At 40.8% G+C, this 69,283-nt stretch overlaps 1 protein-coding gene across 1 annotated transcript; it reads left to right on the plus strand.

Annotated features, from left to right (window-relative positions):
* Positions 1–4,290: 4,290 nt before the first annotated feature.
* On the plus strand, positions 4,291–43,027 carry LOC142444840 (interferon-induced very large GTPase 1-like). The gene is made up of 3 exons (XM_075546141.1): positions 4,291–4,412; positions 28,899–29,058; positions 30,567–43,027. Exon 3 carries the CDS (start codon positions 30,569–30,571, stop codon positions 37,835–37,837), a length of 7,269 nt encoding a protein of 2,422 aa, XP_075402256.1. The 5' UTR covers positions 4,291–4,412; positions 28,899–29,058; positions 30,567–30,568; the 3' UTR covers positions 37,838–43,027.
* The last annotated feature ends 26,256 nt before the right edge of the window (positions 43,028–69,283 follow it).

A 69,283-nucleotide genomic window follows, 5' to 3' on the forward strand; every position in this document is an offset into this window, starting at 1 on the left:
ACCTCCTTTGACAAGGAGAGCACTCTGGTTACAGCTGGGCACTGCCCTGAAGACCAGAGAAGGGTGTCTATGGAGGGCAGGACAGGATGCCTCCAGGCTCACCAGGTACATGGTGTTTCCTGCTCCTCCTCACTTTCTCATGAACAAGAACTTGACCGCACTCTTCAGAAATGTCACAGAGTCCCTGCAAGGAAATCACTTGTTAGCCAAAGATGAGCCAACTTGAAAGAAAGAGCGAAGAAAATTCCAGGCAGGAAGGAAAGAGGCTCTCTGCTTCCCTGCACCCTCTCCTCATGGATGCCTTGGACCCTGTCTCCACTCAACCGCAGAGCTTTCCGTCAAACATAGGGCCTGGGCTGGATCCAGGGTAGGCAGGTGTGGCACAGAAGGGGACAGACTTAAGGAAACAGTCATTCTCAGGTTCCCTGCCACTGGAGACAACTTTCCTGCCTCACCTCAGTGCCACCCCTGAGCGAGCCACTGGGTCACTGTGCTCTTACCACAAGTCTTTCAGAGCTCTAGGAGGATTAGTTCTCCTTCAACTTCTGCAGAATATAACGACAACGTTGCAAAAGGAACTAACGTTAGAAAACTAGCAGGAAAGGAAAACACATAAAAGCACGCAATGAACAGAAATAATTTCACAAGCATAGTGTTTTCTAAGGGTCTCAAGGGAATTAAATAAACATTTCCTGGAATTGAGCTAAAACTGACAAATGAAACTGAAAGTCTCTTCTCGGTCTTGGGGCGTGGATGGTTTAATCATAATACAGCTCTGTTGTGTCAAAGAAGTGCTGCGAATTTGACTTGGAGGCCAGGCCTTTTCAAGGACATCATTTTAACAACAAATTTAGCGAGAACTTGCCGTATTCATGGTATGTCCTCAAACGGTGGGATATCTGTCCGGGCTCAGAAGAACTCTGACCTCTGCGTAGCCTGCAGACTGAGAGAGAAACATAGGCATTCTCATAAGGCAAAGCATGATGGTGCACAACTGTCCTCTATGGACTGTGAGACGTTGGCACTCATATAAACACACTCAGGGTACAAATGAGACATTTCAGGACATCATGAAGCTGGGGATGTCTGCCTGATATTTCTTGTTTTTCCAGCATTTGAGATGCAAGAGAATTGTGGGCTGAGACGATAAGAATGCACATTTTAATTTTGTCCTTCGGTCAAGCATTGGCATAGATTAACTTTTATCATCTCATTTTGTCCTCATTATAATTATGCGAGGTATGTAGTACCGCTGATAGAAACAAATCCATCCTGTCATTCAGCTGCCTCACATGTCTTAGGACATGTTTCCAGCCACTAGCCTTACCCTCAGCAGGAAAAGCAGCATCTTTAAGTAGCAAAGCTACCAAATCCTGGATTCTGCGTTCAAACTTATCTCTGCCGGACATTAAAACTCTCACTCATTAGAAAACACTTGTGCTCTTACTCTAAGGGGAAAGAAGATGACATGGGAGTTACAGTTGCTCAGTAAAAATGTCAGCCATCAACGCCCCCCCCCCAGGTCCTCTTTCTTTCTCATGCCACTTCACTGAGGTAGTTATACATGTCCCCACATAAGCCAAACCCATTGCATTGCCACTCCGTCCAGTCTAACCCATAGCAACCCTGTGTGACTAACCAAAATGGAAGCTGACTGCCATGTCATTCTCCACTGGGAAGCTCATCTGCCAGCCCTTCCATTGTCAGCTTGCACCATCTGGGTGCCTTGTGCTCAGATACACCAGAGGAAAAGAGCCCAGGCATGTATACTAAAACCCTGGCTGGTCTTCATATTTCTCCATCATTCTGGGATCATGGTTAAGCCCTCAGCTTGTAAAGGCAGGTCAGGGGTCAGAACTCACTAACTGGTCCAGAGGTCAAAGGTGTGACTGTCCACTTCCATGGAGATATAGCCTTGGAAATCCCCATAAGGCCGTTCTACTTTGACCTATTGAGTCACTGTGAGTAGGAATTGACTCAATGGCTCAAAACAATAACAATAATGGTTCGTAATAGAGGAATAACAATGGCAATGGGACAGTGTGCTGTTCTACAAAGCAAGCCCATCTTGAATATTGTTATGGGGAAAGATAGTAATCAACAAACCAAATGGTTTATATTGGATTAGAAGTCTGGGGAAAATGTTGAAATAGCGCTGCTACTAAAAAACTCTAATATAAATCACAAGGTGACCTTCTCTTCCATCAGAGACACTCAGTACTTGAACCCTATTTAGTGTTGAATCTTTCCAATCAGCTAATCCTATGTTGCACCTTAGCTTCAAACCACTAATTAAAAGAAGTAACAGTTTCAAATCTTGAAAGTAATTCCTGAAAAGACGTCCCTAAGAGGAGAGAAAAAACGAAAGTGGTTCATTGGCACTTAGAACTTGAATTTCTCTTTGTCCCTGGGTGACCCGAGAAAGAGATCAGTAATGAAGTTACAATTACAGTCCTGAGGGAAACAACGTGAATGTGTCCCATGTCTCTTCTCTAACACTGTCATCTGCCCCTCTGCTGTTTCTGCCAAGTTCTTAATCCTTTCCAGGGTCACCCATTGCCACAATGGTATCAAAACGAAAGTCACCAGAAGCGAACAATACTGTTTAAAGATAATTAAATATATGCTGCAAAACAGAGAAATGTGTTGACTATGGAATCAAAAGTATCCCCCATAGAAGAGAATTTTCAAAGATACTTATACTCCATCTTATTGATATTTTTTTGAAAAATAAAAGACCCGCTGAAAAATATGTGATTTGAAAGGATTTCAAATAATATTGTTTCAAGGAAAAATAAAAATAATTCTTGAGTTACCCTAAAACATAACTCTTGTCTGAACTTTGGCATTTCTGGGGGTCAATTTTGCACAGAGATCATTCTTTTTAAAAAGCTCAAAACCTAAGTTATAACGGTCCTTATTAATTGATTTAGACAGTTTTTTTCTGTCCATGTGACCTTTGAAACCAATTTCCTAAAGGCATAAATTCAGAAGAACATTTAAAAGCACTGGCCTGATTCTGTGATGCTCACCTTCCCAACACTATTGCTGAAGACAAAATGGGTGTATAGGCAAATGTGGTGAAGAAAACTGATGGTGCCCAGTTAGCAAAAGGTAAAGTGTCCACTGTCTTAAAGGCTTGAAGATAAACAAGCAGCCAGCTAGCTGAGAAGCAACAAAGCCACGCGGCAGAAGTACAACAACCGATGTAATCATGAGATGTCAATGGGATCAGGTATCAGACATCATAGACTTGGAACAAAAAATCATATTGATGTGAGTGAGGGAGAAGGCTGAGTGGAGATCTAAAGCCCATCTTCAGACAATTGGACAACCTCTTACAGAGGGTCACAAGGAAGAGATGATTCAGTATAACACTGATGAAACATATTCATCTTTCCTCTAGTTCTTAAATGCTTCCTACTGCCACCACCACCATCATGACACCAATTCTATCTTACAAATCAAACTAGACCAGAGCATGTACATTGGTACACATAAGAGCTGGCAACTCAATGAATCCAGGACAGAGAAAACCCTCAGGACCAATAATGAGAGTAGCGATATCAGGAGGTATGGGGTAGGTGGAGGGAGAAAGGAGGAATCTACCACAATGATCGATATAACCCCCTCCCTGGGAGATGGACAACAGAAAAGTGGGTGAAGGGACACAGAGGTTGGTGTAAAACAAGGGGAAAATTATCAAGGGTACATGAGGGAGGGAAGCTGGAGAGGGGGGATGAGGAACTTTTACCCAGGTCTCAAGAAGGAAATGTCTTAAAACTGTTGATGGAAACATATGTACAAATGTGCTTGACACAATGGATGTATGGATTGTGATAAGAGTTATAAGAGCCACAATAAAATGATTTTTTATTTTAATTAAAATATTAAATTAAATATTTTTTTAAAAAGAAAGTAAATATTCTGGGAAAGAAAGAAAAAGAGCACTGACCTGGATGAGTTACCCCAGAAATCAGACTATCAGGAATTTTAAATTAAATTTCAATGGATTTCAAACTGCCCCTCAGTGGATAGAGATACATACATACATACATACATACATAAATACACCCGGGTTTATATATATGTAGACACACATTCTCTCTCACAATACAAACACTCTAACATATTATGTACATTTATCTTCCCTCTGCCATATATTTGAAACTTAAGAATCACGAGAACAATTAACAAAATTAATTTAAATGCCAGTATTCTTGGAAAGGTGAAAAAAACAAGTGAAAACAAAACTGAAACCAGTTGCTCACTTCCTGACTGGAGTATAAATTCAGCCACACAGCAGGCACACTCTTGAGGTCGGAGCCCTGAAGACAGGAGCTGGGAGTCAGCAGCCTAGTCCTCAACCCAGGAGCCACCTGAAAACAGGATCTCAGCCTCCAGGAGACAAGGTAGGGGGAGAAGAAGGAGGAAAATGGCAGGGGTGCAGAAACACAGCAACAGATGCAGAGACTGAAATAGAGCCAGGAACTGATGACAACAGACACAGAGAGCAGAGTCGGAGACACAGAAACAAGTAGATCACAAATAGATATTTGACACGATTCTTGTTCTCCAAACACAACTAGGGGGAAAGAATGTTAAGACTCATTTTGAGCATTTGTGTTCCGAAATAAAAAACAAATTCAGATTTAGAGCCAAAGAAAGTATATTTCAAAGGATTGTTACAGTTAAGGAATTGAATCTTATCTTCAGAGGCTTCATTCCACGGCGTCTGTGTAGCATCACATGCTTTCCTAACATCAGAAATCTTCTCAAAGTTCAGGCAGAATGGAATTCATTGGGTTTTTTTAGGAGAGGTTGAAGAAAATTAGGACAAAAACAATTTGAAGAGTGAAATAATCATGCAGTGGTTTTCCCTGGAGTCAGTTTGCTTAGAAGGGGCAAGGTATTCTTCACAAGAAGTTATAGACTGACCTGTAGTGGCTACGAGTTGGGCTACAATCCTCATGGTCAGCAGTTCTAAACCACTAGCAGCTCTGTGGGAAAAAGACTGGGCTTTCTACTCCCACAGTCCGTTGCAATCTCAGAAACCCACAGGGGGTTGCGATGAATCAGCATTGCTTCGATGGCAGAGGTTGTTCTTGGGAGGCTGAGGCTGAGTCAAGTTCAGGGTACTGTGAGAAGGAGAGAAACGTAGCTCAAGTTTAGTCGGTAGTTTCAACCACCTCGTTTTGTCCTCACTTTCTTCAGAGATAATAAATGGTTCCATTCATCTGTTATGGAACTCAGAGGTCTGTGTCTGGCCTTGTCATAAGTAAACTAGAAGGACATCTATGAGTCTTATCTTAGTCTCATTGGACCAAGTGGTTTTTTGCGGTAAGCAGTATACTGGAATAAAAAATGGTCAAGGGAAACTACACCTGCTTTTCAGGAGCACCGGGATCAGGTAACGTTTAACATTGTCAATCAAGGTCATGTAATTTAGGGTAGGGTGTAGTAGCTCAAACACTGAACTATTAACCTCAGGATTGCCAGTTCCAACCCACCAGATTCCCTCAACAGTAGACTAAGGTCGTTTGCTTGTATAAAGACGCACTGCCTCTGATCCTAGTTCAGGAAGGAGAACAGCCTCGCTACCAGACAGACAGCATTGAGAGGTTGTTTATGAAAGACCTGGTTGGGTTAAAATGTTACCACCATTTCATTTGATCTCCCTTTTGATCTATCTTTCAGATGTTTCCATTTTTAATATTTTTGCTTTCTTTTTCATTGAGATTTGTTTCTATGTTGGTTTGGGGGGGTTGCTATGTGTTTGTTTCTTGTTTTAGTTTCATAGGACTTTCTGAATATGAACGCTAGGAGAGGTAAGTCTATAGAGACAGTAACTGGATTAATAATCACCAGGGGCCATGGCGGGGAGGGTGGGGAGAATATGAGGAGCTAACAACATTGAGTACCAGAAAGAAGAAAATGCGGTGAAATTTATTGTGGTGATGATTGCATACACTTATGTAAATTAAATACCAATAAAGCTTTTTTTATGATTGAATTTTTCATGAACTTTTGGTAGCCCCGTGGCATTTCTTGATATTAAAACATTTACTGTATATTTTAAATAAAATAATATCATGCACTTCATTCATTTCTTTAAGATATTTTTTCTTTTAAACTTTTTATTGTGAATTGGGTGTGTTTGATTAAGTTTTACAGCCTAGGATACCCTGTAGGACAGTTCTGCTCAGTCCTATTGGGTCTCTCAGGATCTGAATCAGTACAATGGCAGTGGGTTGAGTTTGGATTTATTGCAAGTACAAAAAAGAGAGTGTAGGCCTGAAAGATTAATGGAAGGCTTCTCCATTAATTTCACACACACACACGAGAAACTTGAGCTGGGACACACACACACACGCACAAACACACACACACACACACACACACACACAAACACACATGGGAAACTTGAGGGGGGCGGGCGGTCAGGAGTATAGAGCCCCAGGCAGAGAAGGTGGTGAAGGGCTCCGGCAGTACAATGTATAGAATTAGGAAACCCCATGAGGTTGTGGGAAAGTAGAAGAGAATGGCTTTCTACTGAAAAAAAAAAAAAAAAAGTGAGGAAACAGTAGGAAAAGGAATGAAACAAGAAAGGGACACTTCATTTGAATGCACTAGATGAGCAGTTCTTGCAAGTGCTCTCTCCTGCCCTCTTGTGGTCGATAATTTAAGCTGCATACTAAAACCCAAATGGAGTTTACTTTCTTGTTTACAAAGCTGCGAAAATTACATTGGCTGTGATACACTCAAAATACACGGCGTTGGCATTCAAAGTCCCTCACAACACTTAGTCTCCCCAAGCCCTTCCCAATCCTGTACCTTTTCTTACCACCCATCTTCCTCTTTTCAGTAGGAAGCTACACTCCTACATTTTCCCACATGCTCTTGGAGTTTCTTGATTCTGTATATTATCCTGCATGAGCCTTTCACAGCTTTCTTTACCGGGCTCAGGACTTCTGATGCAGATGATTGAAGAGAAGCCCTGGAGGAAGAGTGGTGGCACTACCCGCCAAGTCCTTGTTTGTCCCCGGGCCGGATCCCAGTTGCTTTTTAGTTCCTTTCTAACGTCAATACACTGGCTCGTTCTCTTCAGAGATTTACTGCTAATCACTAGGTGCATGAAGACAAACTGCAGAAGCTAAGGAGGGAAAGGGCCTTCTTCCATGTGCTTCGGAGGAGTTCTGGTAAGGTTCCAGATACGGCTGTATAAATAGAAACATGAAGGAAAACTAATCTCAGTCTAAGTCTTGGCAACTACCCCAAAGGAGCCCTCATGGTGCAGTGGTTAAATTCTTGGCTATTGATGGAGAGGTTGACAGTTCAAACCCACCAGCTGCTCAGTGGGATAAAAAAAACGTGGCAATCTGCTTCTGTAAAGAATACAGATATGGAAAAAATAGATTACAGCTAAGGGAACCCTATGAGGCAATTCTCAGGTGTTGGAGTTTTGGTAGATTCTCGCACTAAAAAGGTCTCCACTTCAGACTGTGTCATATGCCTTCCTTTATCCTGGCTTAAAATCAAAGTCAGACTTTTTATTATTTTAATGCCAACTTTATGGAAAAATAATGTATACATAATAAATTGTTTTCAGGTATGCAGTTTAATAAACTTGGTCAGTTGTATATACTCATAAAACCATCACCACAATAAAGATACAAAGCGTTTTCAGCATCCCCAAAGATTCTTAGTGTCCATTTGCTGTCTTTCCCTTCTTCCTCTCTAGAGAGCTACTGATGAACGCCTGAAATGATGAATGACTGTAAATGAGCTTACATCTTATATAAAAAGAACAATACAATATGTGCTATCTTGTTGATGGTTTCTTTCATTTAACTGAATGTCTTGCATGGTGTCGCATATCTAAATATTTTACTAATTTGATGGTATAAAAGGAGCCCTAGTGGCATTGTTACCTTGGGCTACTTACCTCTAGTTCAGTAGTCAATCCACTAGCCAATCCACTGGAGATAGATGAGGCTTTTTGCTCTTGTGGAGACGTACCGTCTCAGAAATGCACAGGTGGAATTCTACTCTGTCTTACAGGTTTGCTATGAGTTGGGAGTGATTCAAAGGCAGTGCGGTACATTGTTGAGTAAAATTTCATTGCAAAGATATATCATTTTATTTGTCCTTTACCTTTTGGTGAACATTTGGGTTGTTTCCAGTTTGCAGGATGTTGTTTGTTAAGCCACTCTGCATATCGACATACAAACTTTTTCATGGACATATACTTTTATTTCCCTTGATTAAATATTTTGAAATAGGATTACATAATACAATTTTGTAGAGTGGTGCAAACGTGTATGACAATTCTAGTTGTTCTATCCTGACCAACACTCGGTAATATCGGTTTCGTTTTTTTTAATCGTTTTATTGGGGGCTCATACAGCTCTTATCACAATCTATACATGCATCCATTGTGTCAAGGCAGATTTATACATTTGTTGCCATCATCATTTTCAAAACATTTCCTTTTTACTTGAGCCATTGGTATCAGTTTCTCATTTTTTCCCTCCATTGCTCATGAACCTTGAAAATTTATAAATTATTGGTTTTCATGTCTTACACTAACCAATGCCTCCCTTCACCCATTTTTCTGTTGTCACTCCCCTTGAGAGGTGATTATATGTAGATCATTTGATAGGTTTCTCCTATCTCCCCCACCTTCCCCTCCTTACCCTCCGGTTATTGCTACCCTCATTGTAGGTCCTGAAGGGTTCATGTGTCCTAGATTCCCTGTGTTTTCAGCTCTTTCTGTACCCATTTACGTGCTCCGTCTAGCCAGATTTCTAAGGTAGAATTGGAGTCATGATAGTCAGTCAGAGGAAGCATTAAAGAGCTAAAAGAATGTTGTATGTTTCATCACTACCATACTTCACCCTGACCAGCTTGTCTCTTCCTTGTGACCCTTCTGTAAGGGGATGTTCAATTGTCTACAGAAGGACTTTGGGTCTCCACTTTGCTTTCCCCTTATTTACATTGATATGATATTTTGTTGTGGGTTTTTGATGCCTGATAGCTGATCCCCTTGACAACTAATGATCACACAGGCTGGTGTACTTCTTCCACATGGCCTTTGTTGCTTCTCAGCTAGCTGGCTCCTTGTTTATCTTCAGGAATGTAAGACACCAGACACTGTGTCTTTTGATAGCTGGGCACCATCAACTTTCTTCACCACATTCACTTATACACCCATTTTGTCTTCAGCGATACTGTCAGGAAGCTGAGCATCAGAGAATACCAGGTTATAGAACAAAGTATTCTTGTATTGATGAAGTACTTAAGTAGAGGTGCAATGTCTATCAGTTACCTTAATGCTTAACATATAAATATATGTACATAGACCTATTTCCCTATCATCATATATAAACATATTTACATATTTGCATGCTTGTCTTTAGACCTCTACAAGTGCCCTTTGCTCCTAGTTCTTTCCTCTCTTTCCTTTTACTTTCCGCTTGTCCCACTATCCTGTTTGGCCTTCATTGCAGTTTCAGTAAATCCTCACAGTTACATTGCCCTTCGTCAAGCCCCACCAGGCATTCTACACCCTCCATGCAATCAATTTTTTATTTAGGTCACTTGTTTTCACTTGTTCCTGGGTTTGTTAATACCCACTCCCTTTGCCCAGCCTCCCCCCTCCCCTGTGCCCCTGGAACCATGGGTCACATTGTTTTCTCCTGTGGATTGTTAATCCCACCTATCTTATCTAGATAGACCTGCAGAGACAGTAATAAGCACAAAAATAAGACAGAGAAAAATAAAATAACAAAAAAGAAAACAAAACAAGGACAACTACACCAATGACAGGAAAGAAAGAAAGAAAAGTCTATAAGTAGTTATAAGTTTATTTGTTGATTCTTAGGAGTGTTTTCCAGTTGAGTCTGATGGGGTGCCACACTCTGGCCCCAAAGTCTATTTTTTGTTTTCCCTGGGAATTTCATTGCTTTGCTCCCCTTCCTGCTCTGTTGCACACCCTTAGCGTTTCGCCCCAGTGTGGTGGGGTCAGATGGGGCACAATCCACACAATGTCTCCAGTGCTGTTCCTGGAAGTACTATGGGTCTGTGAGGAGTGTTGTGTCTTGTGGTGGGGCTGGGCCTATGGTCGTCTCTGTTCATTGGCTGCTCTGAGCAGTAATATCATCTTTGGGGCTTGGTGGGCCAGAATGTGTTCGACAATGTCTCCTTCCCTATTCATTTGCTCCTGTGTGCTCTGATAAGACACTCCCCTCTCCCTGAGCTATAGCTTCAGTCCTGTTCTCTGAAGTGAATTCTTCTGGGCGTAATGAGGTGTCCACATAGTTGGGATTGGGGTCAGCCCTGCAGACCTCTCTATTGGTTCCCTGCTTCATGCTGGTAGGTTGCATTCACATCTTGATGCACCAGATTGAAATTTGGTCCCTCTCTCTCTCGGTCTCCTGTGGAGATATAAACAATACCTTCCCCTTGGGTGGATTAGTACCCTGTTCCCCCACTACTCAGGTATTTTTCTTTTTTTCATTTCCCCTCCTTTTTAGTTGACTGCCATATGTATCCATGGATTGGGTCTGGCCCCTGCCTTACTACCTGGACCTACCCCAGGAATGTATGAACACAGCAGCTTTTTCTCTATGCCCCTTTTTCATTTTAAGCTTACATCAGAGGAATCATGTTGTACTTGTCCTTTTGTGTTTGGCTTTCTTCACTTAGCACAATTTCTTCCTGTTCTCCCCATGTGGAGATGTGCTTCACGCATTCATCATTGCTTTTGAGGGATGTGTGATACTCCATTGTATGTAGGTACCACAGCTTTTTAATCCATTCATCTTTTGAAGGAAATTTGAGTTGTTTCCAACTCCTTGAAATTGTGAACTGTCCCAAGATGAACATTGAATCACAGATGTCTGGCTATGGTTTGTTTCATGCCTCTTTTGGGTATATGCCCAGTAGTGCGAATTCCATCTACCATATATACTCATGTATAAGCCGAGTTTTTCAGCACAATTTTTATGCAGTTTTTGTGGAACACTTAGGTGTCTGGGCTGATATTCATGTCTGCTTATACTCAAGTATATGCATTTTAGATATCACCAAATGAATTTCCATAGTGACTGTACATACAGGTCCACCAGCACTGGATCAGAGTTCTTATCACACCACAGCCCCCCCAACACTTGTTACTTCCTGATTTTTTGAATTGGGCTATTTTTGAGGGTATTAGGTGGTATCTCATGGTCGTTTTAATTTGCATTTCTCTTGTGTCTAATGATTGGGAACATTTTATCATATGTTTACTGGCCACTTTGGAATTGTACATATATAAAATCATATAATCTGCAAATGATGAGAGTTCCACCTCTTCCTTCCACAGGTGAATATATTTGATGTGTTTTCTTTGCCCCATGCTGTTAGCTATGACTTCCATTACGATGTTAAATAAGAGAGGGGACAAGTGGCATCCTTGTCTGGTCCCCTTTTTCAATGGGATTATTTTCATCTTTTCTCCACTGACTACCACATTGGCTGTTGGTTTTTCATATATCATTTGATTATACTGAGAAGTATTCCTTCCATTCCTACATTATTGAGTGTCTTAAACAGGAATAGGTGTTGGATGTTGTTGAATCCTTTTTCTGCATCTATTGATATTATCATATGGTTCTTAAAATTTTCGTGTCCATGTGATGAATAATATTAATGGTCTTTCATATTATGAACCATCCCTGCATCCCTGGCATGAATCCCACTTGGTCATGGTGAATTAATTGTTTTCTATTGGCCAGTAGGTTGCTAAGGATTTTTGCATCAATGTTCATTAGGGATTTTGGTCTGTAGTTATCAATTATTGTGCCACCCTTGCCCAGTTTAAGTATCAGAGATATACTAGCTTCATAGAAAGAGTTCTGGAGTTTGTCATCTGTTTCTATGTTCTGAAAGAGAATGTGTAGGATTCATGTCAGTTCTTCCCTGAATACTTAGTAGAGTTCTCCTGTGAAGCCATCTTGTCCATCTGGATTTTTTTTATAGTAATCCCTTGATAACCTGTCTATTTCTTCCATTGCTATGGGTCTGTTGAGATTATTGATGTCCATCTGGGATAGTCTAGGGGGGTTGTTTTTCTAAGAATTTGTCCATGCCTTCCAAGTTGTTGAATTTATTGGAGTACAGGCCTTCATAGTACTGTGTAATTATCCTTTAGATTCAATTAGGGTCCATTGTAATGTCCACTGTTTGATCCCTCACCCTAGTAATTGAAATTTGTTCCTTCTTTCTTTGGTTAGGTTTGCCAGCAGTCTGTCGATTCTGTTTATCCTTTCAAAGAACCAACTTATAGCTGCCTTAATTTTTTCCATCGTTTTCTTGATTTTCCCTCTCATGAATCTCAGCTCTGGTGTTTATTATTGCTTTTCTTTTGCTATTAGTTGGTTTGTCCTGTTGACTGTGCTCTAATTGTTATAAGGTTTGTATCAGCATAACAATTATGTCTCTCTTCCTTTTTTTCTATTTAAATCATTTTATTAGGGGCTCATGCAACTCTTATCAAAACCCATACATACATAAGTTGTGTAAAGCACATTTGTACAATGATTGCCCTCATCATTCTCACAACATTTGCTCTTAACATAAGCCGCTGGCATCTGCTCCTCATTTTTTCCCCTCCATCCACACTCCCTCTGCCTTCATGAACCCTTGATAATTTGTAAATTGTTATTTTGTGCTATCTTGCACTGTCTGAAGTCTCCTTTTATCCACTTTCTGTTGTCCAATCCCCAGGGAGGAGTTTATATATAGATCCTTATAATCAGTTCTCCCTTTCCAATCCACCCTCCTCAACCCTCACAGTATCGCCACTCACACCACTGGTCCTGAAGGGATTAATCACACTGGATTTCCAGTTTCTATCTGTACCAGTGTACATCCCCTGGTCTAGCCAGATTTGTAAGGTAGAATTGGGATCATGATAGTGGCGGGCAAAGGAAGCATTTAGGAACTAGAGGAAAGTTTTATGTTTCATTTTTGCTACATCACACCCTGACTGGCTTGTCTCCTTCCCAAGTCCCTTCTGTAAGGGGATGTACAATTGCCTACCGATGGGATTTGGGTATCCACTCCTCACTCCCCTCTCATTCACAATGATATGATGTTTTGTTCTGATGAGGCCTGATACCTGATCCCTCAGATACCTGGTGATCACACAGGCTGGTGCACTTCTTCCATGTGGGCTTAATTGCTTCTGAGCTAGATAACCACTTGTTTACCTTCAAGCCTTTAAGATCCCATATCTTTTGATAGCTGGGCACCATCAGCTTTCTTCACCACATTTATTTGCTTATTCATCTGATTTGTTTTCAGCAATTGTGTTGGGAAGGTAAGCATCATAAAATGCCAGTTTAATAGAGCAAAGTATTCTTGCATTGAGGGAGTACTTGATTGGAGGCCCTTTGTCCACCTGTTTAATAGCTTAATACTAAACCTATAAATATATGCACTTAGATCTATTTCCCCATCCTCATGTATAAATATATTTACATATGTGAATGCCTTTATTTAGACCTCTATAAATGTCCTTTGCATCATAGCTCTTTCCTCTATTTCCTTTGAATTTCCTCTTGCCTCACTATCATGCTCAGTCATTTGGGTTTCAGTAATTCCTCTTGGTTACATTAGCCTTGATCATGCCCTACCAGACCTCCTACACCATCCTCACCACCAATTTGGATCACTTGCTCTTCCTTTGTCCCTGGGTTTTTTAGTACCACTACCTTTCCCCCCCCCCCACACACACACACACACCTCGCGCTCTCTCAAATCTGGCCATAACTGTCGGTCCCGTTGTTTTCTGCTCTAGATTGTTCATCCAGCCTATCTTATTTAGACAGACCTGTAGAGATAATGACGTGCATAATAAAAAGACAGAGCAAAACCAAGCAACAATATTCAACAAAACAACAATGAGAAAAATACAAAACAAAACAACAAGAAAGCAAAGCTTGTAGTTAGTTCAAGGACTGTTTGTTCGCCTTTAGGAGTGTTTTCCAGTCCAATCTGTTGGGGAACAAAGTCCTGGCCCCAAAGTCCACCTTCGGCATTCCCTGGGGACCTCGCTGCTCCATTCCCTTGTTGTTGTGTTGCACCTCATTAGTGTTTTGCCTCGATGTGGCGGATCACATTAGGAGTCATTCCCACACTGGGTCTCCAGTGTTGTCCCCTGTAGGGCTATGGGTCAGTGAGGGACGTCGTGTCTCATAGTGGGGCCGGCCATGTGGTCTTCTTTGTGGATCGACTGCTCTGAGTTGGAACATCGTCCCCAACCCTTGGTGACCTAGAATGTGCTCCACTCTCTCCTCATCCCCCCTCATCTTCTGCCGTGCGCTCTGATCAGACATGTCACTCTACTGGAGCTGCAGATTCAGTGCTGTCTGAGATAAATTCTTCTGGGGAGGAACAAGTGTCCACATAGTTTGAATTGGGCAGAACCCTCAGACCTCTCCACTGGTTCCCTACTCCATGCCAGCATGTTGCATTCACATCTTGAAACACTGGGTTGAACTCTGGTCCCTCTTTCCCTGTGGAAAAATAAGCAATACCCTCCCTTTGGGTGGGCTAGTGTCTGTGCCCCTGCTATGCATTTTTTTTTCTTTTTTTCCATTCCACACATCCTTTTATGTTGGCTACCATATGTATCCCTAGATTTGGTCTGCTCCCTGCCATACTACCTGGTCCTCACCCCAGGAATATTTGTAAACAATAGCTATTACCCTATGCAATTTTGGCATTTTTTAAAGCTTACCTAAGCAGAGTTATGTTCTACTTGTCCTTTTGTGCTTGGCTTACTTCGCTTAGCATATTTTCCTCCCTTTCTTCCCATGCATCGATATGCTTCATAGGTTCATCACTGCTTTTTAGCAATGCATAGTACTCCATTGTAAGGACGCACCACAGCTTTGTAATCCACTCGTCAGGTTGATGGAAATTTGGGTTGTTTCCAACTCCTTGCAATTGTGAACTGTGCTACAAGGAGCATTGGAGCACAGATGTCTGGCCTTGGTTTGTTTCTTGCCTCTTTTGGGTATATGCCCAGTAGGGGGATTGCTGGGTATATGGTAAGTCAATTTCCATCTGATTTTGATTTCGGAAGATTGATTTCCATAGTGGCTGTACATACTTACAGGTCCACCAGCAGTAGATGAGAGTTCCTGTCTCCTCACAGTCCCTCCAACACTTGTTGCTTTCTGATTTTTTTGAATTGGTCTATTTTTGAGGGTGTTAGGTGGTACCTAAATGTAGTTTTAATTTGCATGTCTCTTATGGGTAAAGATCAGGAATGTTATCTCCTATGTTTGTTGTATATTCAGATTGCTGCACCTGTGAAACTTCTGTTCAGATCCTTGGCCCACCTCCTCAGCGGGCAATTAGTTTTTATCTTTTGGAAGATAGCAGAGTATTGTAGATATTAGTAATAAGGCCTTTATCTGATGTATCATTGCTAAAGATGTTTTCCTGTACGTGGACACTCTTTTTACTATCTTGTTTAATTCTTTCAATGTACACAGGTGTTTTGTCTTCAGCATATCCCATCGGTTAATTTGTGCCTCCTCTGTGTTTGGGTCCTTCCCTATTTCTAATAGCCTATGTACTCCTTGTGCCAAAGTTCTCAAGTTGGTCCCAATTCCCTCATTGGTGGCCCTAATATTTTGGTATTTAACATCAAGGTGTGTGATCCACCTTGAGTTTATTCTTGTGCATGGTTTGAGATAAGGGTCTTGCTTCATTTTTCTGTAGGTAAATATCCATTTTTTTTCCAGCACCACTAGTTAAAGAGGGCATCTTCTTCTCCTTGGATATTTTTGGGGCCCTTAGCAAAGATCAGCTGGGCCCTTATCAAAGATCGGTCTATATGCTGATGATTTTATTTCTGGGTTTTCAGTTCTTTTCCATTCGTCTGAGTATCTATGATTGCACCAATACCATGCAGTTTTGACAACTGTGACTGTATAGTATGTGCTAATTCAGGTATAGCAAGCCCTCCCACTGCGTCCTTCTTTTTGAGTTCTCTGCTAATTCAGGGCTATTTTCCTCTCCATATGTAGTTGGTAATCAGTTTTTCCATTTCCTTGAAGAAACATGAGGGTAATTGCATTAAGGTTGCATTAAACTTACATAGTGCCTTTGGCAGAACTGACGTCTTGACTATATTGAGTCTTTCAATCCACGAGCATTGGATATTCTTCCATTTGTTGAGGTCATTCTTGGTGTCTTGTGATAGTGTTCTGTAATTTTCTCCATATAGATCTTTTGTTCTTTTAGTCAGGTATATACCTAGATATTTCAATTTGTATTTGGCTATTGTGAAGGATACCATCTTTTTTATCTCCTCTTTTGTGGTCTTATCCGATGTATATGGCAGTCTGATGGACTTCTGTTTGTTGATTTGTATCCTGCCACTCTACCAAACTCCTCTATTGCTTCCAGTACTTCCCTTCTGGAGCTTTTGGGATTTTCCATATGTAAAATCATATCATCTGAAAATGATGATAGTTTCAACTCTTCCTTCCCCAGATGAATACCTTTGATGTATTTTCTTTGTTTTATGCCATTTGCTAAAACCTCCAGCATGATATTAAATAAGAGTGGGGAAAAGGGGCTTCCTTGTCTGGCATCCTTTTTCAGTGGGATTGTGTTAATCTTTTCTCCATTGACTACCACATTGGCTGTTGGTTTTTCATTTATAGCTTGTATTGTCTTGGGAAATTTCCTTCCATTCCTGTATTCTCAAGTGTCTTAATCGGGAATTCATGTTGGATGTTGTCAAATGCTTTTTCTGCATCTATCAGTATTATCATGTGATTCTTACAATTTTTCATGTTAATGTGGCGAATGATACTAATGGTCTTTCAGATGTTGAGCCATCCCTGCATCCCTAGTATGTTGAGCCATCCCTGCATCCCTAGTATGAATCCGGTGTGGTCATGGTGAATTATTTGTTTTATATACATTTGTATTCTTTTGTCCTGTATTTTGTTAAGAATTTTTGCATCGATGTTCATTAGGGATATTGGTCTGTAGTTCTCGATTCTTGTGGGATCCTTGTGGGATTTTCGTATCAGAGTTATACTTGCTTCATAGAAGGAGTTCGGGAGTGTCCCATCTTTTTCTATGTTCTGGAAGAGTTTGTATAGGATTGCTGTTAGTTATTTCCTAAATACTTGGTAGAATTCTCCAATGAAGCCATCTGCTCCAGGGGATTTTTTGTTGTTGTTGAGAATCCCTTGATAACCTTGTCTATTTCTCCTATTGCATGGGTCTGTTGAGATTCTTGATATCCCATTGGGAGAGACTATGGAGGGATTGTTTTTCCAATAATTTGTCCATGTCTTTCAATTTGTAGATTCATTGGCGTACAGTCCTTCATAGTATTGTGTAATTATCCTTTTGATTTCAATAGGGTCTGTTGTAATGTCCCCTCTCTCATCCCTCATTCTTGCTAATGAAATTTTTTCCCTCCTTTATTTGGTTAGGTTTGCCAGCGGTCTGTCGATTCTCTTAATCCTTTCAAAGAACCAACTTTTAGCAGTAGTAATATTTTCCACAGTTTTCTCATTTTCCCTCTCCTGAATCTCAGCCCTGATTTTCATTATTTATTTTCTTTTGCTATTAGGATTGTCCTGATGACTCTGCTCTAGTTGTTGTAAATTTTTTCCCAAAATATCAGTCATGAGTAATTCTTACTTTCTCAGGTGTGCTTGTATATCTATGAAACTTCCTCTGATAACTGCCTTTGCTGTGTCCCATAAATTTTGGTATGTTGTGTCTCACACTCGTTGGTTTCTAGAAATTTCCTAATTTCATCTCTGTGCTGTGCCAATGCGCACTCCTTTTGTAGCAGAGAGTTATTCATCTTCCAATAGTTTCCTCTTATTTTCTTCATATTTCTTTTGTTGATTTCCAGCCTTATCACACGCAGAGAGAGGTCTGTATGATATTAAAGTGCTTGAATTTATGTAGATTCACGTTATGCCCCAGCACGTGATCTATTTTTGTATATGTGCCATGCGGGCTTGAAAAGAAAGTGAATTAGATTATATTTGGATGAAAAGCTCTTTATCTATCAGATCAAATGGTCTACTTGTATTGTTTAGATCTCTCGCCTCCTTCTTCAGATTCTTTGCCTGTGATCTATCTTTCTGTGAGATAGAGTGTATTGAAGTCACCCAGTATAAATTGTTGAGGTTACAATTTCTTTTTTCATCTTTTGGAGTGTTTGGTTGATGTATTCAGTGGACCTCTCCTTTGGGTATATATGATTGCAATGCTAGTGGTTCTTTGTCTACCATTCCCTTGAGCATTATATAGTGGCCCTCCTTATCTCTTTTTATGGTTTGCACTTTGAGGTCAATTTTATCTGAGATTAGGATTGTGACCCACGTTTTTTTTTAATTACTGATTGCTTCGTATGCCTTTCACCAGCCTTTGATTCTCAGCCTATATTTTTAGGCAGCAGGTTGATTGATTATGTTTTCTAAGCTAGTCTGCTAGCCTCAGTGTTTTAATGCCTGAAGTTGAGCCATTGATATTCAGAATTCTTATCTCCTTCTGCGGACTCTGCAATGTCATCTTATATCTTTTGTGTTGAGTGTTTTCCTACCTTCCTTTCTTTTTAGTGTGTTGTGCATGTGTGTGGGTATCATTCATGACTTCTTCCCATTCTTAAGCTTCCCATCCAAATGTTATCTTGGGGTCTCTTATCTCTATGTTGCCCTCTGTATGAGGTTGTTCTATATGGTGGTCTCTTATTTATTCTTTTTTATGAGTTGTTCTTCGGCCGATACTGGGTTGGCAACTATCTTTTGTAGGGCTGGGTTTCTTCTAACGTATTCTTTGAGTTTTTCCTAGTCTGGGAAGACTCTTATTTCTCCTTCTATCATGATTGATAATTTGGCTGGGTAGAGTATTGTTGGGTTTGTAGTTTTTTCCTTCAATTTTTGGAATATTTTACTCCACTCTCTCCTCTTCTTTGTAGTTTCTGCTTATAGGTCTCGGCATATTCTTATTTGGTAAACTTTATATGTGATTGTTTGTTTTTCCCTAGGTGTTCTCATGGTTTTCTCCTTTTCCTCAAAGTTGGATAGTTTAACTATTATGTGCCTTGGTGATTTCTTCTTCGGATTTAATCTAGCTGGTGTTCGTTCAGCCTCCTGAATAGTTGCCTGGTTTTCATTCATTAACCTGTGGAAGTTTTCCTCCAAGAATTCTCTTAAAATTGTTGCAGATGACTTCTTTGTTGTTTCTTCCTCTGATAAGCCAATAATTCTAATGCTGCTTGTCTTCATAGCATCAGACATAGCTCTTAGGTTTTCTTCAGCTTCTCTGATGATCTTATTAGGTTTTTGTTCATGTGTGTTAAAGTCTGCCTAGCCGTACTCCAATTTACTGGTGCAGTTCTCTGCTTCCTCCAGTCAATTCTTGAGGTCCGTGTGTCTGCTAAAGGTTTTTGTTATTATCTCCCTAAGCTCTTGTATTTACCTTTGATTTATGGACTTTATCTCTTCTATCATTTCATCCTTTTTCTGAATTGCTTCTCTCAAATCTTGTATGACTCCAAACAACATTCTAAACATTTCTTTCTGTGGCAGATCAATGTCTCCTTCTTCTTTGCATGTCATTATGTTCAGGACATCTTCTGCCATTGCCTTTTGTTTCTCCTGTTTTTTCGTTGAGGTCTTTGGGCCTGATAGTTGTTTGAGTTGTGCTATTTTAAAGGAACCAGTTGCTATTTTCCAGGGAGTCAACGAGCACTGGGTGGATCTCTCTGGGAGACTTGTAGGAATGCTTCTTCAAACAGCCTACAGCTAATATCACTATGAAATTAACCTACCACATTATTCTCCTGTGGCTTCCCTCCCATGGGAGTGCTCTAGTAGGCTGGTGGATTGCCTGATTTGGTGTTGTGGAGGTTGATCAGAAGCTCCTGCAGCAGCTTGGAACATAGATGAGTGTTGCCAGAGCTCCCTTAGGCCTTGTGTGGTACTAAGGTATGTGGGAGGAAGTTCCCTCAGTCACATGGGACAACAGGAAAAATAGACGCTCCCCACAGCCACTCCAACAGGAATTCCTCAGTAAGAAGTTGGCAAGAGCATACCCTGGTGTAGGTCAGAAGGGCTTTCTCGAGCCTTGGGCTAGCTACACAGGGTGGATTTCACCTAACTCGGTGTGGAGCAGGCGTAAATGCTCTAGGCTCAGGGGAGTAGTCTAGATGTAGGCAGTGGAGTGTGAAAGAACAGGAAAGAAACAAAGAGGGGGGATATTTTTAAAGTAAGTCAACTGAGACTGTGGGGGCATAGAGAGAAGAGATTGAAACAAAATTAACAATGTAGCGGGGCCGAATCCCAGCCCGTGGAGCTGCATAGGTTTAGTCCCTGCCCCGATTTGGTGTCACACTGTGGCTGTATTGAGATAAAGCCTCCTGCAGGTTCCAAATTGTCCAGATCCAGCCAAGACAATTGCGGGGCTAAGATCAAGCCTTAGCCACCTCCACTGTGGTAAGCCAAAAACCCCAGCCCCTCAAAACCTTGTAGGTCTGTGCCTACTTATCTTTATGATGCTCCTCCTGCTGATTTCTGCGGAGTCCCTCACGTATGTGTTACTCCATCACCATCTTCCCAAAAGTCTCCTCTCCTCCTTTTTTATGGGTGCATGTTTTGTTATCAATCTTCTTCTGATGACTGCCTTTGCTGTGTCCCAAAGGTTTGGGTACATCATAGTCTCATTTTGCTTTGTTTCTAGAAACTTCCTGATTTTATCTCTGCTCTGGGCCATTACCCACTCCGTGTGAAATAGAGAGTTATGCAACCATCCAATTGTTTTTCCTTGTTTTCTTAATCATGCTTTTGTTGATTTCAAGATAAGTGAGAGAAGTCTATATGATTTCTATGTGCTTGAAATTACACAAATTTGACTTATGTTCCAACATATGGGCTATCTTCCAGTATGTGCCCTGTGGGCTTGAGATGCTTCTACCACCACTGAATCCACAAGACTTTCCGCACACTGGCTTGTGATCGTCCTGCATTCAGCTTTATTGCATGTGTTTTATGAGTCTCAAGCGGACTTTATAGATTGATATCAGACATATGAGCTAAAATCAGGTTATGGACTTGATCTGGACTTGGCTGTGATATTTTCTCAATATTCAATTGCTCCTTATATAAGGCTCTCGCTTATACACATGAATGTCCATTAATTTGTTTCTCTAGTCAGCCTTGACAAACACAGTATCAGATAAGGTTCCACTGTTACTCTTAATGTTTACAGTGATGAGGATGGCATGTTCCTTCTTCATAGATGGTTCTGAGCTGAAAGTTCTGCTGAAACCTGTTCACTCTCTATATATATGCAGGAACGTTTGCATATTGGGCCCATTGACAAGAGAAATAAATCCAGTGACACTCATATGTGTAAGAAAGAACTTTATATCAAGAAGTATAAAGTATGCATCAAGAAAGCAGCTCAGTCCATGAATCTGATACTATTCCATAAGACCCTCTTCAAACTAGTAGAGCCACAGGCAATGACATAGACTGGAGGCAAATCACAAGCCAGCGGGTGCAGAGTCCTGTGGACTCAAAGTCACTAAAATATGGCAGAACTCTGGCAGCTTCCAGAGGCCATTGAGCAAGTAGGTGAAGTGGGAGAGATGGAGAGGGTGGGTCTCAGAGTCCCGGCTTTTGAGAAAGCCACACACCCAGGGACACAGAATCAGGCTTTGATTGGATGAAGATTTTTGATTCCACACCTAGCCAGAAGTGTCTTCTTGAAATAAAACCATTTAACTACCACACATGTGTACCCATATATTCATTCATAACTTGTGGTATAGTGGGTACTCGTTGAGCTGTGAACCTCAAGGTCAACAGTTCAAAATTTCCACCTGCTCTTTGGAAGAAAGAAAAGACTTTCTACTCCTGTAAAAATGTTACAGTCCCTGAAACCCAAGAAGACAGTTCTACCCTCTCCTATATAGTCACTATGAGTTGGAATAAACTCGATGTCAGTGATTTTGTTTTTTGGCTTTTGCCTGTATGTACATAAGCATACATATTTATTATGTAACCTTGCAAAAAGTATTGTTCTTACTGATGTTGCAATAGTGTATATGCTGGGGCTTTAACTAAAATTATCCCTTATTCATCTATACATGTAAGTGTCCTAAATCCTCAACTTTCTTATCTCCCCTCACCCACTATCCCCAGTGTACCAAACATTTGTGTGTGCTTCCACAGGATTGTAGTCACCTTATAGCCTTGCCAAATGTATGCCTGAAAGTTGAACCCTGACAGTGGTTTAAAGAGCTAAAAGATGACTATGCATCATAGTCTCAGAGGTTCTATCAATTTCAAACCAGTTACCCTCATAGTTAGTTAGTTAGTTAGTTAGTTAGTTAGTTAGTTAGTTAGTTAGTTAGTTAGTTAGTTCAGTCCATATTTGTCTCTCACTCTATCTAAAACCTCCTTTTGGGATCTATATAACAGGTTGTTCTATGGAATGTGTGCCTCCCTGGGATTATGTTTTCCTTGCAGACCTGTTTATTATTTAACTGAAAATTGAACCCCAAGAGTGGCTCAAAGGGTTAAAGAGAAACAAAGTGTCCTACTCTCGGACATTCCATCAGTCTCAGATAAATAAGCCTAGTCTTTAGTTTAGTTAGTCAGTCAGTCCATCCATACATTCATTCTTCATTCATTCATTCCACAGTTGTCTCTCACTCTGTCCCAGACTTCCTGTTGTGATCCAGATGTCCATGGTAGTCAGGGACAATCTGGTTCTTCTGGTCTCACCGGCATAAACACTGGATTGACGTGATTCATTGGTCCTTTGGACTAATTACTTCTATGCATCTTTAATTTGCTTCCTTCTTCTTTGCACCAAACAGGAAAAAACAATATTTGTACCATGGATGGCCATTCAGTAGCTTTTAAAACCCTAGCTGCTACTGACCAAAGCATTTTCCTTTTGTATTATGTAGTGTCAATTGATCTTAATGTCCCCCAAGATAATGATCCTAAGTCACAAGTTCAGCTACTCATTCCCACAAAGTGTTTGTTTGTGGCTAAAAAGTTTTCATAACTTTGTCTCCTGTGTGCTCTACTATATTCATGTATATATTTGCATGCACATATGCATTCAAGTATATATACTTGCATGTACAACTATAAATGCAAATGTAAAAATATCCTCTGACAAACTTACATTAAAAATGAGCATAGTTCAGTTTGCCTTCCATTCCCTTCCATTATGATAAGGTCCTCCTTTGTCTCCTCCACCACCACCCCAACCTTGCCCCTACCCTCATGGTATCTCTAATCTCATTATTTGGTCCTGAGGGGTTTATCTCCCTTGGATTCCCTGTGTTGCAAGCTCTTATCTGTATCAGTGTACATGCTCTGGTCTAGCTGGATTCGTAAGATAGAACAGGGGTCATGATAGTGGGGGGAGGAAGCATTCAAGAACTAGAGGATTGTTGTGTGTTTCTTCGGTGCTATACTGCATCCTGGCTCATCTCTTCCTTGTTACACTTCTGTGAGGGGATGTCCAATTGTCTACAGATGGGCCTTGGATCTCCATTCTGACCCCCTTTGTTTGCATAGAAATGGTTCTTTTGTGAAGTCTTATGATGCCTGCTACCTATCCTGTTGAAACCTCATGATCACACAGTTTGGTGTGCTTCCTCTATTTGGGTATTGTTGCTTTCCTGGGTAACAAATTTTTAATGAGATTGCTGGGTTTGGGTTGTTGAGGTGTTGACATTATCTATACATTTTAAAAATTTGTCCCTTGCCTAATATGTGATTATGAAAATAATTTATCATTCTGTAAGGTCTGTTTGTAGTCTTTCAGTGCATAAATATTTAAGGTTTAGAAGGTCTCTGGTTGTCTAGTTTGTCTTCTTCTATGTATTTTGATTTATGTTTAATAGGGTATTTATTTCATGTGTTAGAACCCAGAAGTTTGCTTCTGTTTTTTCCTTGATAGTCTTATTTATGTAAGGCTTCACCGTTAGATTTTTATATAACCTGAGTTAATTTTTCTTGTATGATAAGATATTTGAATCCTTTCATTTTCAGTAAATGAATATCTAGAGCCTCTCTCTTCCCCATTTAATGAGTTCCAACACTTTGTCAAACAGCAGTTGTCCATAGTGGATGGATGCACTTTGGGGTTCTAAATTCTGTTGCCTAGGTCAATGTGTCTGTCATTGTACCACTACCAAGCTGTCTTGACTACCATGCTAGGATTTGTGAGAATTTTTGTCTGTTTTAATAAGGGACATTAATCTATAATTTTCTGTTTTAGTGGTATAAAGGTTATACATTCTTCATAAAATGATTTTTTCGATATTCCACCCTTTTCTTTGTTCTGGAGTAGTTTGAGTAGAATTGGTGTCAACTTTTTTCTGACTATTTGGTAAAATTTACCAGTGAAGTCTTGAGGACCAAAGTTTGTTGGGAATGTTTAATTACCCATTCAATTTCTTCTATTGTGATGGATCTATTCTAATTTTTGGCCTCAGGTTGTGCTACTTTAGGCACGGAGTGTTTTTCTAGAAATGTGTCCACTTCTGGGTCTTAACACGTGTTGGAGCAGAGTTCTTCATAACATTCTTTGAGGAACAATTCCACTTCAGTTGAGTATGTCGTGACATTGTCCATTTGATTTAATTTTTATTATGTGCGCATTCCCCATCTTTTTCTGTTTTTAAACTTGCCAGTGCTTTGCCAATTTTATTAATCCTTTCCGAGATACTACTTCTGGGCTTGGTGATTTTTTTCTGTTACGTTTATTTCATTCTTCTGCTGTTCCTTTATGTTCTATTTTGCTGTTCATTTTCTAGTTGTGGATGATGTTGGGTCCAGATGCTGCTTTGGGTTATTTCTTAATTTTTGATGTGTGTGTTTGTTGCTATAAATTATCGACTGAACACTGCTTTTGCTTCATTATGTTGTGCTTCTGTTCTTGTTTTACTCAGGGATAAGTTTCCCCATTTTTTTCATTTATACTAATACCCAGTAGTTTTAACTAGTGTGTTGTTCAGTTTCCGTGTATTTGATTTTTACAGTACTCTTCCTGTTGTTGGTTTGTAGTTTTATAGCATTCTGATCTAACAGGATGATTTGCAGCGTTTTGATGTTTTAAAATTTACATACACTTGCTTAGCAGCCTAACTTCAGTGTATTGTAGACAATGTTCCATGTGCACAGGGAAGCAATGTATGTCAAAGGGGTGTTAATTAAGGTCAAGTTGGCTGTTTTTTGTCATGGGTTGAGCTATGTCACAAAATAAAATATGTGCTAACATAGGTGGATCATGTTGAGGAGTTATTTATGATCCCCATGAAGTAAACTGTTAAGAAAAACCAAAAAGAGGGAATACCTAAGCAAACCAAACTCACTGCGATCTAGTTAATTCCAACTCCTAGTGACCCCAAAGGGTTTCCAAGACTATAGATCTTTACAGGTGCACACAGCCTCATCTTTCTCCCAAGAGCAGATGGGTTTGAACAATATCCTTTACAGATAGTCATTTAATGTTTAACACACAGTGCCACTGTGGCCCCTACGATAGAATAAAATACCATCAGTCCCATCATTGCTCTAATACAATGTAAGGGCAGTTTCCCTTGGGGTGTCCCAGAAAACCTTTTATCTTAGAAGGGATAAAAAGAGGGAGAATTGAGCAGAAATCAGATGGACCTGCTACCACCAAGATAAAGGAACCAGAAGTGGAGTGCATCCTTTGAACTGGGGGTCCTTGCACTGAGAAACTCTTAGGCCTAAGAGAAGATGGCTACCAACACACATGGAAATCTGAAAGAAAAAAAAGGTGGTCTTACAGATGCTGAAAGACGACAAGAACCTTTCCCTAGAACCAACAGAGAATGAAAGCCTTCTTCTATAGATAGCATTCTAAATTTGGACTTCTAACCTTCTAAACTATGAGAGAATAAATTTCTGTTTCCTAAAGCCATCTGCTTGTGGTATTTTTGTCATAGCAGCACTAGATAAATAAGACAATTGTGTTATTTAGAACTTCTGTACCTTTTTTGAATTTCTGGTTGTTCTGTCATTCATCAAAAGTGGTGTGCTAAACTAATGTACTATTTTATGGAGTTGCCTATTTCTCTTTTCAATTCTGTTAAGTTTGAATGATTTAACTGGGGGCTTTTTCAATGAATGAATACAAATGTATTATGGTACTATCTGTTTGTTGTATTGACCCTGTAATTATTACATAATATCATTCTTGTGTCTTTTGCTGGTTTTGCCATACCAGATATTGATATTGTCATTGCTGCTCTTTTTGTTGCAATTTGCTTGAAATACTTGTCCATCCTTTGGTCTTTAACTTATTTTGTCTTAGTGTCTAAGGTGTATCTTTTGTAGAAACTATATTGATAGGCCATGTTTTCTTATCCATTCTGTCTCTTGACTTGTACATCTGATCTATTCACATTCAATGTAATAATCCAGAGGTATGATTTTACTGCTATCATTTTGCTTTTTTTGTTGGTGTTTTTTATCTTTTTATAATTCTATGGTTTCATTGTTCCATATAGTATTCTCTGCTGAGTTCAATTTCATTGCTGTTGTTTTAGCTTTTATTGAAGAATTATGATTGTTTTTGTATTGTTGAGAAAGCTTAACAATTTTCTTTGCGGTTACTCCATAATTTATTATCATCTTCCCTTTTAATACAGCTCATTCTGTATTGATATTGTCTTGATAGCCTCTTTATTTATAGCCAGATGGATGGAAGTAAGGGATGCAGCACCTCTGGTCAGCAGGAAATTGTGCAGAGTAGCTGTAGAGATGCTACCTGTCTGGTCACTGATCCTTTATGTGGGTGTCAGTGCAGGCCGGGCAAGTGCAGTCACTTATCTGGCTCTTGCCCCGGTCAGAATGATCCTTGTAATAATTCAAAATGGTTACACAGTGCCTGGCTTATTATCAAGTCAATGCTCTATATGCTCCTTGCTCACAATTTTTGCACATTCTCTTCCTCAAATTAGTATTTGATCTATTGATGTATACTCCCTTTAATAGTTCTGAGTTCCAGAATTGTCACACCTACATGTTTCAAGTGACTTCTTCAGTCGTTGTTGTAAAGAATCTGCCTAGTGTATGTGCTTAACTTAGCCGCTTAGTCTACCATCTTAACCACATACTTCTAGTGAATTGAAAGTTGCCAGTTCTTTTGTTTCAGCGAATGAAGAATTCTTTTCTACTGTCCTCTGGCTTTCACTGATGTTGCTGAGAAGTCACGTGTGTGTGTGTAATTATATATACATATAAAATTAGTTCCTTATAGGTAAATAGTTTTTTCTCATGGCTTTGCTTTCTGCTGTTTTTAGTCACTATCAGCCTAAATTTATTTTATTTCCTGGGGTTTTCCAAGGTATTAAATCTTGTCTTGAATAAGTAATTTTCAGTCAGTATTAGTTTAAAATTTTTTTCTGCACCTTTTCTTTTTACTTTCTGGAACTCACATTAAATCTTAAATATTCTCAGTATGTTGTATGTGATACGCACATATCATATGTTGTTGTTAGTTCCCATCACCTTGGCTCCAGCTCATAGCAACCCTATGTAAAAAAAATAAAACAAAAAAAACAGCACCTGATGCTGTGCCATTCTCATGACTGTTGTTTAAGTTCATTGTTGCAGCCATTGTGCTCCTACCACATACAAATATATTCAAGTTTGTATTCTATGTCTGCTTCATTCTGAATTGTTGCTTTTAACCTGTTTCACTTCTCTATATCTTATTTCAGCTACATCCAAACTTTTGTAAGGATCCATACATCGAGTTTCTACTTTAGTTATTGTGTTTATTAGGTTCTGTGTTTCTAGGGTTTTTACTCAAATCTGCCATGCTACTGTTTATTCTGCCCCTTTCCTACTTGAAAATATCACTGTATTCTTGTTTTAATTCACATTATCCTGTCACCAAGAAATGGAATGGTGCAGTGGGTAAGTGCTTAACTGCTATGCAAAAGGTCAGCAGCCATTCCATGAGAAAAGGTATGGCAGGGGGTTTCTGGAATGATTTAGGTCTTGAAAACCATATGGGGTGATTCTACTATGACCTGCCAAGCAGTTATGGGTCCAAATAAACTTGATGGAGCATCATGTCAGCAACTTTGCCTGTCTATTCTATACTCTAGCCATTTTAATGAGATTTATTAAAAATGTTTCTGAAAATCATTTGACTCACTGTCATCAAGCCTATGCTGACTCATAGCAATCACCCTGTGGGTTTCTCAGACTGTAACTCTTTATGGGAGTAGAATGCCTTGTCTTTTCCTTTCTGAGCAGTTGGTGGTTTCAAACTGCCAACCATGCAGCCTAACTCATAACCCCTATCCTTCCAATGCTCATTGGGAATCATTTAAAGAACAAATAATTTTATTTTCCACTTGAAGGACTACTCACGTACTTCCACTGGGTGCTTGTGGACACATTCTTCTTCTTTAAAAAAAATCATTTTAGTGGAGACTAGTACAAATTTTATCACAATCCATACATCCATCCATTGTGTCAAGCACATTTGTACATTTGTTGCCATCATCATTTTCAAAACATTTTCTTTCTACTTCAGACCTTGGTATCAGCTCCTCATTTTTCCTCTCTCTACCCTACCTTTCCTCCTTCATGAATCCTTGAGAATTTATAGATTAGTATTATTTTTTCATGTCTTACACTGACAAATGGTTCCCTTCATGGACACATTCTAACCTGAGTTATTTTCATGAAATTTTAGGCCTTGTGATATTCTGGGTCCATTTAAGGCTAGATAACTGCAAAGCTGTATCAAAAGCATTAAAATTCACCTCTTTCTCCACCTAGATGTGAATGGTTCTCCATGGGAAGGGAAGGTTCTAGAGTGCAGCTTTGGTTCCCTAGCCTCCCATGACTACTCAGCCTCTCATCCCTTCTGGACCAGTGGGTGACTACTGAAGTCTAAACTCATCTTTTTGATGTACTTCTTCTATCAAATATTTACCAGGTAATTTTTACTACATCGTAAACTCCTTGTGCCATTAAATAATTTGCTTTAAAAGTTCATCTACCTATTATAGGTATCTTCCCTTGGGGAGGCTGGTTTTGATTTCTAAGACTGACATTGAAATCCACCCTCAACCTTTAGTGACACTGGGGAAGATGGGAAGCACAAAGTTAGATTGACCAAATAGAGGATGATATATGGTAGCAATCCAGCAGAGACATACTGAGGCAAAAATATAAGGAAGAGTGAGTGGGGATTGTTTTTAAGGGAAAATTAACTGAAGATATGAAGTACTAATTTCATGTAGGAAAAGTTAATCATCTACTGTTGTGGAAATATGGTAATATCATTCAAAGTATCAGAAATTTTAGGAAATGGGAAATCTGAAAGATTTATGAAATTGGGACATGGAAAATGTCATTTTATATAGTCTCCAAATATGACTACAAGGAATTAGAGGAAACTAGCGCTGAAAACATCAAACACAGGAATGTATTGGAATTGACACATATAGATTAGAATGAGATCAATATACAGAAAGATGTTACCCAGGGGTAAGTGAGAAATAAAAAAGCAACTGACATAATGCAGGTTAGAATTATATTTAAAAGGGTTGAGAATAATAAAGGAAGGTAAGGATACTTCCCATATAGGGTCCTTATGAGTTGGAATCAACTTGATGGACACGGGTTTGTTGTCTAGGGGGATTCCAAAATAATATAAAATGAAGCAGAAAGCGTCTAAAGAAGACAGATGAATTGAGAAAAATGTTCTGAGATTGGTTGTGGTGATGATCTCACATATCTTCTTAATATGATTGAAAGGTTAAACTGTATATTGGAGGTATAGCACAATAAAACTCTTACCAAAAAATATGGTGAGGGCTTGGGAACAAACAAAACGAAATGTTCAAAGAATTGACAGAAGCAAACTAGTCAACACAGGTCTAAGAGAAACTAATAGGAAAAGAGAATGAATTGGTGACAAAACAGTAAGGTGTCATAATAAGACTGATTGCAAAGTCAGCAGTTTGAATCCATCAGCCACCACACTGATAGGAAAAAAATTAGATTTTCTACTCTTATAAGGATTTACAGCGTCGAAACCCACAGTGACAGTTCTGGTCTCACCTGTGGGTTCACTGGGAGCTACCACTGACTTGATCGCAGTAAGGTCTATTTGTTTTAGTTATCAAAATATGCATATTTTATAATGCTACCCCTCAATTTAATACACTCCTAGTAATGTATTCTTGCCAGGTTGTTAAAATGCAACTCGCCTTGGCAACTAACATGGCAATAAATGTGGGAAACAGTCAAAATTATGTCTTGCACCAACCACAGAAAATCTAAAGACATTAACAAAATAGATTTGTTGTTATAAGGCAGCAGAGAATGAAAAAGGCTTGGAGACGTGCATCCTTATTCTGATGACCATTGGGCTATGTGGCTGACAGGACTTAAGGTCAGAATACAATCAGACTAACCCAGTGTCTGCTCTCTCCATAGTCATGGATGCTGAAGAGTCTATCTCTGATGAACACCCGCTCCAAGGAGCAGAGAGGAAAGAGCTCCAAGAGATGCTGAGGAAAGAGGGACTGGATGTTGCGTACTGGTTGCCCAAACTGCACGAACAGCTGGGTGTGACCTGTACCCAAGCCTTACAACACGTAGAAGAAAAAGACCTTCAGAAGCTGAAATCCCAGGCACAACATCCTTGGGAAAAAAGGGCTCTTGAAAAACTTCTAAAAGTGTCACACTCAAATACTCTTTCCAATTTACAGGAGTTTCAGAAGAACAAGCAGAAGCAGGCAGAGAAAGCACTGCAGGAGCTGAAGGACTTGCTGTCAGGAGGGAGGCAGCGGCAGGAAGAGGCTGTAAGGACAAAGGAAGAAGAGCTGAGGCAGGCAATGGAGATCCCAAGAGAGTACTGGCCATCCCCTCAAAAATCTCTACGGGAAGTGCTGGAAAACATACAAAGACAACTCAATAGCATGCAGGGGACAGTGACCCAGAGCCCAAACCTAGAAGATGAAGAGCTGGTGAGAAGGGCATCTGGAGGGCTGGCCCTGCAGGGAATTTACAAATCTGGTGACCAAGGGGATCTGATCGAGAAGAGAGAGGAACTGCTCAGTCTCCCCCCAAATTTCTCACTCTATGGTCCTGAGCAGAGCACCCGGATGGAAACAAAAGAATTTTCATCTTCTCAAGCAGAATCTGTATTCACCCAAACTATCGAGAAGCTAGGCTTCAGTGCCACAGCCTCAGCTAAGGGTGGACGTTGGGATTTCAGCAAGGAAGCAGGTATGGACCAGAGTAAACAGTCAGAATCCCAAAAGAGTCAGCAATCACGTTCCGAGCACTCTTATTTCTGCACAACCAAGTTCAGCTACATGCCATTGGCCTCATGCCACTTTCCCATTGACCAGCTCCAGTTCTCCAAGGCTGCTCTCCAGGAACTGAAATGTATTGAAGACCTTCTGGGAGAACCTGAAGGTCCAGACACACTCCTGAGGCACAGGACAGAGGCCTTCTTCCACAGGTTTGGGTCTCATGCTAACCAGGGCCCTCTGCACCTGGGAGGAATCTACTGGTGGAAGGCTGTTTCAGAGGGTTTCAAATGTGAGCAACTGGAAGAAGTGAAGCAGCAGTCAGCAGAAGCTCTGGATATTTACATAATGGGCAGCTACAGTGGATTTGGAGTGAACATTGCGGCAGGTGTGGACATTTCAGACTCTCATGCAAATATGACCTCTCAGAGAACTAGCTTCCAAAACCTCCAAACCAAAGTTCAATTATCAGTGGCCCAGACAGGGGGACCTCCAGAAGCAGATGGCCTTTCCCAGTGGAAATCGGGTCTCGTTGCCAACAATCAAACCTGGTGTGTCATTGACCGAGGTCTTCAACTGGTGCCCATTTGGGATATCATCACCTCCAACCACAGAAGTGATTTTAAGAATCCTCTTCGGCTGGCTAACTGCCTGAAAGACAGCTACACGGCACTAACTGGACTGATGGCACAGATTCAAATTGGAGAGGAATTCCTTACTGCTGACCAGGAAGTTAAGGTTTTCCTAGAGGATGTGAAATCTTGGCACATATCTGATCCTGAAGAGCAGCTGGGAACAATGATAGAGTTCATGCAAACTTTGAGTCAGAGAGTTAGAAATTATGACACCTGGATTAACATGTGCCTCACAGATTGCAACTTGCAGAATTTTCTGGTCGACATTTTTAACTTTTGCAAGGAGTCTTCCGATCTTGATATTAAGTTTATTACATCTCAGTTGCATATTCTTCTGGATCCTCACATCTACAAAGTGAAAAACTTCCCTCATGCTCATTCCATCATGCAGTGGATCTTCCAACCAGAATCATGCCAAGAGCAAGTCGACATCTCTCAATTTTCTGAATTAACAGAAATCTTAATGGAGGCTCAGAAGACCCTCATGGAATTACAGGCCAATGCTGATTCTCAGGAATCAATGGAGGAAGCTCAAAGAAAAGCTATTCATAAGATCAGCTTTTCTCTCAAGTCCTTCCTGGATAGCCTTCAGGAAATGGGGCAGCTGGACACACAGCTCTTGCTACTTTCCATTGCAGCTGGGGCAGGTTACCAAGTGGAGCACAACACTTTTCAGTATCTGCTCGGGCCTGATGAGGTAGGCTACCTGCTGCATGAAATGGAACGCACTCATGAGAAGTACCACAAGCTGAAAACTACTTGCAGTTACGGGGCACAGGCTTTCCTGGTTCTCACGGCTCTGACAGCCACGGTAGGAATTCGAGCTGTTTCTCCAGAGAAGAAAGCAGAACGTTTAGCATTTCTGAGACAACGCATCGGGCAATCCATGTCTAAAGAAGTGGAATGTGTCCTCACCAAACTTGGGGCAGATCATGATTGGGAAAACCTAGAGAAAGACTTGAAACTGCTGGTTGATGGAAATTATGATGTCGCTGTGTCTTCTTTGCAAATGGATGAGATGAGAACTCAACTAAGAAGTCTCTGCAGTGGAAAGAAACAGGCACAAGAGGCAAATAACAGTGAGAATAACAAAACCGAAGGGATCAAAAATGAAGCGTTCCAAAATTTACTTCAGCGTCTAGGGCTAGAGCAGTACTACCCAAAGAAGATGGGCCGAGCAAACTTTCATCGCGTCTACAAGGCCTCTGTGTTTAACACCCAGCCCACCTCTGAACGAGAGCTGCCCTTCTATTTTCTGCAGAAGCTCCTGATGCTTGACTATAACCTGAGGTACCTGGTCTTCAAAGCTGGTGACAGCACAAAAGACTCAGTCTCTGCAAGTGCCCCCAGCACCGAAAATGAAGCTTTCAACCCATATGATGAAATCTTTGAAGACACTGATAATGCCAGTAATACTTTAGCCCCGACTCAGAAGCACATTCACCCAATGGATATTCAGATGGCAATTTATCACTGCGCAGATGACTTTTCCAGACAATATCTTTTTGCCAAACTTTCCATTTGTCAGTTTGCTCTTCCGCTTTTGGTACCAAATCCCTGCACTTCCCAACTTGAATTCTCTCTCTGGTCTCTCAGGCAGATTAAAAAAAGTTGGCAGCAAGCAGGACAAGCAGTCCAAGGGAAGAAGAGCAATTTCAAGAACCAGCAGATGTGTGCTGCATCTACCCCCATTGTGTCCTTCATTCGAGTTGGAAATGGCTTCTCTGCTTCCAAATCTCAGATCATGAACTTGCTTGTCAGTAAACGTAAACACGATGTCTTTTTCCACCGACACTGCACAGGCAGCAGCAGAGACTGTCTCTTGATGACGGGTGTGGTGGAAATCTGCTGGTTCTGTCCAGGTGGGGAAGAGGAGGACAGATTTGACAACTGTGTGACATTCACCAATCTCCACGGTGATGCAAAGGACCAGAAACAACAGCTCCTCTTCTTGCAGGAAATCTCTTCTCTTGTTGTGATCCTCATGTCGACTTCTGACAGCAATAATGAAAACCAAAAAATTGTTCATGATTTGTGCCAGTCTTCAAAGCCTCTGATCTGTTTGCTTGATGACAAAGAAAGAACAGGGGCCAATAATGTCAGCCAGAAAGTGAGAATTGGGATCAAAAATAGAAATGAGGCCGAGTTAACAGATGAGCTCACAAGTACAATCAGACGCTTGCTGGCGCTGTCAGAGAAGGCACTCAGCTTAGAGGACTGTGTCCACATTGCTCACCGGCAAGGGTTCCTAATAGATGAAGACCAGAGAGACTGCAAAGAAGCCAAAGAAAAGGCACAAACACTCCTTGCGTCCTTGGGAGAAATAAAGTTGTCTGAGGTGAAGGAAAACTTACTGCCCCTTCAAGGACAGCTATGGCACCTTTGGTGTAAGAAGGACAAAGAACTCTATCATCTGAGGGAAAAGGGAAAGAGGAGCATTGAGCAACACAAGAGTGACATCGAGACAGACAAACAACGGATACGGCATCAGCAGTTAAATAAAGCCTTTCCTCTGAATGATTTAATGCGATCTGTCCTGGAAATCCTCCAAGAAAATTCTGAAACTCACACCAAACTTTACTTCCTGCAGTGGCTGAGTGTGCTTTTGACCAACCTAACCATAGAGCCCTTGGAAAAACTGCGTGAGAAGCAAAGCTCTTTGTGGGCACAGCTTCAAACCGAAAAGCAAAAAGCACCAAAGAGTAGCTCCCTCAGGAGCTTGCAGAATGCCATCGAAGCCATCTGCAGTGAGATTAATGATTGTAGCTTGGGAATTGAGCACCTTCTCAGAGAAGTGGGACAGATCTATGAAGCACTAGAAGAAAGTTCCTCCACAAAAGATCCCCTTTTCCTCTCCCTTCCCCAAATAGCTGCGGACCTGATGATAGCAGGGGACGCTGTTGAGCTGATGGATGGAGATGCATCCTATGTCCCTCTGAAATGGGTGGCAGCGGTTTTCGACAAGGTCTCCGAAAAACTTGGCAACAAAAAAGTGTTTGTTCTCTCTATTCTTGGCCTACAGAGTTCAGGGAAGTCTACTCTGCTGAATGCCCTGTTTGGGCTGCAATTCACTGTCAGTGCAGGGAGGTGTACCCGGGGGGCCTATATGCAGCTTCTGAAGGTGGATGAGTCATTCACAGAAGAACTCGGCTTCCACTTTATGCTTGTTGTGGACACAGAAGGACTTCGGGCCCCAGAACTCAACAACAAGTCCCAGAATTGGGATAATGAGTTAGCAACCTTCGTCATCGGACTGGGAAACCTGACTCTAATCAATATTTTTGGAGAGAACCCTTCAGAGATGCAGGATATTCTACAAATAGTTGTCCAAGCCTTTCTCAGGATGAAACAAGTTAAAATCTCCCCAAGTTGCCTGTTTGTCCATCAGAATGTGGGGGATGTCACAGCTAAAGACCAAACAATGGAAGGACGGAGACGGCTAGAGCAGAGACTAGATGAAATGGCAGCAATAGCAGCTGAACAGGAACAGTGCTCTGATGTGACCCGATTCAGTGATGTCATTAAGTTTGATGTCAATAATCACGTCTTCTACTTTGCCCACCTCTGGGATGGCAACCCCCCAATGGCCCCTCCCAATCCTCGTTACAGCCACAATGCCCAAGAACTGAAAAGCAGAATTACTAGGACTGCCAAAGAGGAATCCAGGGGTAGCATCATGAAGTTATCAGAAGTGAAATATCGACTTCAAGATTTGTGGAGGGCCCTAGTGAATGAAAACTTTATTTTTAGCTTCAGGAATACCAAAGAGGTCATGGCCATGGGCAAACTGGAAACCATGTATAACCACTGGACCTGGGTGCTGAGGAGTGATGTACTAGACTTGCAGAACACACTGACCAACCAGATTCAGAATGGGGAAATCCAGATCATCAAAATGAGCACAATTGAGGCGCCAGTGACAGAAAAATATGGAGCCATCCAGCAAGAGCTTGAAAAGTTCTTTACTGAAGACCCAGATAATGAACTACTGGTCCAGTGGAAAGCAAATTTTGAAAATAAATTGAAGGTGCTTAAAGAGGCCCTTATATCAGAAACCAAAAGAAAAGCTGAAGAGCTCCTTTCTTTAAAGAAAGGCCAAGAAAAACTGGATGCAAAGAAGTCAGGTTATGAAATGGAATTATTGGAAAGAAGCCGAACATTGGCTTTAATGGTCAAAGACAAAGAACTGAGTGAGAAAGAGCTACATGAGAAATTCAATCAACTTTGGGAGAAATGGTTCTATGATGTAGCCTCAAATGCCCCTTCACACACGGAGCCTAACATTGATGTGGATCTTGAAAACATTTTTTTTGACTATTTCAAAAAGGAGAAAAATGTGGCAAACATTCTAAAAGATAATTTGAGACAAAAATTTGAAATAAACTATGATGAACATATCCAAATGAGCAAGAAGTGTGGACACAAAAATAAATTGAAGGTCCATGATAAAGAGCGCATAAAAACGACAACTGACAGCATTTTATCTAGGTTTCCTGAGATTCTTAACAACATTGGAAGGCATCAATGTGGTTACAATCCAAGTTATTTCCATGAAATCTTGAAAATGATAGATGAGGAATTGAAATCGGCAACCACTGAGAATAGATACGTATTCACAAGTGCATATAAGATGGACTTGTCTTTGTGTTTGTTCCGTCGTGCAGCAGAGAAATTTAAGGAGATGCACAAGGCATTTCAGAGAGCAAATGATCCCGTACACTATCTGGAAAGCAAGAAAGATGACTTCTTCTTGAGTTTTAAGATTTCTTGCCAAGGAGCAACCTCTGTCAAAGCATTTGTTGATTTTCTGTGGCAGAAACTCACTCCTGCTGCCGCCACTGCCATATTGAAAAAATTGGCCAATATAGTTACTTGGGACATGAGGGCTAACACCCCTGCATTCAATGAAAACAGAGCAAACCTGGAGAAGCACATTCTTATCTCTCTAGCAGAAGAGGAAAACTTTTCTAAATACTGGGAGTACCTCCATAATCCACAGGCATTTTTTGATACTTACATTGAACAACATATTCGAAGATACTGCTCAGACAACAGAGGTGAGCGAATAAAGACATTTTTAAAAATCAGCTTAGATAACATCAAGGGAGTCATCCACAAAGCCATTCATGAATCCACTGCAGGAGCCAAGGATAAGAGCAGCACTGCATCTGAATGGTTGGATCTTTTCTGTGATCAACTGAAACATAGGTTGGTGTTTCCACGAAAAGACTTGGTAAGCATAGAACACCAAGAAATCCAAGATACTGAGTTTCTGAAGGAGGCCATGAGTGATGCCCTGGATTCCACAATGGAGAGAATAGAACAGGACACTCTGACTGTGGCTATAGAAGAAATCATTCCTGAAATTAGAAATTTCCTTTCCAGACATCTCTGCGGCTGCCGGAAACAGTGCCCCTTCTGTAAGGCAATTTGTACAAACACAATATCTACACATGACGGAGACCACAGTGTTCCCTTCCATCGTCCTCAGGCCATCACTGGAGCTCACATACATCAAACAGATGAATTTGCCATTGACTGCTGTACCAGTTCAGTAGCCAGTGGCCATCTTTTCATTGTGAGTGATGACAGGACAGTCCCATACAAGAACTACCGCCAGGCAGGAGGGGATTATGCTACATGGAGCATTACCCCGGATTCATCCTCCCAGCCGTACTGGAAATGGTTTGTATGTCACTTCAGACAGGATCTCGAACAAAAATATGGGTATAGATTCGAAAATGAAGGTCAAATCCCTAGTGCATGGACCAAGATCACAAAGCAGCAAGTGCTCAATTACATGAAAAATCTGTGATACTCGGGGAATACAAAGAAGCCCTAAAATCTGAACAAGGGAGCCACAAGGACTGAAAAACATCCTAAAATACTTCTGCCTTAGAATGAACACCTTCTGAAGTGTATGATAAACAGAGCCCCTAAATATTCATCAATAAATAAATCAAGTGTTCAAAATTCCCTATAAAATTGGGACAGACTAGAGCTTTCAAGGACCATCGTGACCAAATGACCATTCAATTACTGACACCAGTAAACAGATGAGACTCAAGGAAGCAGAGTAGGCTCATTGTAGGGTAGGCTACACTATTTACTACCCCCAAGATGCTTCTCTTTCTTTATTCTTTTTTCCACTTAAGCTGTTTGTAGAAGCTCAGCTAAGAACCAGCTTTGACCCATTGCAAGTCTTGGCCCAGGAAAAAAACCTTATTGACCTCCCCTTACCCAGGCCAAAAGCATTCATATCAAGAAACCAAAAGTGACCAGACACATATGAAAGATGCCCACAGGTTTCCACCCAGACATCTTTCCAAAGCAAGGTGTCTGTCAGCAGCTTCCATAAGAAAAGTTCACCCAATCACTTTTGAATCTCACTGCCCCGATCGAACTGATTCTGACTCATACTGTCCTTGTAGAACAGGGTAGAACTACCCCTATGGGTTTCCTAAAGGGCACGGAAGTAGAAAATGTCATCGTTCTCCCACAGAGCAGCTAGTGGTTTCAAACTGCTGACCTTGAAGTTAGCAGTCCAACATGCAACCCACTATGCCACCAGGGCTCCTTCCTAATAAAGAGTGGATTGACATTCCCAGAAATAAAGTGAATATATTTACTTCCCCTTTTCTCATAGGCATTGTAGTTCCCCACACCATTGGTGCCAGGAGACGGCATATTGAAAACTATCTCCCTGACATCTTAATAGTTGCAAGTAATGATGTATGCTCTGCTTTAGATCCACATAACTCTACAATATTCTTAACTTGAGGACAAATGGCAAACTGTGTCTGAAAATAAAGGCTGATTTTTATCCTCTCAGTTCCTTCTGGTTTTAAACCCAACTACTAATGCTAAATAGGTGTTGGAGATTATACAATAATACACATTTATACATACACAGATATGGTTGAGGTAATTCTATGGACATATCTATAAATACTGCATATATGCACGACTCAAATATAAATACATATGATAAAAAACATAAGACACACAGTAATAGAAACTATTTAGACATCTGAGCAAAACAACTTTTCTCTTCTCACCTTGAGCAAAGGAGAATTAAGAAAGTCATAGACTCAAAGATGCAGTTTGTCAGCCCACCTGAGTCATAACTTCCTCAAACCTGAGACCAAGACTAGATCATCCCCAGATCCCAGGACCAACCTCTCTACTCAAGAATGAAAATAGAAGATCCTGTTTAAAATAAGTGGGGAAATAGAACGTAACTGAAATTTTAAAAGACCAGAGAGTCTAGTCTGGAAAAGACTAGAGAAACCCAGAGATTATTTTCCTAAGACATCCTTCTTACTTGATTTTAAAAGCATTCCCGGACACCACCAAATAACAGATTGGATTGTTAGATAAACTATAACACCCTTGAAGAATGCACTCCTCGGAACAAGACGTAAAGTATAACATTAAAAATAAAAGAGAGGACAATAAGCTCAACTTCCCTTTCAGTTATTCTACACATAGCTGGGGAGGCCCTGCCTGTCCTGGAGTCCTAGAAGTGGCTTTGGGAACACCCAAGCCCCGCCCCTGCTGCACGGCTATATACAGTAAAAGGCAGGTATACCAGTGAACTCTAGCACTCAACTGATGCCTGACCATGGATGTGATCTTACCTTTGAAGTAATCCCACAAGCATCTGTGGAACCCTGCCTCAAACCTGTACACCACCCAGCTACCTTATTGAATAGTTGGAACTCCTCCAGCTTCACAGACAGGTGATCAAGTCTGAGTTATCTCCTTACCTACTATTCTATTTACGTTCACTTTATTCACTAGCCCTTCAATCAATCACACTGCAGTCAGTCTCAAGGAGCTCAGGTTTGTGTTTGGGGTTTTTTCTCTCTCTTTTTCCCCTCTTTTAATTTTTTTCCTTTTTCATTCTTTCTCCTCTTCTCTCCCATTCTCTCCTAGCATATGCCACTACTGGCTTCCAGATCACCTCCCTCCACTCAGGGCAAATCAACCCAATTAGCAGGAGGAACTCCAGCCTGCCCTCCGTGGGAGTGCTGTACACCACACAAGGCATTTGTACAAATAGCCACACTGTACTGCGCTGCTGAGGAAGACTCTGTGAAACCTCTAAGGCAAATCTCGTCAACTTGGGCAATTCTTCCCAGCACCACTGGGTTTCTGCATTAAAAGGGCGCATCAACCTGCCATTGTGGGGCAGGGTCTAAACCCCTGTCCCCACATTCAGGCAATTAGGGATCAGCTATTTCTTTATTCTTTATTTCCTCTTTCTGATGCCCCTTGTCCCCACTTCTATTTAACATCATACTGTAGGTCCTAGCTAACAACATAAGACAAAGGAAAGGTATTAAAGGTATTCAGCTGGGGAAGGAGGAAGCAAAATTATCATTATTTGAAGATGATATGATTCTATATATCAAAGATCCCTTAAACTCCACAAGCGGTGTGTTGGAAGCAATAGAGGAATAAGGCAGAGTGGCAGGATACAAAAGCAACAAACAGAAGTCTATTGGACTGCTCTACACAGCAGACAAGATCACAGAAGAGAGGATTAAAGGGGTAGAACCCTTTACAAAAGCCCAGCACAAATTGAAATACCTAGAGATATACCTGACTAAAAAAATGAAAGATTTCTATGAGGAAAATTATAAAACACTACATCAAGAAATCAAGAGTGACTTCAACAAATGGAAGAATACCCCCTGCTCGTGGATTGGCAGACTTAATATAGTAAAGATGTCAGTTCTACCCTAGTCACTACATAAGTTCAATGCTATCCAGGTATGAATACCACTATCCTTCTTCAAAGAATTGGGAAAACAGATTCCCAACTTCATGTGGAGGGGCAGAAACCCAGAATTAGCAGAGAACTCCTCAAGAAAAAGGACAAAGAAGGAGGGCTTGCTCTACCTGATTTTAGCGCATACTATATGGTCACAGTAGTCAAAACACTGTGGTACTGGCATAATGACAGATATGCAGACCAATGGAAAAGAGCTGAAGACCCAGAAATAAAAACATCAGCCTGCAGGCAACTGATCTTTGATAAGGGCGCAAAAAGTATCAAGTGGGAAGCAGATGCCATCATCAATAAATGATGATGGAAAAAATGGATATCTACCTGCAGAAAAATGAAGCAAGACCCTTACTTCATTCCTTACACAAGAATTACTTCAAGGTGGATCACAGAACTTGATATAAAATCCAAAAAATTAGGGCCATTAATGAAGGAATTGGGACAAACCTGAGAACCTTGGCCTAGGGACTACATAGACTATCAGAAATAGGTAAGGATACAAATACAGAGGAGTCACAAATAGACAAGTGGGATATACTGAAGGTAAGACACCTGTGTACATCGAAAGAATTCAGCAAGAGGGTAATAAGAGAGCCCACCAACTGGGAAAACATCTTTAGCAATGACACATCAGACAAAGGCCTTATTACTAAAATCTACAATACTTTGCATGCTCTCAATAAGAGAAAAACCAACTGCCCACAGAGGAGGTGTGCAAAGGACCTGAACAGAAGTTTCACAGAGTCTGAAATCAGAATGGCCAATAAACATATGAGAAAATGTTCCCGATCATTAGCCATAAGAGAAATGCAATTCAAAGCAACAATGAGACATCACCTAACACCCTCAAAGATAGCCCAATTCAAAAGATCAGAAAGCAACAAGTGTTGGAGGGGCTGTGGTGAGATAGGAACTCTCATCCATTGCTGGTGGACCTGTAGGTATGTAAAGCCACTATGGAAATCTATTTGGAGATTTCTCACACAGATGGAAATTGAATTACCATATGACCCAGCAATCCCCCTACTGGGCATATACCCCAAAGAGGCAAGAAACAAACCAAGGCCAGACATCTGTGCTCTAATGTTCATTGAGGCACAGTTCACAATCACAATGAGTTGGAAAACAACCCATATTTACATCACAAATGAATGGATGAAAAAACTGTGGTACATACATGCAATGGGGTACTATGCTTTTTTAAAAAGCAGTGATGAACACATGAAGCATATCATCGCACACGAAGAACTGGAGGAAATTATGCTAAGTGAATTATGCCAAGCACAAAAGGACAGGAATAACATGAGTCCGCTGCGGTATAATATATAAAAGAAAGAACAGAAAGGTAAATGCAAAAGGGGCACAGGGGGAAAGCCACTGTATACAAACACTCCAGGGGTGAGGTCCAGGAAGTATGGCAAGGGCTACACCAAATCCAGGGGTACATATGGTAACCAACTAAAAAGAGGATGGAGGGAAGAAAGGGGAAAGAAAAAAAAAGATGGGTGATGGTGGACTAGGGCACTGACACACACAAGGGAGGGTATTGTTTGTGTCTCCACAGGGAAAGAGGGACCAGATTGAAAGTCAGTGCAGGACGAATGCAGCTTGCTGGCAAGGAGTGGGGAGCCAGTGGAGTGGCCCAAGGGCTCGGCCCACATACCAGCTACGTGGACAAGTGTCCCTCCCCCCCAGAATAATTTACATGAGAAGACGGAACTGAAGCGGCAGTTAGGGGAGAGGGGCATGTTGAATCAGAGCAAATGGGAGCAAAGAAGGGTGAGGAAGACAGAGTGGGGCACATCCTGACCCACCAGGCCTGTAGGACGACATCCCCGCTCTGCAAAGCCAATGGACAGAGTGGACAATATGGCTGATCCCACTACGAGACACGCAGTTCTTTGATGGCCCAGTGCCATAAGGGGGACAACACTGGACACTCAGTGTCGGGACTGGCCTAGAATGACCCTATGACACCGAGGCAAACCATTAAAAGCGAGTGGCAGAGGAACCATGGGAGCAGAGCAGGGAGCCCCTGAGGGAGTACAAAGGACAGACTTTGGGGCCAGAGCATGGTACCCCATCGGACATGACTGAGGGACAAGCATAGGCATCCAAAATCAGACCTTGATCTATTTACAGGTTTTTCTTTCTTTTTAATTTTTTTTTCCTTTTAATCAATTTATTCTACTATGGGTAATTGGTTTCCTTTTTTGTTCTCATTGCTTTGTTTGCACTCTTCGCCTATCTTGCTATGACTTGATTTTTGGTGCATATTATTATCTCTACAGATCGATCCAGATAAGATAGACTGGATGAATAGTCTGGAGGAAAAAACAACAGGACCAATGGTTCCGGGGGGACATTGGAGCAGTGGAGGCGGGGGTAAAAGGTGGTGCTGACCAACCCAGGGACAGGGGAGCAACAAGTGATCTAAAATCAGTGGCAAGGAGGGTGTGAAAGGCCTGGTAAGAATTCAGCAAGGGCAATGTAACCAAGATAAATGACTGAAAATCAAATGAAGGCTGAGCATGATAGTGGGACAAGAGGAAAGTAAAAGGAAATAGAGGAAAGAACTAGGTGACAAAGGGTATTTGTAGAGGTCTAAAAATGAATGTATATATATATGTAAATATATTTATATGAGTGTGGGGAAACATCTATGTGCATGTATTTATAGGTTTAGTATTAAGGCAACAGATGTACATTGGGCCTCCACTCAAGCACTTACTCAATGCAAGAACACAATGTTCTATTAAATTGGCATTACAGGATGCACAACTTCCTGACATGGTTGCTAAAGAAAAATGTGTGCATAAGCAAATGTGGTGAAGAATGCTGATGGTTCCCGGCTATCAAAAGATATAGCATCTAGGGTCTTAAAGGCTTGAAGATAAACAAGCAGCCATTTAGCTGAGAAGCATCAAAACCTACATGGAAGAAGCACACAAGCCTGTCTGACCAGGAGGTGCAGAAGGGACCACTTATCAGATACTAAAAAACTAAAAATCATATCAGTGGGTGCCCACCTTCCTGATACGATCACTGGAGACAAACATGTGCATAAGCAAATGCAGTGAAGAAAGCCGATGGTGCCCTCTATCAAAAGATATAGTGTCTGGGGTCTTAACAGCTTGAAGATAAACAAGTGGCCATCTAGTTCAGAAGCATAAAAGTCCACATGGAAGAAGCACACTAGCACGAGTGACCAAAAGCTGTCGAAGGAAGTTTGTATCAAGCATAAAAGCACAAAAAATCATATAATTGTAAATGTGGGTGAGTGCAGAGTGGAGACTCAAAGCCCATCAATACCTGACTGGACACACTCTTCCTGAAGGGTTGTGGGGAGGATATTAGCCAGTCAGGGTGCAGGGTAGCAACAATGAAACATATAACTTCCTCTAGTTCTTAAATGCTTCCTATCACCACCACCACCCATTATCATGATCGCAATTCTACCTTACAAATCTGGCTAGACAAGAGGGTGTACATTGGTACAGATAGCAACTGGAAATACAGGAAATCCAGAACTGATGACTCCTTCAGGACCAGTGGTGAGAGTGGCGATGCCTGGAGGTTGGAGGTAATGTGGGGTAGAAAGAGGGAACTGATTACAAGAATCTACATATAGCCTCCTTCCTGGGGGATGGACAGCAGAGCAGAGGGAAGGGGTAGACGTCAGACAGTGTAACATATGACAAAATAATAATAATTTATGAATTATGAAGGGTTCATGAGGTAGGAGGGAGGGACGAGGGAGGGGGAAATGAGCAGCTGATATTAAGGGCTCAAGTAAAAGGCAAATGTTTTGAGAATGATGATGGCAACAAGTATACATATGTGCTTTACACAATGGATGTATGAATGGATTGTGATAAGAATTGTCCAGCCCCCAATAAAAGGATTTTTAAAAAGAGGAGACAAGCCAGGTAGAGAAAATGGACCAGAGTTTCTAAGGAAACTAGGGAGGAAATAGGGAGAGACCTAACACATTGTGTGGATTGCATCCAATGTCTTGAAGCAATTTATGGACGAACCATCGACTTATAAAACTAATTTGCTATGTAAATTTCATCTAAAGTATAATAAAATATTAAAAGGGTAAAAATGCCATATGTATATCTGGATTAGTAATAGTCCTTATAGTTTGTTACCTTCAGTTTTATCCACATATAATACTGATAATTCAAAATATTCCCAAAGTGCTATTCAACCACTACTGTAGAAAAAGTTAGAGTAAGTATATAATATTTTAGAATAACTTAAGTGTAAACTCATTTAGAATTTTTTACCTAATATTTTCTTGTTGTCCTTCTTAGACACATCACTTTTTAACTTAGGCATATTAACTCCAATCTTGGCATTACCATAATTAGGACAAATAATTAGGAATTTATGAATCCTAAGCCCATACCTGGCTGCAACAATGAGGTCAAACAGAGATAGAAACAACTATTTGCGGTGCAGGATGGGGCAGGGCTCTGTCTTGTCTTTAGGATCCCGATGAGTCAAAATCAACTCGACAGCATCTAATGTCAATGAAACTCAAATTTAAGCATTCTTTATCATTTTAATGTATAATTACATTTCAATATTTTAGCACAATGAAAGACATTTTCCTTTGATTAATTTTTGATTGACTAACTAGATCAAATGAATTGATTTAGGTTATGTTTTATCTATCTCTTTAGCAATATTTGTACACTTAACTCACATGTCATTTACTTCTAATCTTAAATATTAATTTTTCTCTTCAAATATGATTTGAAATAAAATGCTATGTGTATGAACGATGTTTTCATTATTTACTACTGCATGTCAAAATATCCCAAAGCTTAGTGGCTTAAAAGCAAAAATATTTAGTATATCACAGTCCTGTGACTCCTGATTAGTAGTCTAAAATCCCTGATGAAGCTGAAGTCTAGATGCTGGTCATAGCTGTAGTCATCTGAGGTCTAAGTGATGATGGAGGATGCACTTATAAACTCACATAAAAGGGACAGAGAACACATTTGCTTCCATCAAATTCAACATACATGGTACAGAGTTAACCTAAGAATAATATTAAATAGATCTACATTACTTTTGTGTTAGGCTGGGTTGATTAGAGAAACAAATTCCACAACACTCATCTGTGTAGGAAAGTTTTATGTCCACAACTAATCCATATATAAAAACATCCCAACATAGTCCAACTCCAGTCCATAAGTTCAATACTAGCCCATGAATCCTTCTTCAGACTCATGAAGCCAAATGCAATGGTGCAGAATGTAGGAATATCACAGGCCATTGGGTGCAATTCTAGGCTCAGCTAATAGGAAGGTAAAGGCAGAAAAAGAAAGAGAGATAGAGAAAAAGAGAGAGATGGGGGAAGGGGAGCTGGGGGTGGAGATCCTCCTTATGAGAAGGCCATGCCCACACGAGTGTGTCAATTACACCCACAGGCTGTGACCTGACTGTCAAGCTAAACTCCACTTTAATATATATTCAAGTTGACTATGAAATTATGTAACAATCACAATCTTCAACATATTAACCAAAAGAACATACCTATACACTCATGTATAAGCCAAGTTGGTCAGCATATAAAAAACTTATTTTATCAGCGGCTCATACAGCTCTTATTACAATCCATACATACATCAATTGTGTAAAGCACATTTATACATTCCTTGCCCTCATCATTCTCAAAACATTTGCTCTCCACTTAAGCCGCTGGCATCAGCTACTCATTTTTCCCTCCCTCCACACAACCCCCTCCCTCATGACCCCTTGATCATTTATAAATTATTATTTTGTCGTATCTTGCAGTGTCCGACCTCTCCCTTCACCTACTTTTCTGTTGTCCATCCTCCAGGGAGGAGGTTATTTGTAGTTTCTTGTAATTGGTTCCCATTTTCCACCCTACCCTCCCTCCAACCTCTGAGTATGGCCGCTCTCACCACTGGTCCAAAAGGGATCATCAGCCCTGGATTCCCTGTGTTTCCAATTCCTATGTGTCCCAGTGTACATCCTCTGGTCTATCCAGATCTGCAAGGTTGAATTGGGATCATGATAGTCGGGGTTGGGAGTGGGGGAGGAAGTATATAGGAACTAGAGCAAAATTGTATATTTCATCGTTGCTACACAGCACATTGGCTGGCTTGTCTTCTCCCAATGATCCTTCCGTAAGGGGATGTCCAATTGCCTACAAATGGGTTTGGGGTCTCCACTCCACATTCCCTCTCATTCACAATGATAAAATTTTTTGTTCTGATGATGCCTGATATCCGATCCCTTTGACACCTAATGATTGCACAGGCTAGTGTTCTTCCTCCATGTGGGATTTGTTGCCTCTGAGCTAGATGACCACTTGTTTAACTTCAAGCTTTTAAGAACCCAGATGCTATATCATTTGATATTCTGGCCCCATTAGGTATCTTCTCCACATTTCCTTATGCATCCATTTATCTTCGACGATTGTATCAGGGAGGTGAGCAGACAATGATATGATTTTTTGTTCTTTGATGCCTGATAACTGATCCCTTTGGCACCTCATGAGCACGTAGGCTGGTGTGCTTCTTCCATGTGGGCTTTGTTGCTTCTGAACTAGATGGCTGCTGGTTTATCTTCAAGCTTTTAAGACCCCAGGTGCTATATCTTTTGATAGCCGGGCACCATCAGCTTTCTTCACCACATTTGCTTATGCACCCACTTTGTCTTCAGCAATTGTGTCGGGAAGGTTAGCATCATTGAATGCCAGTTTAATAGAACAAAGTATTCTTGCATTGAGGGAGTATTTGAGTGCAGGCTGAATGTCCATCTGCTACCTTAATACTAAATCTATACATATATGTACCTAGATCTATTTACACATCCTCATATATGAATATATTTACATATGTACATGCCTGTATTTATACCTCTATAAATGCACTTTACCTCCTAATTCCTTCCTCTATTTCCTTTCATTTTCTTCATGACCCAATATCATGCTCAGCCTTCATTTGGATTTCAGTAATTCCTCTCAGTTACATTACCCTTGGCCACACCCTACCAGGCTTCCTACACCCTCCACCTCACCAACAATTTGGATCACTTGTTGTTCCCTTGTCCCTGGGTTTGTTAATACCACTTACTTTCCCCCCACGGCCCCCTCTCCCATGTTTCCCCAGAACTGTAGGTCCCATTGTTTTCTACTCCAGAATGTTCATCCAGCCTATCTTATTTAGACAGAACTGTGGAGATAATGACATGCACAAAAACAAGACAGAGAAAAACCAAGCAAGAAAAGAAAACAAAGCAACAACAAGCACGCCAACAAGCCAATGAGAGAAACAAAAAACACAAGAATGAAAAGCTTGTAGTTAGTTCAAGGACATTTTGTTGGCCTTTAGGAATGTTTTCTGGTCGAGTCTATTGTGGCACCACACCCTAGCCCAAAGTCTATTTTTGGTATTGCCTGGGGACTTGCTTGCTCTTTTCCCCTTCCTGTTCTGTGCCATAACCTTAGGATTTTGCCTCGGTGTGGTGGGATCAGATCGGGTGCAATTCCCACACTATGTCGTCAGTGTTATCTCCTGTAGGGCTATGGGTCAGTGAGGGATGTTGTGCCTCATAATTGGGCCAGCCATATGGTCTTCTCTGTGGATTGGCAGCTCTGAGCTGGAATATCGTCCTCAAGGTTGGTAGGCCAGGATGTGCTCCACTCTCTCTTCCTCTCCTTCATGTGATCTTGTGTGCTCTGATCAGATAATGTCACTCTCCCTGAGCTGCAGATTCAATGCTCTCCTCTGAAATAAATTCTTATGGAGGGAGGGGAAGGTGTCCATGTAGTTGGGATTAGGAACAGACCCTCAGACCTATCTCATCATTCCCTATTCCATGCCAGCATGTTGCATTCACATCTTGAAGCACTGTGCCATGTGCCCCTGCTACCCATTTCTTTACTTTCCTTTTTCCCCCTTTTCCTCCCTCCTTTTTAGTTGGCTACCATATGTATCCCTGGATTTGTCCTGGCCCCTGCCATACTACCTAGCCCTCACCCAGGAATGTTTGTATACACTAGCTTTTTTCCTATGCCCTTTTTGCATTTTTTTAAAACTTACCTCAGCATTCTCATGTTTATTTTTCCTTTTGTGCCTGGCTTACTTCGCTTAGCATGATTTCTTCCAGTTCTTCACATGCCGCTATGTGTTTCATATGTTCATCACTGCTTTTTCGTGATGCATAGTACTCCATTGAATGTATGTCCCGCAGTTTTTTAATCCACTTGTCAGTTGTTGGAAATTTGGGTTGTTTCCAAATCCTTGCAATTATGAACTGTACTTCAATGAACATTGGAGCACAGATGTCTGACCGTATTATTGTTTCTTCCCTCTTCTGGGTATATGCCCAATAGGGAGATTGCTGGGTCATATGGTAACTCGATTTTCATCTGCTTTAGATATCACCAGATCAATTTCAATAGTGCCTGTACATACTTACAGGTCCACCAGCAGTGGATGAGAGTTCCTGTCTCCCCACAGCCCCTGTAACACTTGCTGTTTTCTGATTTTTTGAATTGGGCTATCTTTGAGGGTGTTAGGTGATACATCATTGTTGTTTTTAATTTGCATTTCTCTTATGGCTAAAGATCGGGAACATGTCCTCATATGTTTATTGGCCATTTGGATTTTTTTCACCTGTGAAACTTCTGTTCAGGTCATTTGCCCACCTCCTCAGTGGGCAATTAGTTTTTTCCTTTTGGAAGCTAGCAGAGTAGTGTAGATTTTAGTGATAAGGCCTTTGTCTGTTGTGTCATTGCTAAAGATGTTTTCCCTGTTGGTGGACTTTCTTATTACTCTCTTGGTGAATTCTTGCGTTGTACACAGATTTATTATCTTCAGTATATTCCATTTGCCAATCTGTGCCCCCTCTGTTTGTGCCTTTCCCTATTTCTGACAGTCTATGTATGTGCTTTGGCAAAGTTCTCAAGTTGGTCCCAATTCCCTTATTGATGACCCTAATAATTTGGGGTTTAACTTCAAGGTCTGTGATCCACCTTGAGTTTATTCTTGTGCATGGAGTGACTTAATGGTCTTATTGCATTTTTCTTCAGGTAGATATATGCAAGTTTTCCAGTACCACTTATTAAAGAGGGCATCTGATACCCCATTTTTAATGCAGTTTTGTGGTAAAATGGATGCTTCTGCTGATATGTGTGTCAGCTTATCCTTGAGTATATGTGATAAATAGCATTCTTTAGCTCATGGCTGTCCTCCAGTCTCTGCATCTATGTTCACTGCTTTCTTCTGTGTTTCTGGGAGTCCCAAACCTCTTCTCAGGAGGACATGTGTCACTGGATTCAGAAATTACCCTGAACCCAGAAACATTCCATCTCAAGATACTGAGCTTAATTCTGACTGCAAAGATACTACATCCAAATCATGCCACACTCACTTGTACTGGAAGTAAGAATTTTAACTTTATTTGGGGAGACATAATTCAATCCATTACAGTTAGGATTCCAAATAAATTCACAGCAGTATGAGTAGTCGCTTAAAAATTATAAAGAGAAATCGAATATTACTCAAAGAAATCAGACTATAGAAGAGCAGGAGAAGAAAATTATATCCAGTATTATTTTCATAGTTTAGGTAAGGAATTACAGTGGTCTGGGCTGAAGTGTGGGGTTAAGTTGAGAGAGGATGGATATAGTGAATATCTAATTTGGAGCTAGAAAAATCAGTACTAGTGCTTAGGGATACATTCCATATCCTGTATTCAAAGTAAAGAATATGGAAAAATAAAAATAATCCTCATTTTCCCATTTAAACATCTCAATGAATACCATTAGGAGAGATAGTGAAAATAGTGTAGCCTGGTGCACATGGATTTTGTTCAAGCGATTTCATCTCAAAGTAAATGCAAAATAAATCTAAGATAACTTTATTTATGGAATTAGTTAACTAAATATCTTGCCTAATTGTGTTCCATATTCTACAGAAGTGATAAGTAAATATGCAATTCCACTAGATCTTGTTATTAAATCAGGAGAAATCATCAAGTAATAAATGTAGTACATGGAAAATGAGAATTCTCTTTTCTCAGATGTTTTAATTGTTAAATTTAGAAAGAAAAAACGTTCTTTCTTCTTGGAGCATAACAAAACAGTCAGAGCCTATGTATGTTTAATATTTTGAAGAAATCAATACAAATTCACATTCAAGTTTCACCCAAAGAAACTTTTTAAGCCAATGGAAATTTGTTCTATCAATATACCATGAGTCCATTAAATAAAACATTTTACACTGTCATTAACTATTTACTATTTATATTTATAATATTTGTAAATGTCTTTCCCTAAAGTAAACAATGGGTAATGTAAATATTTTAATTGATGATAAATATAATGATTCAAAAAGGAACTGCAAGTGCTGATATTAATTAGACAAAAAATTACCTTATGGGATTTGTTTTCTTCGTTCGAAAGTTCATGGTCACTGTCTCATGGGTTAATGCAGTCAGCTGTCACAGTTCATAAAGCTCATGTTCTATCTATGTCCTAGTTTGCGAGTAAGGTCTGGATTCATACCTTGAAGACAGCTATCTACAATGTAACGTTATTCTCTATTTATCAGGAGCAAACTGCAATGAAGAAGACAATGCAAGGATTAGAGATGGTATTGGAAAATAACACTAATTGTCTACATGGCCCTGGTGGCTTAGTGGGCTATGTATTAGACTGCCATCAACAAGGCCAGCAGTTCATACCCACCAGCCACTCTCTAGGAGAAAGACTTCTTCCATAAAGAGTTACAATCTCTGAAACCCCAGGGAGCAGTTGGTCTGTGTCCTACAGGTTTGCTATGAGTTGGAGTAACCTTTAGGGCAGTGGGTTTGGGTTGGGCTTATTTCCATCATTTCTTCATAAGCAAATAATCAGAGAAACTAGAAGAAGAAAGCTGCCTCGGGGTTGGAGGAAGGCTTATTAACACTCTGCCATATGGAGATGACTGTGGTAATTACATAATCTGGTGTCAATTTGAGGGTTAAGAGTGTAGAGGTGGACTCTAATCTGTCAATCACTGTAGCTAATGAGGCCTCTGTATGAACATGGCCTTCTCCTCAGGATTATGGGAACTCCTGTATTTCCTCCTGGGAGGCAGGAGACATTCTGCTCACTCCTTGTAAGACATTTCTGACAGGAAGCCACGTGAAACTACCCTGATGCAGCCTGACCCCTTGGAGCTGGAGAAACCACATGGAACCCCGGCAAGCACTGAAATGCTTACAATGCCAGGGGATACAAAAGGCTTCTCACCAACTGGCCTGTGATCTTTCTGCATTTGGCGCCATTGCATGTGTTTTGTGGGTCTGAAGAAGACTTTAGAGATTGGTATCAGACATAGTATGAGACTTAGGGACTTTGTCTGGACTGGACTGGTATGTTTTCTCCATATTCAATTGCTCTTGCATATAAACTCTTTCTTATAAACGTATGAGTGTCTATTAATTTGTTTCTGTAGTCTATGTGGACTAACACAATGACACAACCTTCCTTGCTGAAATTAAAGAGGATTCAGCCACTTGCTGATAAATATCCGAGATTGTAGCCTTCAGTAAGGGTTACAATTCAATGTAAGCAAAACCAAAATCCTCACAAATGGACCGATAGGAAATGTCATGACAGATGGAAAAGATTGAAGTCCTCCACCCCTATACAGAAGGGTTGTGGAGAGGAGACGAGCCAGTCATGTCCATGGTATCAATGATGAAACCTACAACTTTCCTATAGTTCTTAAATGCTTCCTCCCCCCGCTATCATGATCCCAATTCTACCTCACAAATATGACTAGACCAGAGGATGTACATTGGTACACATAGGAACTGGAAACACGGGGAATCCAGGACAGATGATCCCTTCAGTACCAGTGGTGAGAGTGGCGATACCAGGAGGGTGGAGGAAAGGTGAGGTAGAAATGGGGAACAAATTACAAGGATCTACATATAACCTCCTCCCTGGGCAATGCACAACAGAGAAGTGGCTGAAGGGATACCTTGGACAGTGTAAGATATAACAAAATAATAATTTATAAATTATCAAGTGTTTATGAGAGAGGAAACAAAGGGGAGGAAGGGGGAAAATGAAGAGCTGATATCAAGGGCTCGCATAGAAGAAAACGTTTCGAGAATGATGATGGCAACAAATATACAAATATGCTTGACACAATGGGTGTATGTATGGATTGTCATAAGAATTGTATGAGCTCCCAATAAAATTATTTTTAAAAACAAAAATAATAAAGAAGTTTAAAAAGATTGAAGTCCTCAAGGATTTTGTCTTGCTTGGATCCACAAGCAATGCTCATAGAAAGAACAATCAAGAGATCGAAAGACGAACTGCAGCGGGTCACTGTGATGTGGAAGATCTCTTTAGAGTTTTGAAAAGCAAGGATTATCTCTGAGGACTCATGGGCCTGAACCAACTCATGATATTTTCAATAGCCTCATATATATGTGAAAGCTGGACATTAAACAAGGAAGACCAAGTAAGAATCGATGTGTTTGAATTGTGGTGTTGGCAAAATATTGAAAACACCATGGACTGTTAAAAGGATAAACAAATCGCCCTTGGAAGAAATATGACCAGAGAGCGCTCCTAGAGGTAAGGATGGCAAGACTTCATCTTACATACGTTGCATATGGTGTCAGAAGAGAATAATCTCTGAAAAAGGGCATTGTGCTTGGTATCGTAGACAGGCAGAGAAAGGGAGGAAGATCTTCGACAAGATGATTGACACAGTGGCTGAAACAATGAGCTTAAGCTCTGGAAAAATTGTGAGGATGGTGCAGGATTGGACAGTGTTTTGTGCTGTTGTGCATAGAGTTGTTAAGGTAGGAACAAACTCAGTTCCAAACAACAACACGATCACCTCTACCTTGGAAACAAAAGAACTAGATAATGCCTCACTATCACTATGAAATGCTCTTATCAGGATCATGTTATGTGGATCCTGATAGAAAAGGAGAAATATTTGTTAGTCTGGTTTGGCTAAAGAAACAAATTCATAGACACTCATATGTGCATAAGAAAGAGCTTTATGTAAAAAGAGCAACTATATATTAAGGCAGCATCCCAGTCTACTCCAGATAATGTCCATAAGTCTGATATCAGCCTCTAGGTCTGATACTGTTTATAAGTTCAGACTCAGGGAAAACATGCAATGATGCCAAATGCAGGAAAATCACAGGTTAGTGGGTGGAAAGTCTTGTGGATCGAATGGCGGTATTAGCATCTCAGTGCTGGCATAGGTCTCCTCATGGAAACTCCATGTCCAGGGCTCTGGCTCCATCAGTGTGGCTCTAGGTGACTTGTCAACAAAAATGTCTTGCAGGGAATGTCTGTGTCCCACCTCCAGCAAGCTATTTATCTCCTTAGAGCCTCCAATGAGATCATTAGGCCGTGACCAGATTGATAGGCTAGACTCCATCCCATCATGCTTAATAGTCTGAAGTTGACAACAGATTATGTAACTACCACAGTAGAACTTCAGATTCTCAAAGAATTCACCCTTACTAGACATATAGAGACTGGAAGCCTCTCCAAGAATATTGCTTTTAAATACCTTTGAGCCAGAAATAATTCCATTTAGAAACAACAAAAAAATTAACTAAAGTGCCGGTTAATTCAAAAGTAAAGTAAAAGGTATGTCACTTGATAGTACTACAATGCTCTCTTAATTCTGCAAATAGTTGCCCATTAGAGGCGCCTCACTTTGCTAACAAGCCGTGGCCATAAGATACTCAACTCTAGCTCTATACGTCAGCAAATCTAGCTGCTCAAACAAATGTCCAGCCTAACAGCATGGCCACACTAACCAATCCCCTTGTTCACTAGGCTGGGTTGTTTAGAGAAACAAAACCACTGACATCCATATGTGAAAGAAGTTGCTTTATGTTGAAAGCCATTAAGACTCAGCTTGATATGGCTGAGAATTCTCTTGACCTATGTGTCAGTGTTTGCTGATTTCTTCTGTGACTTTTTGTTTTGAACAGACTGTCAAGGGCTAAAAAGTATGCAAGTTCTGGGAAAAAACAGTTTGCTTAATTTTCTCAAGGATGTCTGGCTTGGCAGAAGAAAGAGTTGCTATGTGTATCAAATGTGCTTGCTTAACAATGAGATAATTAACCTTGAGTTGTTTCTGCATGGATATAAGAAGTGTGTAGAATAAACTTGGTGCTTCAGTCCACCAGACTGTTGCCCTACCAATACTTTCTGTCTTTCGTTTTTACCTTAATCCTTGCTCCCCCTTTCAGGAGTTTTCAACTCGTCAGCTGGCTCTGACAGCTTTATATCGAGGCAAATCTATACCAAAAAAGCACCCCAGCCCAGTCCCACTTCAGACCCATGTAGCTACAGCTGATGCTATAAAAAGGTGAAGCAGGGAGCAGAAAGAACACAGGCAAATGTGTGCAGAGATAAGTGCATCCCAGGTCAGTAGAAACATGGCAGGCTCCACCATCTCTCCCGGTCAGCGGCTCACATGGGTCATCCCTGGAGGTAGATACAGAGTCCCAGTGAAGGCCCAGCAAGGAGGAAGGCAAAGCACCAGAGTAAACGGAAGCTATTCTCACTGTCTTTCTTCCAGAAAAGGCCACACCCATAAATAGGTAAGACCAGGCTACCACTTCATTGACAGGGTGGACTCCACCACGAACTCCACACAGGTACCATCAAATTGACCTAAAATATAACCGCTACACCTCATTAAACTTCCACATACTTTTTTTTGTGTGAGCACACCCCCACATGCATTCCATGCACGTTATTTACATTATTAGTAACCTCTCCAGTCCTGTTTGTGGGCCCCAAACAACTCCTGTTTTCATTTCCCTAAGGGTGATTGGTGGTGCTATGGGTTGGGCACAGGGCTACTAATAGCCAAGTTGCTGCTTCAAATCCACCATCCTCAACATGAGAGAAAGATGAGAGTGTCTGCTTCTGTAAATATTCAAATCCTCAGAAACCCTTTTTGGCTCACTATGGTTTGGGATTGACTCTATCGTACTGGGTTGCGCTTTGTACCCAGTTGTTTGGTGACAAAAGGATTATGGCTGGAACATCCCAGAGATATCAGAACAGTGACACAAATAAATTATGCACAAACAAGTTCATTGTAGCATTATTCACAATAGCCAAAAAATGGAAACAACCTCAGTGCCCATCAGCAGAAAAACATAGAGTGCTCACTTCAGCAGCACATATACTGAAACAGAGACACATAGAAACAAATTGTGTCGTAGACATATAATGAAATACTATATTACTATTATAAGTATAAGGAATAAAACTCAAAGCCATTCATTTTGTAAAAGACAAGATTTACTGATCAATTGGAGATTGTGGAACTCCACAACTAAAGCTCTTAGTCACTGAGATAGCGAACATATATTGTGCCAACTTGACCAATGATCACATGTGGGATGAATTGAAGGGCGGGGAGATAAATGGTTCAGTGAGCCTCACCTTTCTTGTCTCTTGCTCTTTGATCATCGGACCAGTGTGAGGCTGCCTTGCTTGTTCTTTGCCTCAATTTGAAAGCTACACTACCTGTGGCACACCTAACCCATGGACTGTGTCGCTGTAATTTGAGGTTCCTTCAATACCTGCTTTGCTACACTATTGGAATTTACATCTCTTTTGCTAGGAACTGTCAGACACTGTCATCTGACTGTTGGTGACCTGCCTTGCTGTTTGCTGCCTGTACCCCATAGCCTGAATTGCTCTACAAAGGACTACCTAGAGGCCCTCTGAACTTGAAGGACTGCCAGTGTCTCACACATGTCTCACGGGAGTGAGTTGCACTGAGCTATTTGTACTTCTTTATAATTGAATTAACTGTTTATTTCTTATGTTTTATCTATCTGTATAAATATATATAATTATTGCTCTTCTGGTTTTGTTTCTCTTTGGAACCCTGACTAACACGGTCACCCTTCAGGTTTTGAAATGGCCTTTACCCAATGACTCAACTTTCATTGAACAATGGACAGATTTATAAGATGCATGGTAATACTAGGGAGACATTCATACTTCAGAATAACCATTCATTTGAGATAAAAAGACAGCAATAACCAAGGATAAAGTTCTGAAGATTTAGAAAAGACGAAGGAATGGAAACAGGAAACAGAGGGACAAGTGGGATACGTGGTGGTACAATATGGGCCTGCCAATCAATGGGATGAAATAAAACGTGTGTCCTTTGTATGACAGAAAATGATCTGCTCTACAAACTTCCCCCAATTCACATTAGAGTCATTGTAAGTAATAAATCAAGTACCCAATCTAGTACTGCACCACATGGAAAAAGAATAATAAAGAATCCATAGCATATAATAATGTATTTAAATATGGGGTACATTATGTTCAGTGAATTAAGTAAATCACAAAAGAAGAAATATTCTATATCTCATTTTTGTAAATTCATGATTAGATGTATACACAGAAAGCAATGCTCTTTGACGTTTACTTTGATGTTAGGGAAATTACTTTCTTGATACTAGACACTTTCTTTGTCTGGCAATGGGAATGTTAGAACACAATACAGGGCCATCACAGGAGTCTGATCAAGGTAAACAAAGACAACTGAGAGGTACGCAAGAAGGATTATATCACTGGTTACTATACAATATTTTGCAACATCAGTGATACAAACCAAAAACACTTATTTTTATGGTTGATAAGCCCTATCTTTCTCCCAGGGAGTAGCTGATGGTTTTAAACTGCTGACCTTGTGGGTTGAAACCCAATGCATAATCCCTAAGCCAGTAGGACTCCATGTAGTTATAAAGGTAGACATACAGGTTGTATGTGTTTGGGAAGGCATATGTGAATATATGTGGATGAAAAAATACTTTTATTAGGAGGTATATATGTACATAAATGTTTATAGGTATTTCATACAATGCTACATATATGAGAGAAAATTGTAGGAAATATTAAAATTCCTAAAAGACAGACTCACTAAATTGATGAGACTAAAGGAGCCCCTCAAGTCTATCATCCCAAGAGACCCTCTGAATTTCAAACGGAAGCCACTCATAGAGGCCATCTTTCAGCCAAAAGAAATATTGGTGCACAGAATACATACTGTCACCTGTGAAGAATGAACTCCTTGAAACAATCAAAAACATGGAACCAAATGGTCAACATTCACCCCAAACAAAAATGATACTGCAAGGAGGGAAGCTAGATTAACGGAAACCATGAGCTGAGGACAAATTGCGAAATGTTTACCAATGTCATAGAACAATGTCTATCAAAATTGTTAAAGGAGAACGTGATTTGCCTTATAAAATTTCACCTAAGCCAATCTTTCATTTCCTTTTTTTAAATTCCAAGGCCATTTCAATCACGCCTGTGAAAAGATTAAAAACATTTTCCGTAAAAAGTAAAATATTTAAGAGTATATTATGCTTTAAGTCTCCTGATAATTTAATTGTGTTCTCATACTCAATAAGAATTATTTATTTGTTTATTTATGTATTTATTTATTGTTACCCTTTAAAATGTCAAGAGAGTCTCCAAGTCAGGCACATTTGTGGCTCTCCTTCCCTGTGAGCCACAGGATCAGGATGAGAAAAAAAACGAAGGACCTTCTGGCACCAGACAAGGTCTTGAAGGGGAAATTGTTGGTTGGGGGAAGGGAGACAGGGAGGAAGAGGTGACTCCAGAAGAAATTTTAGAATAGAAAATTCTTAAGGGAACTGAAGAGTATGATGAGCCCTTTCTTCACTGGAAAATATTTTGATGAAAATTAGAAGGATTACTATTTTGATAATGTTAAATTGTTGAGGAAACAGAAAGTCCTCATGTCTTACGAAGCATTTGTGTTTGTTAGCTTGTTTGTTGTTTGTTTGTTTGTTTGAGGCTGGGTACAGTGGAATTATCTTTTTTTTTAACAATTTATTGGGGCTCATACAATTCTTTTCACAGTTCATACAAATACATACATCAATTGTATAAAGCACATCTGTACAGTCTTTGCCCTAATCATTTTTTTCTCTTTTCTTCTTTTACATTTTATTAGGGACTCATACAACTCTTACCACAATCCATACATATACATACATCAATTGTATAAAGCACATCCATACATTCCCTGCCCCAATCATTCTCAAGGCATTTGCTCTCCACTTAAGCCCCTTGCATCAGGTCCTCTTTTTTTTCCCCCCTCCCTCCCCATTCCCCCCTCCCTCATATGCCCTTGGTAATTTATACATCGTTATTTTGTCATATCTTGCCCTATCCGGAGTCTCCCTTCCCCCCTTCTCTGCTGTCCCTCTCCCAGGGAAGAGGTCACATGTGGATCCTTGTAATCAGTTCCCCCTTTCCAACCCTCCACTCTCCCAGCATCGTCCCTCACACCCTTGGTCCTGAAGGTATCATCCACCCTGGATTCCCTGTACCTCCAACCCTCATATGTACCAGTGTACAGCCTCTGTCCTATCCAGCCCTGCAAGGTAGAATTCAGATCATAGTAGTTGGGGGAGGAAGCATCCAGGATCTGGGGGAAAGCTGTGTTCTTCATCGATACTACCTCACACCCTAATTAACCCATCTCCTCTCCTAAACCCCTCTGTGAGGGGATCTCCATTGGCCGACACTTGGGCCTTGGGTCTCCACTCTGCACTTCCCCCTTCATTTGATATGATATATATATACATATATACATATACACATATATACACATACATACACACACTTATATCTTTTTTTTTTCATGGTGCCTTATACCTGGTCCCTTGGGCACCTCGTGATCGCACTGGCCGGTGTGCTTCTTCCATGTGGGCTTATTTGCTTCTGAGCTAGATTGCCACTTGTTCACCTTCAAGCCTTTAAGACCCCAGACACTATCTCTTTTGATAGCCGGGCACCATCAGCTTTCTTCACCACATTTGCTTATGCACCCATTTGTCTTCAGCGATCCTATCATGGAGGTGTGCAGTCAATGATATGATTTTTTGTTCTTTGATGCCTGGTAACTGATCCCTTTGGGACCACTCGATCACACAGGCTGGTGTGTTCTTCCATGTGGACTTTGTTGCTTCTGAGCTAGATGGCCGCTTGTTTATCTTCAAGCCTTTAAGACCCCAGTCACTATCTCTTTTGATACCCGGGCACCATCAGCTTTCTTCACCACATTTACTTGTTCACCCACTTTGGCTCCAGCCGTTGTGTCGGGAGAGTGAGCATCGTAGAGTTCCAATTTAATAAAAGAAGGTATTCATGCATTGAGGGAGTGTTTGAGTAGAGGCCCAAGGTCCTTCTGCCACCTTAATACTTGACCTATAAATATAGACACATAGATCTATTTCCCCATCCTCCTATATATATTTGCATGTACATGTCTTTGTCTAGACCTCCATGAATGCCCTTTGACTCCTAGCTCTTTCCTCCATCTCCCTTGACTTTCCTCCTGCCCTACTACCATGCTTCATCGCCACCTGGGCTAGAGTATACCTCTTCTCTAAGCAACCTTACCCTTGATCATTTCCCACCAGGCCTGCCACTCCCCCTTCTCTACCATTTGGGGTCCCATGTTTTTCCCTTGTCCCTGGGTTTGTTAACACCACTTCCTTACCCCCCCTACCCCCCCACCCCAAGTCCCCCCGGAACTGTCGGTCCCATTGTTTTTCCTCCAGATAGTTCACCAAGCCTGTCCTATTCAGACAGACCTGTGGAGTCACTAACATGCACGAAAACTAGACAGAGGAAAACAAAGCAACAGTATACAACCAGACAACAAAACAACAAAAACAAACCACTGACAAAGAACAGAACAAAACAGTTCACAAGAGAAAAGCTTGTAGTTAGTTCAGGGATCGTTTGCTGGCCCTTAGGAGCGTTTTCCAGTCCAGTCTGTTGGGGCACCACACCCTGGCCCCAAAGTCCACAGTGGAATTATCAATGGTACACAACAGGTTGGGATTTCTTCAGGGTGGCTAGATGGAAAGTCGAGATGATGGAATATTCTCAGTGTGTTGGGGGATCAAGTGGGAACAAAGACTCCTCAGCAGTTGAGGGTCTCTCTCCTTAGTGCTGTTGCTGCGGCTGATGGTTCGGGTTATGGGGTTGGGGTTTTTATTCCTTGGAGGCCATGTGGACCCTGAAGTTCACCATTCTATTGCTATAGCCTAAATCAGTTTCACAGCAGGAAATGAACTTGACAAAATGGTTGTTGAGGGCAAGGCCAGCCCCAGCATCAAAGATGATAGAGTCGGTGTCACTGTTGAAGTCACAGGAGACAACCTGGTCCTCAGTGTAGCCCACCATGCCCTTGAGGGAACCATTGGACACTGCTTCACCACATGGTTGATGTCATTGTACTTGGCAGCTTTCTCCAGACGGCCAGTGAGATTCACAAAGGACATATTGAAGGTGGGGACACAGAAGACCATGAAGTGAATTTCCCACTCAGCAACAGTATACCATTGTTCATGGCCTTGGAAGTGCTATTATAAGTGGGGATAATATCCTGGGCTGCCCCACTGCTGTCATGCCAGTTTCCCAGTGGGGTCATCCACGGTCTTCTGGATGGCAGTGATGGCGTGCACAGTGGTCAGGAGTCCCTCCATGATTCCAAGTTGTCAAGGATTACCTTGGCCAAGGGGGTCAAGAGGTTGGTGGTGCAGAAGGCATTGCTGACAATCTTAAGGGAGTGGCCATACCATTACATGGTTCCAACCCATCACAAGCAAGGGGACATCAACAGATGGGGCCTTCAAGTGAGCCGCAGCCTCACTTGACATACGCAGGACAAGCTTCACCTCACTTGATGTTGGCATGATCTCGCTCCTGGAAGTTGGAGATGGACTTCCCATTGATGATAAGCTTCCTGTTCTCAGCCTTGACAGTGTCATTGAACTTGCCATGGGTGGAACATATGGAACATGTAGACCATTTGGTTCAGGTCAATGAAGGTGTCATTGATGGCAACAATGTCCACTTTTCCAGAGTTGAAAGCAGCCCTGGTGACCAGGCACTCAATGTGGCAAAATCCATTTCCAACCCCCTTCATTGTGCTTCTCTGGAATGCGGCTGGGAACGGGAACAAGATTTGGCTGCGTGTTGCACGAGGAGGAGCAGAGAGCCTTGGGATGTGTTTTTTATTAAATGGTTTGTTTAATGAATTTATGTGGTAGTCACCTAATCTGGTGTCAGTTGAAGGATTAAGAGTGTAGGGGTGGAGTCTAGGCTATCAATCTGGAGATAATCGATGAGACTTCTGTGTGGAGATGGCCTTTTCCTGACAATTCTGGGAGATCTGGTACTTCCTCCTTGGAGGTGGGAGACACCTCTCTCTCTTTGCTTATTCTTGTGAGACATTATAGCTGACAAGACACATGATGTGACCAGAATTCTGAAGCCCAGAAGCCACAGAGGGACCCCTGCATTCTATGACATGGTTAAAATGCCACTGGACCCAAAGACTTTCTACCCACTGGCTTGTGATCGTCCTGCATTTGGCTTCAATTGCATGTGTTCCGTGACTCTGAAGAGGACTTTATAGATTGCTATCAGACATATGGGATAATATCAGACTTAAGGCGTTGGCCTGCATTAGGTTGGGATATTTTCTTAATGTACAATTACACTTTTTATAAAATCCTCTCTTCTTTACATATGCGTGTTTATGAATGTGTTTCTCTAGTCCACCCAGACTAACATAACTGATAAAGACCATTCACTGAAAGTATCATATATTAACTTTGGTTTTCAATACACAATTGACAGGCACAAATAGAAAAACTTTGATAAATTCCTAAATTAGATACAAAAGCCATTCCAAGGACTCGTTAACTCTTTTTAAAGAGATCACAGAAACCCTGGAAAGAGATGCGGGGTGACAAAGGGGAGATGCCTATGTAGGAAGGGGGCTCTCTAAGACGAGACAGGAAAGTCCCACGAAACAGCCCAAATCATAAAACGACAATTGATATTTAACTAAGAAGTTAGTATTTTTCTAGTTGTCACATTATCGTTGTGGGAAATATGTATGTTGCCATTTCACCACTCTTCATGAAACTAACTAATAACATTATTTGTATTCAATACATTGTACAAAGATCACCCTACCTCTTTTCATGTTTTTCATACACAATTTATCCTTTTTGACTGATTCATTTCACTCAGTGTAATAGTTGCAACGTTCATCTATGTTGTGGCATTGGTCAGGACTTCGTTTCTTTTCGTGACTGAGAAATATTCTATTGTACGCATGTACTGTATTGATCGACCCATTCGTTTCTTGATAGACATAAGCACCGTGTCCATCTTTGGGCTCTGTGAACAGTGCTGCAATGCGCACTGCTCTACAAGTATCTGCTTGTGCTTTGGACCTGCACTCCCTTGGGTTCATAGTTAGAAGAGGAATTGCTCATCTTCTGCCCAGTCCTGCTTCTGTCTCCTTTCTTTCCCATTTGTTCCCCCCAAATCAATGTCATGTACCCCCACACATTCAGCATCTGCTTCTGAAGAATCCAATCCTTGACACCTTTGAAGGTCCTTTTAAAGATGGTTACATCTACATGGATTTCAACAAAGGGATTGTGTAGAGTCAAGAAACTGTGCAAAAAAAAATAAGGGTTGGGCATCACTCTCCCCTTCACAGGTCTGCAGGAACAGAGCAGTGTCTTTTCAAGGGCTAAGAGAACACAGGCCTTCCAGAAATGCCCAGAAGTTAGGAGACATGCACACGGGCTTAGAACCCTGCTGAGACTTGTGGAGAGGAGCATTAGGCATCAGAGCCAGATGAGAAACTTATGATTAAATTAAAATAGAAAGAGTAAACAGGAAACTGAAAGAGGAGTACCACACAAATATGGACATTTTCCCCACATTTCCTTGGAGGTGTGGATGAAAGAAGGAAGAATGGGGAGAAGAAAGGCAGCAGAGACTTACAAATGCATTCAACTGGACATCCCCTACAGAAGTGTCATGGGGAGGGTGGGCAACCAGCCTGTCTAGCAACTATGCAGTGTAGCAGCGATGAAACATACAACTTTCCTCTAGTTCATAAATGCTTCTGCTCTCCCCACTGTCATGATCCCAATTCTACCTTACAAATCTGGCTTTACCAGAGGATGTACACTGGCACAGACAGGAACTGGAAACGCAGGGAATCCAGGACAGATAAATGGTAGAGTTGGGGGAAGATCGAGTAGAAAGGGTGAACCCGATACAGGGATCTACATATAGCCTCCTCCCTGGAGGATGGACAACAGAAAAGTGGGTTAAGAGAGAACTCAGACAGTGTAAGATATGACAAAATAATTATGATTTATAAATTATCAAGGGTTCATGAAGGAGGGGGAAGAAAGGAGGGAGGGTAAAAATGAAGAGCTGAAACCAACGGCTCAGGTGGAAAGAAATGTTTTGAGACTGATAATGGCAACAAATGTACAAATGTGCTTGACATAATGCATGGATATGCGGATGATGATAAGCGTTGTATGAGCCCCCGATAAAATGATTTAAAAAAAAGAAGTGAGATGATGGGGAGGGTTAAAGTGAGGCAGACTAAGAAATCCGGTACCATATGCACTGGGCAGAGCTAAAGACGTACCAGTCTATGGACTGCAGACGCACCTATGGGTGAAAATGGAGAAGGGACGAACCCCTTTATCCGCCATGGACATAAAATGTGTTCACTCTTTCTTATCTCCCACCTAAAAGCATCTAGTCCTTCTTAGTTTGGGGAAATCATTGATCTTGTAAAGGCATCACATATCGAATTCTACCTTGCAAGTCTGTATAGAACAGAGGTTGTACACTGGTGCATATAGGAGCTGGAGGCACAGGGAATCCAGGGTAGATAATACCTTCAGGACCAGGGGTGTGAGGGGCGATACTGGGAGGGTACAGGGTGAGTGGGTTGGAAAGGGGAACTGATTACAAGGATCTACATGTGACCTCCTCCCTGGGAGACGGACAACAGAAAAAGGGGTGAAGGGAGACGCTGGATAGGGCAAGATATGACCAAATAATAATTTATAAATTATAAAGGGCTCATGAGGGAGGGGTGAGCAGGGAGGGAGGGGAAAAAGAGGACCTGATGCAAAGGGCTTAAGTGGAGAGCAAATGCTTTGAAAATGATTAGGGCAAAGAATGTACAGATGTGCTTTATACAATTGATGTATGTATATGTATGGATGATGAGAGTTGTATGAGCTCCTAATAAAATATTTTTTAAAATAAAAGAAAAAGAAATGGTTGACATACAACCATTTCAAAAGGGACATGGCAGGAGAGGATGGGGGGAATAGAGTGCTAACAACAATGAAGATGAGAAGAAAATATTTTGAAATTGATTGTGGTGATGACTGCACAAATCTTAATATGATTGAATGATTAAGTTGTATGAAATGTGAAGTATATGCCAATAAAACTTTTTTTAAAAATTAAAAAAATTATCAAGGGTTCATGAAGGAGGGGGAAGAAAGGAGGGAGGGTAAAAATGAAGAGTTGAAACCAAGGGCTCAGGTGGAAAGCAAATGTTTTGAGATTGATAATGGTAACAAATGCACAATTGCACTTGACATAATGGATGGATATGTGGATAATGATAAGAGTTGTATGAGCTCCCCAAAAAATGATTTAAAAAAAGAAGTGAGATGATGGGGGATGGCAACGTGAAGCTGACTAAGAAATCCGGTATCATGTGCGCTGGGCAGAACTAAAGGCATACCAGTCTATGGACTGGATGCACACCCATGGGTGAAAAAGGAGAAGGGAGGAACCCCTTTATCTGCCATGGACATAAAGTATGTTCACTCTTTCTTACTTCCCATGTAAAAGCATCTAGTCCTTCTGAGTTTGGGGAAATCGTTGATCTTGGTAAAGGCATCACATATCTAGTTTCTGAGGCCTTGAATTTCAATCCTCTAGTTGGAGCCCTGGGGGAGTAGTGGTGTGTTGGTCAGTGGTTTCAAACCACCAGCAGCTCCACAGGAGAAAAGCAAGGTTTTCTACTCTGGTAAAGAGTTCCAGTCTTTCAATCCCATAGAGTGAGCTCTACCCTGTCCCACAGGCAGTGGTAGGATTCAAATAACTTAACAACAGGGTTGCTGCCTTAATAACTGTTTTAAGTATAAAAATATATATACCAAATGGGAGTTTAGTATTTCATATCTTTACCAAGAATATTAAAAATAGGACAAAAAATAGATTCTAAAAATTTTTAAATATGAATGAAAACATTTTAAAAATACCTAACAGAATAAACTATGAAACTGTTATTTAAGATATTTCCTCATGGCTTCTTCTTTTTTTTTTTAATTTATGTATTTATTTATTTATTTAAACAAATTATTGGGGCTCATACAATTCTTATCACAGTTCATACATATACATACATCAATTGTATAAAGCACATCTGTACAGTCTTTGCCCTAATCATTTTTTTCTCCTCTTTTCTCTTTTTACATTTATTAGGGACTCATACAACTCTTATCACCATCCATACATATACATACATCAATTGTATAAAGCACATCCATACATTCCCTGCCCCAATCATTCTCAAGGCATTTGCTCTCCACTTAAGCCCCTCGCACCTCATGGCTTCTTGATTGGCATCCTCACTTGCAACATCACTCGTGTTTATTTGAGCATTAGTGACTCTGCGATTTATCCTTAAGTATCTTTTCACCTTAGGAACAGGATCCCATTCCTTCGGACACAATGACAACTACTCACTGTGTTTGCTATATTAGAAACAAGCAACTTCCCTCTCTGGACATATGAAGTTTATGTTTGGAAAAAAATTTTTCGGCTTCTACTGAAGTTACAGCAATTGTTTTAACAATATTTTCAGCTCTGTGAACATTTTCAGAAATGGCTTGTGGGAATTTGGAAGGTTCTCAAACTTAATACCACGACCCTTTAATACAGTTCATCATGTTGTGGTGACCCCCAACCACAAAACCATTTTGGTTGATTTTTCATAACTGTGATTTTGCTACTGATTTAAATCAGGAGACTCCTTTGAAATGATCTTTTGACTCCCAAAGGGGTCCTGACACGCAGTTTAAAACCCCTGCTCTAGTTAGTATATGTGCTAGAGAAATAAGCACAATACAGATAGATATATACATACCCATGTTCATCAAATCATTATTAATCATAGCAAAAATATGGAAACAAACAAAATGCTAGTCAGTGGATAAGTGGATAATCAAGCTATACAATATACACACAACAGAATGCTACACAACCGTACAAGAACCTGAGTAATGCCTCGTGACATGATTGAGCCGGGAAGACACAGGCTGAGTGAAGCTAATCAATTATAAAAGGACAAGTGTTTGCGACTACTATTACAGAAAGTCAAGACAGTGTTTCCACACTAAAAGACACCTTATGTGATGGTTACCAGGGTGGGAGGGAAAGGGAGGATGAGTTACTGATGAGAGAGTAGATATGTTTTAGTTTGGGTGAAGGGAATTGGAATATACAATAAAAGGAGGGTCAACAAAAATTAGGAAGACAGTGGAAGAAATTGAGATGATTGGAAGAGTGAACATCAACAAATATAAATCCTATTATATGTATAATTATGCAATAATGGTGACTATGTGTAGATGCATGGATGGATATGCGGGCTGAATGAGTGTGAGGAGGGAGTGGGAGAATACGTGTGTGTGTGTGTGTGTGTGTGTGTGTGTGTGTGTGTGTGTGTGTGTGTAACAGAGAATATTTGTGCATGGGCACTTACCTTTCCGGCAAATGTATCATGAGTGTGGTGGTGCATACAAGAAACATAGTTATAAACATTTCTTAGGCACAGTCTTGAGAGGGCCTGGGAACTCAGAATGATAGTCTCTAGGGACACCAAAGCCATTTGACATAAAATAGTCCACAGAGGTCTACACCCTACTCTGTTGAGTAGCAACTTGGATCTTAAAAGCTCTTCAGTGACCATCTACTTAGAATAGTCTTTATGGAAGTTTTTTTGTATTTAAGGAAGTTTTTCATCATTTGGGAAGTTACTGAGGACATGGAAGGTCAACAGTTACCCTAAAATGCTTTGGCCAAGATGTCACCATATAGCAATGGCTTTAGACATTTTTTATACTAACCCTGCAAGGTGTAGTCTTTGCAGTAGTTAATGCGTCTTGCTGCCCATGGATAAATAAACACAGGAGAGGTATTGCAGGACATACTCCAAATTTGACAGCAGACCACACTATTAGCACACTTACAGATACCAGACTTACTTGGGAATAGATACATGAGCTGGGTTAGTTTTATAAAGAAGGAATGGTAATAATTTTCATCTGTATCTGCTCATACCATGCATAATTAAACTTATCTTTCATAGCTGCCTCACACATGTTAGAGGAAAAAGAATGGCTTGGACCAAAGTGATGTGCATAGGATCTGATCAACACTTACTGGTACTTAATGGAGACCTTGTTTGCCTCTATGGCTTGCTGAAAATCAGATAGTATCTGGTGGGAAACCGACATTATGAGTTCACTGAACCTACAATGGCCACTACGTGGGAGCCCCACTAAGCCAGGGTTAGTCATCAATGGATTACTCTCGATTCTGATCAAGAGGAGGGAATGGCTCAGTAGAAGAAACCAAAGGCATTTGTTCTGCAGAAGTCTGCAACCTGCAAACAGCGGTCTGCTTCCACCCTATGCCTTGACTCTGTCCTAAAGTCAGCTGGAGCACGCTACAAACATATTTCTGACCACTAAGCTACAAAAGTGACCAGGAAAATTCCTGGAAAAGCAAAGAGATGTTGTATGCTTACAGAAAAAGATACAGGGGATCATTTATTAATAATTTAATAATTACTTGTTGTTAATTGACTAAAGCAGCCACAAAAAAGGAAATAATAATAATTAGAGACTTGGACTAAAGGTGCTCTTGTCAAAACTAGAACATGTAGGAAAAGAAGTTATGCTTCTTTGTTATTTCATGCTGACCTTTTAGGTCGATCAACCCCTTCCTGACTGTTATTGCCACAAAACTGATATTAAGACTCTTTGGCAAAGGAGGAAGCAAAATGCAAAACATTCTGTGATATGTGCTCTTAGTCCAGTTTTGCTCTTGGACAAACTAGCATTGCTGGAATGTCAATCCGTTTCGCAACCTTCTTTTCATCTCCTTTATTTTAACTGAGAATTTCCTCCTCGACAGTCTTCACTGTGACTGCTATGGGATTTTCTGAAACAACAGATTCAGTCAATCCTTAGGAAACCTAGACTGCAGAGCAGAAGCCAGTGAAAGAAGGACATCTCTCCAGACTCCACATATTTAGGAAAAAAAAAAAAAAACAAACAGCCCTAGTTTAAGTATCTCTTCCACTGGAAGAGTTTGCTCCCCTTAACAGAGCCCATAGGAGAGGTTCCCACGCATGCGTGCAGGGTGACACATCAGCCCATATGAGCAGTAGTAGCTACAGAAGGAGAGACCTCTGCCTTGATCCC

This window comes from Tenrec ecaudatus, chromosome 4 (genome assembly GCF_050624435.1).
Source record: "Tenrec ecaudatus isolate mTenEca1 chromosome 4, mTenEca1.hap1, whole genome shotgun sequence".
Taxonomy (NCBI): Eukaryota; Metazoa; Chordata; class Mammalia; order Afrosoricida; family Tenrecidae; genus Tenrec; species Tenrec ecaudatus.

Bases quoted from the DNA above. Each gene is read 5' to 3' on its own strand.
- LOC142444840 (XM_075546141.1), top strand. From the start codon at position 30,569: ATGGATGCTGAAGAGTCTATCTCTGATGAACACCCGCTCCAAGGAGCA.